A 72089-nucleotide genomic window follows, 5' to 3' on the forward strand; every position below is an offset into this window, starting at 1 on the left:
TGGGCCCCTCAGAACACACACACAGAGCCCGAATCGGAGGCAATTAAGCTCCGGTTCGCCTGCTTCATGTGACTCAGCACTAACGATCCTGCTGAAATAATTGGCCGGCCCTTAGGAACTTACAGAGGTAAAAGCCAACCGAGCCTTCATAGGCAGTGGCCACAGGACTGAAACGGGGATTGGGAGAGACAGTCAGGACCCACCCGTTGCATTGGTCATCCGGCAAAGGGAACAAACGGTCACCATTTGCATGGGATACCACCATGGCAGAGAAATGGCGTCATGGGCGGAGGAGATAACTGCAGTGAAACCAGCGCGACAGGTGTGTAATCCCCTAGCCATCTCTCTCCACACAGCGGGGAAACCTTAAGGGCCACTCCCAGCTCTCCTGTGAACGCAATAACCAGACCGAGGGAACCAGGAGTGGCGCAGGACTCGCAGCGCGGAACTCCCGGCTACTGCTCCCACCAGTGCTGACAACTGAGGTCTCTTGCACCAGCTACCGGGGGCGTGGCTACAGGAGGGCAAGCAAATTCGCTGGGGGATCTCAGCCCCAAGCTCTACAAACTTAGGGTCTGAGGGAGGCAAACAGGAAGAGTGAGCCCAGGTGTTCATGAAAACAGGGCTCCCAGGAGCAGCAGACCTGGCGTGTAGACAGTATTGTGGTGAGCGCCACAGGTGAGCACGGCCTGGCTTGAGGAAACACAAGACAAGGCCCTAGACACTCAGGATTGGAGACCCGCCCAGTCTAGGAGAAAGAGCTGCTGCACAGTGAATGGTTCCCACCTATTGACAGGAGAAGCTTGGCCCAGTGGGCACAGCTCCACCTACTGGAAGAGAAGTTAATAGAACTCTAGGACTGCATTTATTATTATTATTATTATCATTTTCTTTTCTTTTCTTTTTCTTTTTTTTTTCTTTCTTCTTTTTCTTTCATTTTCAATTTTTATTTGTTGTTGTTCTTTAATTTTTTTTCAATGTTTCTATTTTTTTAAATTTTTTTAATTTTATTATTATTATTTTTTTAATTTTAATTTTCATTTTTTATTATCACTATTATTTTTGTTAAAATTTTTTTTCCGTCTTTTCTTTCTTTCTTTATTATCTAATCTTTGTTATTCTTGTTTCTTTTGTCTTTTCATTTCTTTTCAATCTTCTTATTCCCCCTTCCTTGAATTCTACCTGCCTACTCTCATTCTCTTTAGTGACTTCTTCCCTTCCCTTCTAATATCTTTCCTCTCAAGCATCAAATAAATCTATAAGAGTAAACAGTAACTCAGCAGTCAAACAGAACAAGAAGTAACATGAGCAGCATAAAAAAGCAAGGAAGAAAAGGAGTACAAACAATGAAGGACAGCCTAAATATTCAGGAGGACCTAGAGTCAGCAGAAAAATGGTCATATAAAGAACTCAAGGAATACCTTAGACAGATGGAATGGAACCTTAAAGAAGATACGAGACAGCAAATCCAAACAGTGAAAGAACACTTTGAAAATGAATTACATAGACAGATAAAAGAAGAAGTTAAGCATCTTTATCAGGAGATTGAGATTATAAAAAAAAACCAAACAATAATTCTAGAAATGAAGGAAACGATAAACCAAATTAAAAACTCAATTGAGAGTATCACTAACAGAGTGGAGCAAGTAGAAGCCAGAACATCAGATAATGAAGACAAAATATATCATCTTGAAAAGAGCCTAGCCAACTCAGAAAGGCTGGTTAAAAACCACGAGAAAAACATCCAAGAGATATGGGATAACATAAAGAAACCAAACCTACGAGTCATCGGGATAGAAGAAGGTACAGAGATTCAAACCAAGGGAATGAGTAACCTGCTGAAAGAAATAATTACAGAAAACTTTCCAGAAATAAAAAAGGAAACGGATATACAAATTGTAGATGCATACAGGACACCGAGCACACAAAATCACAGTAGACCAACGCCAAGACACATTGTTATGAAGATATCCAATATACAGAACAAAGAGAAAATACTAAAAGCTACAAGAGAAAGGAGGCAGATTACATTCAGGGGTAAACCAATAAGGTTAACAACGGATTTTTCATCACAGACGCTGAAAGCGAGAAGATCCTGGAACAACGTATTTCAAACACTGAAAGACAATGGATGCCAACCAAGAATTCTGTATCCAGCAAAATTAAGCTTCAGGTACGATAACGAAATAAAAATCTTTCATGATAAACAAAAGCTAAAAGAATTTGCAGCCAGAAAACCAGCATTGCAAAGCATCTTGAGCAAAACACTACACGAGGAAGAAATGAAAAACAATAACCAAAACCATCAGTGGGAAGTGCCTCTATAAAGACAGAGGGCGGGGGGAAAGCTAACCATGGAGAAACAAACTAAATTAAAAAAAAAAAAAAGAAGATAAATAATCAAACATGGCTGGAAGTACAAACCATATATCAATAGTAACTCTAAACATTAATGGCTTAAACTCTCCAATAAAGCGACATAGGCTGGTAACATGGATTAAAAAAACAAATCCAACAATATGCTGCCTCCAGGAGACACATCTGATTGGAAAAGACATACACAGGCTGAAGGTGAAAGGTTGGGAAAAAATATACCATGCACACGGTCCTCGTAAGCAAGCAGGGGTGGCCATCCTCATATCGAATAAAATTGACTTCAAGACTAAATTAATCAAAAGGGATAAGGAAGGACATTATATACTGTTAAAAGGAACCATTTACCAACAAGACATAACAATTATCAATATTTATGCACCAAATAATGGTGCTGCGACGTTCATAAAACAAATTCTCCTCAAGTTCAAGAATCAAATAGACCACAACACAATAATTATGGGTGACTTCAACACACCTCTCTCACAATTGGACAGATCCTCCAAACAAAAGCTGAATAAAGAAACTATAGAACTCAATATCACAATCAACAACCTAGACTTAACTGACATATATAGAATATATCAACCATCATCAAGTGGATATACTTTTTTCTCAGCAGCACATGGATCCTCCTCAAAAATAGACCATATATTATGCCATAGGGCAACCCTCAGTAAATATACAGGGGTGGAGATAATACCATGCATTTTATCTGATCATAATGGAATGAAACTGGAAATCAATGATAAAAGACGGAAGGAAAAATCCTACATCACATGGAAAATGAACAATATGTTACTGAATGATCAATGGGTTACAGAAGACATAAAGGAAGAAATCAAAAAATTCTTAGAGATAAATGAAAATACAGACACAACATATCGGAATCTATGGGACACAATGAAAGCAGTTTAAGAGGGAAATTCATCGCTTGGAGGTCATTCCTCAAAAAAAGGAAAAACCAACAAATAAATGAGCTCACACTTCATCTCAAAGCCCTAGAAAAGGAAGAGCAAAACAACAGCAAATGTAGCAGAAGGCAAGAAATAATTAAAATCAGAGCGGAAATCAATGAAATTGAAACAAAAGAAACTATTGAAAAAATTAACAAAACTAAAAGTTGGTTCTTTGAAAAAATAAATAAGATCGACAGACCCTTAGCCATGCTAACGAAGAGAAGAAGAGAGAGAACTCAAATCACTAACATACGGGATGAAAAAGGCAATATCACAACAGACACTACAGAAATACAGAAGACAATTAGAAATTATTTTGAAAACCTATATTCCAATAAAATAGAAGATAGTGAAGACATTGATAAATTCCTTAAGTCATATGATTTGCCCAGACTGAGTCAGGAGGATACTCACAACTTAAACAGACCAATAACAATAGATGAAATAGAAGAAGCAATCAAAAGACTTCCAACCAAGAAAAGCCCAGGACCGGATGGGTATACAGCGGAGTTTTACAAAACCTTTAAGGAAGAATTAATACCAATACTTTTCAAGTTATTTCAGGAAATAGAAAAAGAAGGAGCTCTGCCAAATTCATTCTATGAGGCCAACATCACCCTGATTCCGAAACCAGACAAAGACACCTCAAAGAAAGAAAACTACAGACCAATATCTCTGATGAACATAGATGCAAAAATCCTCAATAAAATTCTGGCGAACCGGATACAAAGGCACATCAAAAAAATTGTGCACCATGATCAAGTTGGATTCATCCCTGGGATGCAAGGATGGTTCAATATACGGAAATCAATAAATGTTATTCACCACATCAATAGACTTAAAAATAAGAACCATATGATCATCTCAATAGACGCAGAAAAAGCATTCGACAAAGTACAGCATCCCTTTATGTTCAAAACATTAGAAAAACTAGGGATAACAGGAACTTACCTCGACATTGTAAAAGCTATCTATGCTAAGCCTCAGGCTAGCATCATTCTCAATGGAGAAAAATTGAAGGCATTCCCCCTAAAATCTGGAACAAGACAGGGATGCCCTCTATCACCACTTCTATTCAATATAGTTCTCGAAACACTGGCCAGAGCAATTAGACAGACGAAAGAAATTAAAGGCATAAAAATAGGAAAGGAAGAACTTAAATTATCACTATTTGCAGATGACATGATTCTATACCTAGAAGACCCAAAAGGGTCTACAAAAAAACTACTAGAACTAATAAATGAATTCAGCAAAGTGGCAGGATATAAAATCAACACGCATAAATCAAAGGCATTTCTGTATATCAGCGACAAAACTTCTGAAACGGAAATGAGGAAAAACACTCCATTCACAATATCCTCAAAAAAAATAAAATACTTGGGAATCAACCTAACAAGAGAGGTGAAAGATTTATATAATGAAAACTACAAAACCCTAAAAAGAGAAGTAGAAGAAGATCTTAGAAGATGGAAAAATATACCCTGTTCATGGATAGGCAGAACTAACATCATCAAAATGGCGATATTACCAAAAGTTCTCTATAGGTTTAATGCAATGCCAATCAAAATCCCAACGGCATTTCTTGTAGAAATGGATAAAGCAATCATGAAATTCATATGGAAAAATAAAAGACCCAGAATAGCAAAAGCAATTCTAAGCAGGAAGTGTGAATCAGGCGGTATAGCGATACCAGACTTAAAACTATATTACAGAGCAATAGTAACAAAAACAGCATGGTACTGGTACCAAAACAGGAGGGTGGACCAATGGTACAGAATAGAGGACACAGAGACTAATCCACAAAGCTACAACTATCTTATATTTGATAAAGGAGCTAAAAGCATGCAATGGAGGGAGGATAGCATCTTCAACAAATGGTGCTGGGAAAACTGGAAATCCATATGCAACAAAATGAAATTGAATCCCCTCCTCTCGCCATGCACAAAAGTTAACTCAAAGTGGATCAAGGAGCTAGATATCAAATCAGAGACTCTGCGTCTGATAGAAGAAAAAGTTGGCTCCGATCTACATATTGTAGGGTCGGGCTCCAAATTCCTTAATAGGACACCCATAGCACAAAAGTTGATAACAAAAATCAACAAATGGGACTTACTTAAACTGAAAAGTTTTCTCTCAGCAAGAGAAACAATAAAAGAGGTAAATAGGGAGCCTACATCATGGGAACAAATTTTTACTCCTCACACTTCAGATAGAGCCCTAATATCCAGAGTATACAAAGAACTCAAAAAATTAAACAATAAGAAAACAAATAACCCAATCAACAAATGGGCCAAAGACCTGAACAGACACTTCTCAGAGGAGGACATACAATCAATCAACAAGTACATGAAAAAATGCTCACCATCTCTAGCAGTCAGAGAAATGCAAATCAAAACCACCCTAAGATACCATCTCACTCCAGTAAGATTGGCAGCCATTATGAAGTCAAACAACAACAAGTGCTGGAGAGGATGTGGGGAAAAGGGTACTCTTGTACATTGCTGGTGGGACTGCAAACTGGTGCGGCCAATCTGGAAAACAGTATGGAGACTCCTGGGAAAGCTGGGAATGGAACCACCATTTGACCCAGCTATTGCCCTTCTTGGACTTTTCCCTGAAGACCTTAAAAGAGCGTACTACAGGGATACTGCTACATCGATGTTCATAGCAGCACAATTCACAATTGCTAGACTGTGGAACCAACCCAGATGCCCTTCAATAGATGAATGGATAAAAAAAATGTGGCATTTATACACCATGGAGTATTACGCAGCACTAAAAAATGACAAAATCATAGAATTTGCAGGGAAATGGATGGCACTAGAGCAGATTATGCTTAGTGAAGCCAGCCAATCCCTAAAAAACAAATACCAAATGTCTTCTTTGATATAAGGAGAGCAACTAAGAACAGAGCAGGGAGGAAGAGCAGGAAGAAAAGATTAACATTAAACAGATACATGAGGTGGGATGGAAAGGGAGAGAAAAGGGAAATTGCATGGTAATGGAGGGAGACCCTCATTGTTATACAAAATTACATATAAGAGGTTGTGAGGGGAATGGGAAAATAAACAAGGAGAGATATGAATTACAGTGGATGGGGTAGAGAGAGAAGATGGGAGGGGAGGGAGGGGGGATGGTAGAGGATAGGAAAGGTAGCAGAATACAACAGTTACTAATAGGGCATTATGTAAAAATGTGGATGTGTAACCGATGTGATTCTGCAATCTGTATTTGGGGTAAAATTGGGAGTTCATAACCAACTTGAATCTAATGTATGAAATATGATATGTGAAGAGCTTTATAATGTTTTGAACAACCAATAAAAAAAATTAAAAAAAAAAAAATAAAAAATAAAAAAAATAAATAAATTACTTTATCAAATAAAGAGGAAGAAATCTTTCTGGTAAAAATATCATTTTGTTTAAAAGTATGCAGTGCTTCAATAGTTAAACTGTGGAGCCAACCTAGATGCCCTTCAAGTGGATGAATGGATAAAAAAAATGTGGCATATATACACCATGGAATTTTACTCAGCAATAAAAGGGAATAAAATCATGGCATTTGCAGGTAAATGGATGGCACTGGAGAAGATAATGCTAAGTGAAGTTAGCCAATCCCCCCAAAAAAAATGCCGAATGTTTTCTCTGATATAAGGAGGCTGAATCATAGTGGGGTAGGGAGGGGGAGCATGGGAGGAATAGATGAACTCTAGATAGGGCAGAGGGGTGGGAGGGAAAGGGAGGGGGCAGGGGATTAGCAAGGATGGTGGAATGTGATAGACATCATTTTCCAAAGTACGTATATGAAGACACGAATTGAGTGTCAAAATACTTTATATACAAAGATATGAAAAATTGTGGTATATGTGTGTAATAAAAATTGTAATGCTTTCCTCTGTCATTTATTTTTTAAACGTCAATAAAAAAGAGTATGAAGTGCTTAACATGATTATTTCAAAGATAATAAGATTAAATATAGGAAATCTATTTAAAAGGGAAAGGATTATTTTAAGTGAGCAAAATATTGTTGCTAGGAAATGCACCAAACACTAGCAAAGGTAAACATTTTGACCTGACAATTTCATGTTTAAGACTTGTTCTAACGAAATCCTCTGTTTTATGCAAAAAGGAATATGTGTAACAGTGCTCATTATAGCATTATTTGCAATACCAAACAATAGGAAACACTCTAAGTGTCCAATTATAGGGAATCAATTACATAAATTATGGCACATCTATGAGAAGTGAAATAGAAGTATATTATTGACACAGCATGAGATTCAAATTATTTAGTATAAAAAAATTAAGTTACAATGTCCCAGTATAACCAGGTACAGTGGTGCATGCCTGTAATCACAGAGATTTTGGGAGACCATGGCAGGAGGATAACAAGTTCAAGGCCAACCTTAGCAACTTAGTGAGACCCTTTCTGAAAATAAAAAACAAAATAAAAAGTGCTGATGATGTAACTCAGTGGTAGAATGAGCCTGGTTTCAAACCTCATTACCTAAAAAAAAGTTCCACATGTATAGTATGGGCTCATTTTGAAAAGATTATATATTTTATGTAGGCATATGAATAGAAAAGCACTTGGAAATATAGATAATAAAATGTCAATGTTAGTAATGATTATCTCTGGATAACAGGCTTAGGGATAATTTTCATTTAATCTGTCTTTAACTTCTGTGTTTCACAAGAACAAAAATATGTTATATGTATGGCAGTTTAGTTAGAATTTCTTTCCTCTTTTGTAGAAGAAGCCAGTAGAGTTTTTAATGGTTAAATATTGTCAATTAGTGTATAAAGATGCCCATGCACCCACATCACACTGTAGGTACACAGAATATCTGTTAGATGAAATTTATAGATTAATTCCCTACTCTGTTCTATTGAAATATTTGTCTATTAATTGCCAATATCACACTATCTTGATTACTGTAGCTTTTAGGTAAGTGTAGAACTTGGATAGTTTCACTTATAATACTTTTTTTCCTTCAATATTATGATTGCTTTTCTGAGTCTTTTGCCCTCTCATATGTACTTTAGAAACAATTTGTTGCTACCTAAAAAATACCATTTTGGAAAAAAAATATCATTTTGGGATTTTGACTGGAAATACAATGAGAAGAATTTATATCTTGCCTATATTCAGTTTTCTTATGCATATATATGTAACATACGTCCATTTATTTAGTTCTTGATTTCTTTCATCAGTTTTAGAGTTTCTGCATATAAATTGTGTACATATTTTGTTATATTTATATGTATTTTTTAACTGCTAATATTAATAGTGTTGTGGTTTTAATTTTAAATTCCAAATGTTTTTTGCTGAATTATAGGAAAGCAATTGACTTTGTACGTTAACTTTTTATCTTACAACCTGTCTCTACATACTTGTTAATTCCAGAACTTTTTTTATGTTTTGGGATTAGATAATCCCAGACCTTGGATTAGACAGACAATGATAGACATGATTAGATAGACAATTATGCCATTATAATTTAAGAGAGTTCTTTGATTTGAATACCAACAGCTTTACTCTGTGAACTGTATTCTTAACTAAAATTGAAACTAGTTTCATCCTTGTTTGTTGTATTATGTCCATCCAGGAAATGTAGCCACAAACAGTACCTCAAAAATTATCGGTTTAAGAGGGTCATGGCAGCCTGTCGCACCTGACAGTGGGAGGCAGTGCCTCCCCTTCCCTTCCGTGGGCAGGAGAGTTAGATAGCCACCAAAGAAAACATCATGAAAGATACAGATATCAAGAGACTACTGTATACCCATCTTTTATGCATATTTTCAATTATCCTAAGCATCTTCATTCCATCAGTATTCTTGGAGAACTTTTCAATATTGGAAACGCACTTGATGTGGTAGTGCATCTATTCTGTTTTTGTAACTGCTGTCAATGTAGTATTATATTTGGTAGTGAAACCAAATGTATTTCTAAAAGAAATTCATTATCACCTAAGGTAATCAGAATTTTGAAATGTTGTATCTATTTTCTTATGTCTTGCTTTTCCTTTATGTGATTTTTGTTCTATATGGAGCACCACTAATAGAGTTTGTGTTGGAAACATTTTTATTTGCAGTTTTTTTGTCTACTTTTACTACCATACCTTGTTTATGTTTGTTAGGATCAAACCTCAAAGCATGACTAAGAGTTTTCAGTGAAATGGAATTACATCTATTTGGGAGAATAGTCTCCAGATCACTACAATTTCTAGTTTTGTAGGAGCATGGCTTAGAGCATTTCCTATTCCACTGGATTGGGAAAGACCATGGCAGGTATGACCCATCTCTTGTATGCTTGGAGAGACCTTTGGCTACGTGGCTGGCCTTGTTATTTCACTACTCTGGATATGCTGGAATAGAAAGCAACTTACGTACAATAACAATTAATTAGAGCAAAGGAGAAGATATTTCCTTGTGCAGATTCCACAAAGTCTGTGCAGAAATGGGTGAGGTCAAAAGCAGTTTCATTTACAGCCCTTTTTTTTAATGTAGTTTCAACATGATATGATTGTAGCTTTTTAAACTATGAAACCCCTGAGATTGTACCTTCTAGTTGAAGTAAAGTATTTATAATTTTAAAAATTATGGGTTTATCTTACTTTCTAGAATAATTGTATTAACTAGGACTTCCAGTGCAATGTTAAATAAGGGTGTAGTGAGGATATATCTCACCTTCTTCCAAATCTTAGGGTATAGTATGTTGTCAGATTTGTTGTTGTTGTTTTCTAATCAAGATGAGGAAGTTCCCCTCTATTTTTAGTTTGCTGAAAGTTTTATTTTTAATATGTATTATATATTAATGTTAGATTTTTTCCAGATACTTTCATTAATAATATTATGTGATTCTGATTTTTCTTCTTTAGACTGTTGATGTGATGGATTTCATTAATTGATGTTTTTATGAGATAGGGTCTCACAATGTGTTCCAGGCTGGTCTTGAACTCTTGGGTTCAAGTGATCCTCCTGCTTCAGGCTCCAAATAGCTACTATAGGTACATGCCTCTGTGCCTGGTTCCTAATTGATTTTTGAATGTTGAACCAGCCTTGTATACACATAATAAATCTCATTTTGTTCTTGTGCATCATTTTTTAATACACTGTAGGATTGATTGATCAATATTTTATTGAAGAATTGCATCGGACATTCATGAGAGATATTAACCTGTATTTTTCCTTTCTTACAATGCCTTTGGTTTAGGCCTTGTGATGGTTTTATGGAGTGAGTCAAGGATATTCTCTCTTCTATTTTCTAAAAGAGACTGTAAAATATTGATATCATTTTTTTTCCTTCAGTGTTTGATAGAATTCCCTAGTGAACCAGTCTGGGCTAGGTTCTTTCTGTTTGGAAGATCATTATTTATTGATTCAATTTCATTAATAGATGTAGTTATATTTAGGTTATCTTTTTTTTTATATTTTATTTTTTATTTTTTTATTTCTCAGCGGACACAACATCTTTGTTTGTATGTGGTGCTGAGGATCGAACCCGGGCCGCACGCATGCCAGGCGAGCCCGCTACCGCTTGAGCCACATCCCCAGCCCCTAGGTTATCTATTCTTGAGTTGTAGTAAGATTGTATCTTTCAAGGTCTTGGTCTATTTCATCTAGATTTTTAAGGTTTGAGGCATGAAATGTTTACAATAGTCCATTATTATCCCTTTAATGTCTGTGCGAACCAATAGAAGTGGCTCCTCTTTCATTTTTGATGTTAGTAATTTGTGGTTTCTCTCTTTTTATCTGGTTAGAGGATTATCAACTTTATTTCTTTTAAGAACCAGCTTTTGGGGATGTTGTTTTTTCCTATTGATTTCCTGTTTTTCAAATTCAGTTACTTCTGCTCCAATTTTTATCTCTTTTCTTTGGCTTACTTTGAATTTAAATTGCCCCTCTATATTTGTGTCCTAAAGTTGAAGTTTAGATTATTGATTTTAGATTGTTGTTCTTTTCTAATATATACTTTCAATGCTGTAAATTTCTCTACAAGCACTGGTCTCATTGCATATTGAAAATTTGGTAATTTGTATTTTCATCTATTTAACAACATTTAAAAGTTTCTGTTGAGATTTCGTCTTTGATCCATGTGTTATTTAGAAGTGTGTTGTTTAATTTCCAAGTGCGTAGGAGTTTTCAAAGTAATCTTTCTATTATTGGTTTCTAGTTTAATTTGTTTGTGGTCTGAGAGCATACTTTGTATGATTTTTATTTTTAAAATTTGGTTAAGTGTGTTTTTGTTGCCTGGAATTTGGTTTTTCTTAGTGAATTTTCATTTAGCTTGAGCAGAATGTGCATTCTGCTATTGTTGAATGAAGTATTCTATAGATGTCAATTAGATCCAGTTGATTGATGGTGCTGTTTGGTTCAAGTATGCCATTGCTGGTTTTGTAATTGCTGGATCTGTCAATTATACAGAGATGTTGGGAGTACTCAACTATAATAGTGGATTCATCTATTTCTCATTGCAGTTCTATTTTTGCCACATGCACTTTGATGCTAAGCTGTGAGGCACATACTCACTAAGGATTTTTATGTCTTTGAGAAGAATTGACCCTTTTATTTTTATGTAGTGACCCCCTTTATCACTCAAAATTTCCCTTGCTCTGAAGCCTCCTTTTTAGAAATTCATATATGTATCTAGGTTTATTTTTATTAGTGTTATCAGAGTATATCTTCCTCCATCCACTTAATTTTAATCTATCTCAGTCTTTACATTTAAAGTGGGTTTCTTGTAGATAACATATAGTTGGTCTTTTTTTTAATCCACTCTCACAGTCTCTGTCTTTTCATTCATATATTTGGACTGTTCACATTTAAGGCAATTATTGATATAATTGGATTAATAGCTAACTATATTTATAATTCTTATCTATTCATTGCACTTGTTCTTTGTTTCCTTTTTGTGGTCTTGTACTCTTTTTGAATTCTTTGTTATTTTAAAAGAGGATTAATAAAATGTTCACAGGAAACTCTAGAGGGGACTCAAACAAAGTATGGGAATTTGAGCTGTGTGACCCTTTTCAATTTCCAGAATGCAAGATTTTTAATTAGTGAAACATCCACATTGTAGGCATAGTCAAGATAATTATAATAGGTCTCTATATTGAAAGTACCATAACCATATTTGTAATAGCTTGATTAACAAGACCTTGAGATTTTATTTAATTCTGTGTTTCAGAGTTGTGGCCTCAAAATTTTAGTCCTAGAAACCTTTTTTTTTTCAACTTATTTTGTTCAGGGCTGGATTGGGGCTGAGAGGAGAGGGTATAGAGGGCAGGTCTCAGAAAAACTGGCTCATGTTGTCCAAAATCACCAGAGAATTTGTACTAGAAATCCAGTTGAATAATTTATAATAAAAAAATGGAACAACCAAGAGGATTACTTCTTTTGGCTGTCAATATTGTTTTGAAAGGAAGCAAACCAAATGGATATCCTAAGGTTGATTGATAAATAAATAATGCTGTTGATCAGGGAAAGAACTCTAAAAATTAACCAGAATTTTTTGTCATCCATCTGGGCATTCCCATATGTGTCCTTAGATAAAAACTGTCCCAATAACATCTCAAGCTGCTTCTTTAAAACTATCTCAAGGTACTCTGAGTCCTGAGGTTTTTTAATGATATGAACACTCATATAAGGATTCCTAATTATTTCAGCCTCGAGAAAGGCTCATTTTTTTCTGTTAATACACTATCTTCTAATTCCCTTGAATCAAGAATTAAGTTTATTTCAATATTCTGACAATATTAGAGTACAGATTTCACCTTCTATAACAGGAAAAAGGATTAATTCAAAGTACCAGTTATGTTCAGTACCAAATATTGCACAACAGAATCAGAATCAAGCCCCACGAGAATGCAGGATTTGCTTTGGAAAAGTCTTATAATTAGATTTAAATGCATTAGGTTTAGTAGTTAGATATAAGTGAAAATTTTGAGATACGTGAAGAATAGTCATGATGCTAATTTAGGAATAAAAATTCCTTCTGTGCATAAAAAAGAGCCAGATCTTATGCTGAGCTATTATAACCTTTATCCAATAAAAATGAAAACTACATAGACGACTTAAAGGGGATAAATTTTATTGGCTTTCTTTGTCAGTTGTTTGAAGTTGTTTTTAAAAAGGGGGATCAAAATTAGACATTAATTTGAATTATTATTTGCAAAAGTTGTAGAAAGATGAATTTGGTTTGTTATGGGGTGTAAAACATTATTTTTCAATCTTTAGTTCTCATATCTATCTGGGTATTCAAGAAACAATTAATCTTTCAAGTTTAAGAAGGTGAAAGTAAAAACAATAACACCAAACCAAGGTAATTGTGGTTATTCAGGAACAAATATGGTAATTTTTGTTTACCTATAGTGCAGTAAAACTGGGCAATAACAAGCCCTTAGCTTACATTTCTCTTTGAATAATCGAGAATACAACATTCTGTGTCCAAAGGACATTTTTCCATCAGGATAACTTATTTTCTAAGCTAGAATTATTGACATGCAAAACATTTCCTAGTTCAAGTGACTAGCTTTCAAGAGAAAGGTCCTTATGGATACAAAATTAAATGTCACTTGAGCAAATATTCCATGTAAATCTGTTTTATAAATTTCAGGTTATGATTTTGTAATTTAAAATAGATACGTATTATTGTGATTTAATAGGGTTATCATGGAAGGGATTTTATGACGTGATTATATATAGTGCAGAGAAAAGTGAAGTAATGAACAGATGAATGAGGAGTTAGAAAATGTCTTTTGATTCATCTAGAGTAAAAGAGATCTGGAATGGACCAAAGAAAATGTTTTGGATTTGGCCTCTCAGAAACACTTTGCTATTTTTGTATCAGGCAAAGCCAGTCTAACCCAGGTTGTACACATAAAGTAGAATAGAATAAGTGAGCTTCTGTTCTTACTTCCAGTGCTATGGTACCTACTAAAAAGGGCCCACAAATTTACATTGCTCTGAGATCTAATCTCACTTTTCAATCCTCTGAATTTTTCACCATTGGAGTTAGTCACTAAAGGTAAATCCTGAGAGAAAGATTTAATTATCTTAAAAGGCTAATTAAAAGCACAAATGCAGGGCTGAGGCTGTGGCTGTGGTAGAGAGCTTGCCTAGCACGTGTGAGACACTGGGTTCGATCCTCAGCACCACATATAAATAAATGAATAAAATAAAGGTCCATACATATAAAAATATTTTTTAAAAAAGCATAAATGCAAAATCATGTTACTAGAATGAAAAACTGGGAGATTCTATAAGCCAGAAAACCAAAGTTTGTTATCAGTTGAACACATAAAATCACTTGTGTTTATTCTGGAGGCTAAAATATAGAATGTTCTTTAAGATCAGAAATGATTTTTTTAAGATACAGAAGACATAATGGTTGAACAAAGTAAAAATTTAAGTGTATCATGAAAGAGAGTTTAGATAGCTGATGAGGTTTGAAAGGACTGTTGGCAACCAAAGGAATGTGTGTGAAGACTGTGGCATGTTAATGCCACAGGGTATTATATTGCCATTAGGAATTACAAACACGAAGGTCCTTCTAATGTTGATATGCTAAAATACTATATAATATTCTTTAGATGTTCTTCCAACTAAACCCATAGGCTTTAGGCCATAATTCATGTGTTCACCTAACTTAAGAATTTAAGTATGCAGTTTAATTAAACCTGGTTTTTAAAATAAACAAATAAATCATTAAAAATAAACCCTTGCTGCTGCTTCCCCCCCCTTCTCCCCATCTCCTCTCCTCTCCTTTCTCTCTCCATATGTTTATATGTGTGTTAAGAAAACTTAACCCAAGATCTGCTGTCTTAAAACAGTTTTTAAGTCATTATCAGATCTCTAAAACCTATTCATGCTGTATTTTCAAACTTTTGTTTTTTGGTACTGGGGATTTAACAGTGGTACTTAACCACTGAGTCACATCCTTAGCCCTTTTTATTTTATTTTATTTTTTTTAGAGACAGCTTAGTCTCACTAAATTTTATTTACAGACAACTTAGTCTAAGTTGCTTAGGGCCTCACTAAATTACTGAGGCTGGTCTTGAACTTGTGATCCTCCTGCCTCAGCCTCCTGAGTTGTTGGAATTATAGTCATGTGCTACCACACCTGACCTGCATTCTGAAACTTTATACTTGAAAACAATCCAGCAGAATAGTATAGCAAATTAAGAACATGTATTGTGGCATCAGACTGCCTGGGTTTGAACCTTGGTTCTGATGCTTCCTAACTATCTGATATTGGGCAAGTTACTAAACCTCTCTGTGGTCATGTAGGGAGAGAATGTTACAGGAACCTCAACAGACAACTAATCAGTTTCTAATTCATCAAAATAGGGTTAATAATGGTACTTCATAATGCAGTTAGAAGCATTAAATGAATTGGTACAGGTAAAGCATGTAAAACAGTGTATAGCACAAAGTTAGAGCTCATTAAATATTAGATACTGTCATTTAAAGATATAATTTCCAACCTCAAGGAGTTGATGATTCCAGAAGGATCACTCTAATTTTGGAGAAAATACTGAGATATGAAAAAAATTGGGAAAATAAGTACTAACCAACAAATGCATGAGAAACAAAAGAAGAACAAATTCATTTTGGGTTTGCAGATGACTGAAGTTTCTTTCTTTTTTTCTCTTCTTCTTCTCCTTCTCCTTCTCCTTCTCCTTCTTCTTCTTCCTGGGAATTGAACCCGGGGATGGGGGGGAGGAGCTTAACAACTGGGTCACATCTCCAGGCCTTCTTACTTTTATTTTGAGACAGGATCTCACTATGTTGCTTAGGGCCTCACTAAATTGCTGAGGCTGGCTTTGAACTGTGATTCTCCTACCTCACCTCTCGAGCCACTGGGATTTCAGGCTTGTGCCACCATGCCCAGCTGATTGAAGGTTTTATGGTATGTTTCTATATGGGAAGAGTAGAACTGTGAGTGAAAATGAGAACACAGACAAAAGCTTGGAAGTAGGAATAATTAAATTACATGAAATAGAATTTAACTGTGGCTAGATGGACATCATTATCCTAAGTACATGTATGAAGATACGAATGGTGTGACTCTACTGTGTATACAATCAGAGATGTGAAAAATTATGTCTATGTGTGTAATATGAATTGTAAAGCATTTTGCTGTCATATATAACAAATTAAAATAAAATAAAGAATTTAACTGTGGCCTTAATTTGTTCTAATTCTTTTAAAATTGAGAATCCATGTAGTAAATAAAAATCAATATATTTAAGTAAGAAAACCATCTCTGGATACTTTAAAATGACACCTCACTATATATTTTTAAAGTAAAACTTTAATATAACATCTCATTTGAGGTTTACAATTGCCCTATATGGAAAGCCAAACAAATATTTCCCGTTTTACAAATGAGAAAGTTCATGTCATATCCTAAAGTTACACAAGTATCATATAGTAGAAACCAGGTTAGCATCTAGGTTTTCTGGCTTCCAATGTAGTGTTATTCTCACACACTGTGCTGCTTGCCAAATAACAGAAGGCTTAGTAAATGAGAAATAAGAACTGAATTTTATGACAATTATGCTTGATCTTTGTTTCAAGTAAGGGAAAAAGCAGTATAAAGCAAAAGTATAAGTACTTCCAAGTCTCACGTATATTAAACAAAAATCCATGGGTACCAATTATTACTATGCCTTGGAGGCCCCTTCTATTTATGTTTTGTGATTTTTTTCAAGGGACTGCCACATTAGAAGATATATATATATATATATATATATATATATATATATATATATATATATGATGTACATGTGACAGATTTAGATAGAATGTCTTCTTTCACAGTTTTCCTTTTTTCTTCACTATAATAATTTATTTCTTCTGAGGTAATGTACCTTTTGAACCCACAAAGTCAAGGAACATACTGCACTTCAGCAAAAGCTTGCCCATGAATATTGTAGCTATAACCAAGTTGTTGTCATGGTTGTAAGAACAAAGCTTCCAGTTTAATATAAAAATCACTGTAAATAAATGTTTGATATTCCTGTCAACATGCTAATAAAAAGTAAAAAGTATGAAATAATAATAAAGTTTATAATTAACTTTCACCTATAAATACATATCATAGAACAAATTCACCTACATATATTTATATGTTTATACATAATATATGCACGTCTTGAAAGAATTTGTAACATGGACATTCAAAATTTTCTTCAGAGATTCCTTGTAGTTAATTTTGATCCTAGTAATAATCATGTAGAAAAGTAGATCCCCTTTCTGTTTCTTCAGATAAATTTTTAATTACTTTCTGTTCATATACAGGAGTGCTAGTTGTCTGGCTTCTTAAGGAAGGATTATATGTCATGTATGGAGAGAATGTTAAAGGAACCTCAACAGGCAACTAAAAGACATCATTCTCTTTTTGGACCTGGGGCAGGGGGAGAAGAATATTGGAGACATGCTGATCTTTGATCAGATATATTTTCCTCAGTTTCCAAAATGTACATTGCACAGAGCTTTTAGGGTCATTTGGCTGAACACTAGCACGTTCTAGAACATGTACATTCTCTTCTGGAAAAAGTAGCTCTACTTTGCTTCTCTACTCAGTACTACAAAGGAGGAGGCTAACAGTACGTTTTGTGCAACTCTTGGGTCATCTCCAGTTCTCATCTGATGGCATGCAAGCAAAGGGATATGTTAGGATGATTGAGAATTATTTGGTGATTTTATATCTTAAAAGTGTAGCCCTTATCCTTTGTAAAGCTTTTATTTGTGGAGGAAAACCTTGATCTCAGATCCATGTTTTACACTCCAAAAAACACAAATATTCTCTACCTTTTGGTGAATGGTCAAACAACTGTTTATAATTTAGCCTTTAGCTGTGGGTTGAATTCTTAACACTTAAAATATCTGATAATGTGATGCATAAATGAGGTAGATTAGGAGGCACACATAGTTAAATATTTGCAAATTGTTAATGGAAATTTTTATTGTAAATTATTTTAGAAAATGTTTGGGAAACTCTTCATTGGTTTACACTGGATATGGGTTTAAATTCTTCTTTACATATTTCTTCTCCTTTTTCTGGGAAGGAGGCCTTCTTCTTGGGTACATAAGTCATGCTGGACAAAGAATGTTTTCTAAATGTAGACAGCCTTCTCCTAAAGTTCCCCCCTGAAAAGAAATATAGAAGAGGGTCAAAGCAACAATTTGATGCAGCTAGAGACAAGGTTACGACCACTGACTTCTGCATTCGAAGGACAGAATCACAGGGTTTAGTTTCATTGTGTAAAAAATGAAGGTGGATTGTGCGTTGAATATGATATGGCATGAAGCTGATTAAAAAGGCAGCTGTCACAACTATGATCATTCCTATAGCCTTTTTACGACTTGACATATTTTTCTTCATAGAATTTTTTAGTAAGGTCAAAATGATCATCGTGTAGCAGACAATTATAATAACAAAAGGGATGATGAAGCCAATGAATAATGACACATAATGCAAGATCAAAACATGATTTTTGGCCTGATTGTCCTGAGGAGGCTCAAAACACTTTGTATTGTTTTTTTCATCTTTGTAAGATTTGGCCATTAAAAATGGAGAACTAGTCAAAATAACAAAAATCCAAATGCCAACACACAGAAACCTGGCTTTTTTCTGTGTAACCAAATTAATGTTTTGGACTGGGAAAACAATTGCAACACATCGGAAAAAGCTCATGGCTGTCATAAAGAAGATGCTACAGTAGAGGTTAACATATAGGGCATAGGTGCTGAGGCGGCACAAAAAGTCTCCGAAGAGCCAAATGCCTTTGTGAACATAATAGACCACACGGAGAGGCAATGTGCACACACACAGGAGATCTGCTACAGCTAAGTTAATCATATATACTTGGAAGGCTGATTTCTCATGATATGTTTTTATGAGGACGTAGAGCACAAAGCCATTGCCAAAGAAACCCACAACAGAGATCATAGAGTATAAGGTGGAATACACTTGATTGCGGAAGTCATCAATAGTGTCATGGCACGTGTTATTACTGGAAGAAGATACTGTCAGATTTCCAGCTCCATCCATGTTTCTCTAGGAATGTTTGCTTGGTGCCTACAACATATTAAAAAAAAAAAACTTGTCAATTTTTACTAAACTTTAAATTATAGGAAGTATTACTGTTTTATTTCATAGTAGCAACATGTATACATTTTGACTGCAATAGGAAGCAAGTGTCATGAGGCAATGGAGAGAAATTTGGCTGTTTCCTGGCCCCAGGAGGAAGGTTTAGGTCTTACAAGCATTTAGAAGAAAGTTTTTCTTCTTCTTTTGGTACCAGTGATTGAACCCAGGGGTGCTTAACCACTGAGCCACATCTCCAGCCTTTTTTTTTTTTTTTTTTGAGGCAGGGCCTCACTAAATTGCTTATGGCCTTGCTAAATTGCCAGGCTGGCTTTGAGCTTGTAATCCTCCTGCCTCAGCCTCCTGAGCCACTGCTATTACAGGCATAAACCACCATGCCTGACTGAAGAAACTTTTTCTTAATTTCCTATCCATGTTTGCCTGATTGACTTCCTCTTAACCCTGAGATCTAGGTAAAATATTTCTTCCCTATTTTAAGTCAACCACTCTAGTACTATTCCGTAAAGTTTCCTTTCAAGTAATTTATTAAATTTTGTAATTAAAGAAAAATTTGAGATATTAATTTCACATATATGAATATCTATCAATTATCTATTTATTACAAGGACTCTTTGAATTATGTTAAAGAATAAAATACCACAATGAATCTTACCATTGTGTACATCCATAAGAAGTTAATTTAAAAAATAACTATGGGTAAATGACAGAAAGATCAGGAGAGGAAAGGGAGCAGGGAGGGGTGGGGAAGGGGAGGTTCTTGGGATTGAATTAAAGCAAATTATATTCCATGTTTTTATAATTATATCAAAATGAATTATATTGTCATGTATAACTTAAAAGAACCAATAAAAAAGAAAAGAATTGCTCAAACAAAAAAGAATAAGCTTGAATGAAAATACTTGATTCCCTCAAGAAGAGAGCTTCCTAGGTAACATCTGGTGAGTGCTGCTAATAACTTGGGAAATAATCTAATTTGTTAGTAGTGAAATTCACTTCTGTGGGAGAGATTCTTAATCTAGGACATGGATGACTTTATTTAGAACCATAAAATACCATGGCTGGAGAAAACATAGAGACCACCTCGTTATTTTGATAATGTGAAAAAAGTTCCAGAGAGGTGAAATACATTTATAAACTTTGTACCATAATTTAAGATTCTGAGTAAATATGTGATACAACTAGTGGGAATATATTGTTGGGTGAGGAAGTTGCTGTAGCTCTCCATCCTTTTTTTCTTACTAGACTTAAAGTCTTAATGTTTCGCTATATACAGTCAATTCTCTTACAGCAAGAAATTGTTACTTGGTCTAAGTTCATCAGGATAGTTAAAAAGCTCTAACAATCTTGCAAAGATGTAGTAATTTCTTTAGTGTTGCTGCAAATTCTCTTATTTTTTTATGAAAGTGAAATTGACACATCACTATGTAATATGGCAGATAATATTTGATCGAGGTCTGATTTATTGACCTTTCACACAGATCTTGCTCCCTGGTAAAACAGGGTTTGGTGATTGTAAGGTAGGAGGACTGCTTGAGCACACAAAAGCTGCCAGCGATCAACAGAGCCAATCATTTTTCCACATCAAGGATACAGAAATAGATAGCTATGTAAGTGGTTGCAGGTGGAATAAACTTCCCAGGCTTAATATGGCTAACAACATATTTGCTTTTGAGGATGTGTTACCAATGCATCTAGCCATTCTATCTAGTTGTTCTATTATTATTTGTCTCCAAGAACTATTGGTAGAAGATTAACAAATTGAAGAGGATTAGTTCTGACGCATAGAGAAAAATGAGACTACCATTCCCAATATCTGCATTATTTCTCAGTTTGATATCCAGTTACCTACCTCTTCTAACATTGGTTCTCCAAACTCAGGAACAGTTGTGAAAGGAAGGGAATCTGCCCAGAGTTAATCCAGTCTTTGATTAATCCTATTAAATATTTCCTCAAACTGGGCAATATTATGCTATGTGGCACTAGATGGTGCTGTTGAGATTTTTGATATAGCCTTCCCCCCTTCGTTTTATTGAGTAAAATTGAGAAATAAGTACTGCATATATTTGATATACAGGTGCAATGTGATGTACAACATGATGACCTGATATCATATACATTGTGAAATGATTACCACAAAGTTAATTAACACATCCATCACTTCATATACTTAACATGTATGTGTGTGTGTGTGTATGTCTCTGTGTGTGTGTGTGTGTGTGTGTGTGTGTGTGTGTATGTGTGGTGAGAAAATATAAGATCTACTCTCTTTAAAAATTTCTTGTATTTAGGGCTGGGGTTGTGGCTCAGTGGCAGAGTGCTTGCCTTGCTCGTGTGAGACTCTGGGTTCGATCCTCAGCACCACATAAAAATAAGTAAATAAAATAAAGATATTGTGTCCATCTACAACTAAAAATATTTTTTAATAATTTCATGTATTTAATACAGTCTTAGTAACCATACTCAGCATGCTATACATTAGATCTCCAGAACTTGATTTATCTTATAACTGAGAGTTTGTATCCCTTGATTAAGATCTCTGAAGCCCTTAGAAATCAGCCTTCTATCCTCTGCAATAGACTTTGAAAGAGGCACACTTGAAAGACATTAGATAATTGTCAACATCCCTTCCTACCACCATCAATTTTCAAACTGTCTTGCTACAAAATCTTTCCTAAGTAATTTTCTATACATTGGAGCTTCCAATTATGCCATTTTCTTCCTTTGAAATCTTTAATGCTAGTTACCTTGATTTAATCAGTATGTTCTGTATATATTTGTTGACGTATCATATTGGACCCCATTATTATATGAATCATTACATGTTAATTTTTAAAAGTCAGTGATTCCCAAGTGCCTTTGGAATAAAATCCAGACTTCTTAGTCTGATATTTAAGGCTCCTTATTGCTTGGCTGCAAATTCATATTTTTCAGTTTCTCTCTTCTCCAAATTATAACTCTTATACTTCAAATGAATAATTATTTTACTATATTAGGGGTGTGTGCTACAAGTTTTCCCATTTGGCTGTCTTTTTTCATGGTATTTTTTCTTTTGGAAATGTCCTTTTCTCCATCTATGCATGCGCAAAATCTATCCATCATTCACTTCAAATTAAACTTTCTTGATTATGCACTCCCTCAGCCTCCATCCATAGAAATTTCTATTCTTGTTGAACTTATAGGGATCTTTAAATATACTTGTATATCAAAGATTTGTGTAGATATGTTATCTTCCTTCCCAGACTATCTGGCTGATAAGTAGACATCTTATACAGGGCTTAGTGCATATGTGTCTTGTCCATAAGTATCATTAAGTGCTGAATGAATATGTCAAGGATAGAATAAGTTTATCATTTTAATGTATTATTTATCATTTGAAGTCTCTTAGAATTATCTTCTCATTCCAATGTAATTAAACACCTTTCCAGACTCAGAGCCTAAAGTTGTGTGTAAGTAAAATTGCTTCATAAAGCATTAAGGAAGATAATTAATTATAAGACTAGCTGTGAGGGTTAAAAACACCCATATCCTTGACATTGACTAATTATGTGCTTATTTGTTGCATATTACAAACAAATTTGAAAATCTCAGACATTTTAATGAAAGATGCCCCAAAATGCTGATAAATAACAATTAAAATACACAATTGGGATTATCTCTAGTTACACCAATAAGCTCATCATCCTTTATACACCAAAATAAGCTTTTCTATAAATTTCAGTATTATATTCAATTGTTAATTTATAAACATATCAACTCAATAATTTATATTAAGCCATAAAAAGATGATAAAACTTTCAAACAAGTGGTGAATTCTGGAGGAGTTGACATCATGTAGTCTAAGTCAATCATTTCACAGATGATGGCTTTGCTTCTCCAAAGTAGCATTTAATCAACTTTTATAAAATTTATATGATCTCCCAATGATTTGACCCTACTAGATGGATACAGTGAATTCATTTGGAAATCTAAAATGTGTAAGAATCCATCCTTGCCTTAAAACACTTCATAGTTGGGAAAGGGAGGAGTAATAGCTTAGAAGTGTAGAGAGGTCACCCTATGGTAGAATAAGAGTCATCTTAGCACAAAGCAAATAAGTCATTTGTTGATAAATGAAGGCAAGCAAGAGACATAAATGGAATTGATATATTGTATAGATAATGAAGGAAGTTATTTTTATAAGATAATTGCAAGTTTAAAAAGCAAGGTTCGTTTTGAAAATGGAAACCATACCTCTTTCTGGAACTGCAGTAGTCTTCACAAATATTCCTTCTTATGATGGTCAGTTCTTCTTTGGAATGTCAAAGTATGCCCAAGCTGAAATAATAAGATTGAAAAGAAAGTTAATGACCATAGAAGTAGTCTAGAAGGTCATGGGAACTTAGCAGCGTTAAGTACAGATCCATAATGTGTGGTGGAACATCAAAGCTTTACTGACAGATTTAGGGCTTGTCATTGGATTCCATGACCTTCTTTTCCCTCCATTCATTTTTACACTCCCAGTGGAGGAACTTAGAATACAGTCTGTGGTCACAGATGTTTGCTGCCATGAGCATATGACTTCTCTACATAAAGTTGAACACAGTATTAGATAATATTCCATTTTTTTCCCTATGAAACCATGATGTTTCCCTTATTTTTCTCTTACAGACATTTCATTATAAGGTTCAAATGGGAAATGATTTGCAAATTCTTTTCAAAGGATCTAGTTTTTTAGGCATAGAAATTAGAAAATTGGAAATATCAAGTTTGTCTGTCTGGGACGGCTTTGAAGGAAGGATGGCTTAAAGGTCCTTGGATTCTTCTCCCTATAATATCATGATAGCATTTATTGTTTTATCTATAATTTGGCATATATACATTCAGAGATAAGCTGTTTTGCAACCATGTATAGTTAACTTCTTTTTTTTTTTCTTTGGAACTTGGAATTTAACTCAGTGCTTTGTACTTGCTAGGAAAGTGCTCTACCACTGACTTACACAACAACCTTTTTTTGTTTTATTTTGATACAGGATCTCACTAAGTTGCTGAGGCTGCCCTGAAATTTGTGATCCCCCTGAGAATCTGAGATTGCGGTTATGGATCACCACATATGGCATATACACAATTTTTAATGAGTATATATCTGTTCAATTAAATTCTATCTGACAATATAACAAAGTGTAACAGATTTCCAAGTCATGAACAAAGGATGGTTTTATTGAAAATGAAGCAGCCTGAACGGCTTTCTTTCAAAAATTTTTCTTTTTGTTCTATGAAAACTTTCATTCCTGCCTGCAAGGTCTTTAGAGGCTAGCCATTTTCCCTTTATGTGTGGTCCCAATGCCACCAAAATAAACATCTTCCTCCAGTTTATTTTTAGCAAGTAGAAACAGGTTTGGACTTTCCAAAGGAAGTCAACTGGGGAAAAATGAAAACCAAAAGGAAAATGAAGGAAATTCAAAAAATATAAAACATAGTCTAGTTTTAAAAAACAGAAACCTGGATCCACAGCTACAGTATTGCATTTGAATCCACCTTCTACTCAATCATTTTTTCAGAACTTCTCCAATATCTTTTCCCTTTTCAAATTGTCTGCTCTTTAGGTAAGAAGTTCACATAGGCAACCTATGATAGTCTGGGGAAAGAGTGGGTTGCAGGTGGAGAATTATTCAGAGTTGGCTTTTATATTTGGTTAATCAGGCAGTGAACTTTATAGTTTATTTAGTTTTTCCAAGTCTCTATATATTAATGAAGATATACTTACCAAATATTGAATATATAAAAATCCTTTCTGATCGTAAAATTATATGATTCCACTCATCTAATCAGTGAAGAATATTATCTTCACCTCTGTTGTAGTTTTTTGTTGGTTTGTTTGTTTAGACAAGCTTGTACTTCTCCTACAAATTTTCCACCAATCCTATTGTCTTTATCCATGCAAGAATAGGAAAGAAAGTTTATGAATTTCTATGGGAACTAAACTACCAGCCAAATGCTCTAACTATCCTTTTTCATGGTAATTGTGTAATTATAGTTTAGCCCAATCTCTATATGCACAAATGAATAAATACCACATTTTCTGGGCAACAGTGTAGTGTTTCTTCAAGTTTGGAATTATGAGGGATCTTTTGTGGTTCCTTTAGGAATTTTTAGCTATGCACATAGTAAGTACTCAATATTTTCACCCCTACTGAGGACTGTTGTTTCTGACAGGAGCTACTGCCACTATTGGATACTATCATTCATATCTGGGTGGTTGGGTGGGTGGAAGTGATGAAGGAAAAGTATGGATATATAGTTTTGATTTCAATGGTTTAATCCAGGAGTTACTAAAATCATTTATTTGACTCATGTTAAGTCCAATTTATTTCAGGTCAATAAATATTTATGGAATCCATATTTTTGTACAGAAGAGGATACTCTCTCTCCCTCAGCCCTTCTAAACCATTGTTTAAATAAGAGAGGCTGGAGATATAAGGATATAAGGTCCGATCTCATCATATCCATCATAACTCTTGCTGCTGCAACAGAATTACATATGAACAAGAATTTGTTACAAATTACTGTGCTAAATATGGTTCAGAAAGAAGGGGTGATTCACAAGTGTGCCCAAATAGTCCTCAGGTTGATATCTTCTACTAAATGAAATGGTAATAGTGCCTCTTCTTTGTTTGTAGTCAAACAAAAAGCCATTCTTGATCTTCTCAATCCAATTTTATGTTTCTTTCCTTTGAAGTCTTATAGTATTTTGTTTGTGCCTTTCTTTCTTTCTTTTTTTTTTGAGGGGGGGTACCAGGGATTGAACTCAGGGGCACTCAACCACTAACCCACATCCCCAGCCCTATTTTTTTGTATTTTATTTATAGACAGGGTCTCATTGAGTTGCTAAGTGCCTCATTTTTGCTGAGGCTGGCTTTGAACTCATGATCCTCCTGCCTCAGCCTCCAGAGCTGCTGGGATTGCAGGTATGTGCCATTGTGCCTGACTTGTTTGTGTCTTTCTTGATACTTTTCATTTATTTGCTTTGTTGTAGTCATCTCTGTGGTCATTCAGTTGAGGTTATGCATTATTCTCATCCTGGTCTCACTAGAACAAAGGACAATAAACAGTTCTTATCCCTTTTGTGTTTACTGCTGTACATAGTATAGTGCCTTTAAATATTGGGTTGATTCAAATTAATCTACTTTCTGTATCATTTCCTTGATGTCTTATCAAAATTAAAGAGAATTCTTGCATGGATAAAGACAATAGGATTGGTGGAAAATTTGTAAGACTGATAGGCAGAAAACATGAATCATGCCTTAGTTTCTGGTGGATGATTAATAAAGTGATCTTGGGCAAATCACTTCCTCTCTGTTATCTCTTCACTTATCTGTAATACAATAGGGTTAGATTATATGATCTGTTGTGTCCATTTTAGTTTACCACTTGCAAATCTATAAAGATTAAGGTATTCATTTTTCTTGAGGGAAATAGGATAAGTGTTCTATAGCTTCAAAAAGAGGAACACAAGATTGTTTAGGACTGCTCGTTGTTCCCTGAGTTTCTCTCAGAAAAACATCTGTGGGAAAGACTCAATTCCTCTTTAACTATATCAACTATATTCAAGATACCATTTTTTTTAATCTTCATTTTATTCTTATGTAGTGCTGAGGATCAAACCCAGGGCCTCACACGTGCTAGGCAAGCGCTCTACTGCTGAGCTACAGTCCTAGCCCCTCAAGACACCATTTTGGTCAGGCCCTCTAAAGGCAGGACAATAGTTCTAGATTTGTCATTGGTTTGTAAACTAAGTGCTAGTTTTATGATTTAAAGTTGCTCCACCTGCCAGGGCTCACAAGTCCTTCTCCCTGGCCTTATCCCTTTTGCAAATTATATTTCTGGTTCTGATAGTAGGACCACATACTTCAGTTTTCTAAAATAGAAAATCCTGAAGCCATCTTTGTCAGTTCATTTTTATCATCTCTTCTATGAGGTGCCCATCCTGTCTGATCATATGGCTTCAGGATTCTAGGATTAATAATCTATTCATTCAGGTTTTCACAAAAATGCCCCAAATCTATTCTTCAGGGTTTCTAACAGGACTTGATTTCTGAGAAAATATATCTTATCCTTAACATGGACAGTTTTTGTTTTTGGACCCTGAATAACCTAGACAAACTAGTCCTTTTTTAACACAAGTAAAAAAGATTTGAAATTTGTTTTACACCTTGAAACTGGTAATATTAAAGTACCCAAATTTAGTTTAAGACAGCTGTTCCTCTTGTGTATTATTGGAAAATTTATCACAGTTTTCTGGGAACCAAACTCCAGAATTAAGATCATCTATTGAGATCATTTTAGAATTCAAATACTTGAAAGGAAACAAACTACAACCCTGTCTCTGCTGATGAGAGTCTTTAGTGATATATCTTCAAGTTAGGTTGTTATGCCTTGTCAGGCATATTTGAATACCTTCCAATATATTACTTAAAACAAAAATGTCTTTTAGATCAGATAAATAACATCAAAATAAATATTTACTTGCTTAAATGTGAATCCTAGAATTTATTTATCTTGCTTTTTTTTTAAATATATTTTTTTGAATTTTTTAATATTTATTTATTTATTTTAGTTTTCGGCGAACACAATATCTTTGTATGTGGTGCTGAGAATCGAACCCGGGCCGCACGCATGCCAGGCAAGCGCGCTACCAATTGAGCCACATCCCCAGCCCTTATCTTGCTTAATTGAAACTTTATGACTGTTGATTTATAGCTCTTCTTTCCCACCCTCCCAGCATTTGGCAACTACATTCTACTCTTTGATTTTATGAATTTGACTAGTTTAGATACTTCACGTAAATGGAATAATGCATTGTTTGTCTTTCTGTGACTAGCTTATTTTGCTTAGCATGATGTCCTTAGTACTCATTCATGTTTTTGCACCTTACAGAATTTCCTTTTTTTCCTCCACATTTTTATAGGTATATTACAGTTTTACATACCAATAGAATTTGCTATTACATATATGTACATGCACATGATTTAACAATATAATTTGGTCAGAATCTGAATTTCCTTCTTTTTAAAGGCTGAATTATATTTCATTTTGTGGACAAACCACCTTTTCTTGATCCATTCATCTGTCAGTGGGCAAATAGGTTTTTAGCTTTATTCTATACCATCTCTTATGTATAACAAGTTCCCTGGTTGGTAAACAAAGACTTCTTATTTTAGTTATACAAACTACTTCTCCTTTAAGAAAGGAGAAAAACTCAGTTTAATTTTCTGTTGAGGCAAGGATAATATGGATATAATGGCAAAAACAAAACAGCTTTTGAGCCAGGATGGGTCTGAGTTTGAGTTATAGTAGAATCTATACTTAGGTGGTTGACCTTAGGCAAGTTACTTAACATGTCTGATACTCAGTTTTCTCATCTATAAGATGAAGTTAATGAAGCAGGCCAAATTACCGAAGAAACTGAGAATGCAGGCAAGTTTTTGCAGTGTTGAAAGGAACTCTTGAAGAATGGTACATGGTGCCATTAAAGAAGGACCCAAGGGGTAAACAGAATATCATCCATTTGCTCCATATTGAGTACCCTTGAATATGAAGGAGAAAACTGTACCTTATTTCCTTTAATATTGTAGAAAACAGTAATGCAGATACATTCCTCTCAGGTATAGGCAGCCCGGTATCTGTTCTCAGTGAATAGATTGAATTGGAAGAAGATTTGACTATGTAAAGTAAATGGCACATGAAAAGTTGTGAATTAAATTAAATTGGATTGAATTGAATGATTTTGATTACATGATTAAAGGCTTGTGGTCAAATCATAAACAGAATAAAAGTAAATATCTGTTGGGCCTTATCTAAAATACCCTCAAATAATTAGTTTAATTAATTCAGCTAAACTGAGCCTCTAAATTTAACTTTATGTCTAGAAGAATATTTATAAAAATAGTTGAAAAATCAGTTCATATTAAATACTAAGAAGTAATAAGAAGAAATTAAACTGAATTTCTAAAGAGAAGAGATCATCAGGTTGATTTAAGCCTTTAAATTCTATCCTTTGTAACAAAATAGGAAAATATATTATAACTATACAATTTATTACTGTTTGCCTAGTATTACGTATTTATTACTGTTTGCCTAGTATTACATGCATTAATTAAAAATGTTTCCTAAGTTTCTATTATGTCTATTTATTTATTTGGCTTAGCTCTTCTTAACTGAAGCTATTTAGGACAGAGAGCATGACTCATCCATCTTCATGTTGTCAGCAAGCTTAAGTCAGGGCTTGGGACATGGTAAGCCCTCAATAGGTATTTCTAACTGGCATTGAATTAGTGACAGGACTCATGCTTGAGGATGACACCTGATTCATGTTTGTCTGGCAGTGACATTGTCACAGGGTTGGACTTGTCCTACCACTGTGTTATTAATACACTTGAGAAAATCCAGAGATAGAAAATTATATGGATGTTACCAACTAATGGGTGGGGGTTAGAATTCTGAATATCTTTTAAGAATTAAATGAAATAGGGAATGTAACTTACGTGAACACCAAGTTATTTATATAGTTTGTTAAATACCAGTCAAGAAATGTGATGTTTTGTTGCAAGGTGAGAGAGAGAGACAGACAGAGGAGAGAGGGAGAATGAATATGAATAATGGGTGTAAGTTTGAAAAGCAAGCTTCAACTTATTCATGAGTCAGGAACAGAGAGGTAGTCATGATTAACACCATATAGATCATGCTTTATCCCTTCTTAGAAGCTTCTGGCTCCCTACATAAAAAGGTATAAATCTTATCCCATTAGACTTTTCTGAATTATTTCTCATGACCCTTCTTGTTGCTTTGAATCTATTAGCATAATATCAAATTTGCTTCCCTAAGGTGTATTCTGGTAGAAAAATTATACCAGTGCTACCTGGACACTCCTATTTAGAACAAGAAATAGCAGGACAAAGAATAAAGTATCAGTGTCTGGTGTTCAGAATTTCATGAGGATTTCAGATCCAGCATGATTACAGAGTGAGTCATATGAAAAGGGATGAAAGCTATGTTCCCACGCAACTGTAAGTTCAACCAAATCACTGTGCACAAGTTAATGAAAGGAAGGAGGTGTTAGGATACTGAAAATAATTCTTAAACAGAGATACTTAGTAAGAAGAAGTTACCAGTAATGGCTATAATAATCAGTGTTTGGAATTGGACGACTTAATTTTTTAAACAATATTTGAGCTGGAAGAGTATTTAGAGAACATCTAATCCAACCCTACTCCCTTCATGACCCAGAAGGATAAAATGATTGCTGAAAGTAACACACCAAATTAGTGACAGAGCCTGGATGCCTGACTCAGTCCAGTGCTATTTTCACTATACCACATGGTCGGTTAGGTTTCAGATTCCATAAAGCATTTCATGAAACACTGACACATAACACAAATTCATACACTGGTGCAAATTGTGGTGGTTGAGCAGTTGTGCAGAAGACTGCACACCAAGGATTGATCCATTTTTCTTCTCTTTTTTTGTTATAATATGGAAATACTGTTTATAGTATATTAGAAATTGCAACTTTCTTTTCAGTTTTTTTTGTCCTTATGACTTATACTGAATTATTCTTCTTAAAATGCAATTCAATTCATATCACTTTCCTCTCAAAAGTCTCCAGTGACCAATTGATTAAACTCAAAGAGCTACTCAAGACTATATTAATATTCCATTCTAACTATATAGAGTCACTTTCCTGTTGTTTACTATGTGTCCATTACATAAATATGACCTTATGACCAGCTCTGTTTCTCATTTTTTTTTTTTCCTTTGCTCAGGTCATATTGCCAACTGTGAAATACCCTCTTTCCTCATCACAATCAGATGTAATTCTAATCATCTTTCAGACAATCTCTTACCTCATCTCCTCCATAAAAAGGTTCCTGTTCTTTTAGTTACTGTAATATAATAATTGTATTAAAAGGATTGTTATTAGCCACTCAATATGTGCCAGTTTTGTGTTAGACATTTGGAAAATAAGTCACAGGCCCTACCCTTAAAGTGTTTACATTATACTAGAGGGAGACACAGTTATGTTAACAAATTAATGCACTGTATCATTATAGAAGCTGCGCTATAAGTACATAAAGACACAGAGAATAGAAATAGTAAATAGTTTATGGATGTTATAAAAAGCTTCATAAAGGATAGGAGAGGGCAGATGGATAGGAACATTCTTTATTTTTTTCTGGAGAATTCTAGTTTCTTTTTAATACCAAATTTCAATTTTTACAAATGATCTTAGGACAATCCAGGTAACTAAGAGGGAGCAGTTCTTGTATATGAAGAACAATTACATGCTCCACTTTTTGTAAATAACTCTATTGGCTATATTAACAAACATTGTTACAAACAGAAGCCATAGATCACGGCATCTGTATTTACAAAAAAGGCATAAACAAATGTACATTTATCCTTTATCAGCACAACTTAAATAGATGTTTGAACATTAAGGCAGTAATTATTCTAAAACAATGAAAATCTAAATTAAGGCTTTATGTTCATTTGGAATATTCTTTTTTCTTTTTGGTACTGAGTATTGAACCCAGGAATGCTAAACCACTGAGCCACATCTCCAGGCTTTTTATTTCTAATTTTGAGACAGGGTCTCCCAAAGTTGCTTAGGGCCTTGCTAAGTTGCTGAGGCTGGCTTTGAACTTGTGATTCTCCTGCATCTGCCTCCCAAGTCTCTGGGATTACAGGCAAGCATTACTGCACCTGACTGTAGAGGAGCATTCTAGTGGGGCTGGGGGTGGGGGAGAAAATAGAATGTGCAAGTTGTGAAGGTGTGAAATAGCCTGGCATATTTAGGGAGCATCTAATAATTTAATATGGGTGAAATGTAAGATGAAGGTTGTATGCATGTGTGTGTGTGTGTGTGTGTGTGTGTGTGTGTGATTGAATTATGAGGTTTAAAGTGACAAATTAGGTTGGGAAGAAATGCAGAAACTAGGCCATTAAAGGTGTTACATGCCATTCTAAAGATTTTGAGTTTATGCTGAACATGTGGTGCATACCTATAACCCCAAGTCCTGAGCAGTCTAAGGTAGGAGTATTGCACATTCAAGGCTAGCCTCAGCAACTTGCAAGGCCTTGACTCACAATAAAGACTAGAAAGAGCTAGTGATGTGGCTCATTGGTAAAGTGCATCTAGGTTCAATCTCTAGTACCAAATAAATAAAAAAAAATAAAAAGAATCTGAGTTCATCTGTTAGGGAGTGGGGAATTCCTGGAGGATGCAGAGTGAGAAAAGAATACAGACACAAGGAAAAAAAGAACTGCAGCTCCCAAAATAGAGATTGTCCATTCCTGAGAAACAATTTTCTTGATGAAGTAGGAGATGATGTTGTCTGTTGTGAAAGGAGGACTGAAAGAGTCAAATTCTAAAACATTCAGTAAATTAGGAAAATAAGATAACTGGGAGATCAACAGACAATGACATCAGTAAGGATGATTAGAGGGTGACAGATGAATAGCTTTTAGCATTATGGTAGATGAGTCCTGGTTTAGATGTGGCACAAGGGTGTCAGGAGATAGCAAATACACTCTCTTGCTTTCATAGTACATGGAGTGGGGATAGAAAAATGAGCAACTTATTTTTAATGGCAAGGATCAAGTTTTACTTAAGGCAAGGAGTAGTGGGACAATTCTTTGTGGTGTTTTAGGATTTGGAGAACTTATTTAAAATGGACAAGGAATTCCAGAGGGCATAATGAGGAAAGATTTGGTAGAAAGATCAAATGTGGAAGGAACAGATAGGAAAGAGGAAAAATGGTATTTGGGGGATGTTCAGACCTTCGAGAATGGTTGCTCAGAAAGGTTGCATGGTTCAGTCACAGATTTCAGCTTTCTGTTTCTACTTACTTTTGTCTCTTTTTTCTTCTTTTTACTTTTTTCTTTTAGTAATTTGTATATCTGCCTAACCTTTACTACTAAATTATAGATGCAGATCTAACAATATGTATAGTTTCTGCATAACCTAGCAAGGATTATTACATTGGTGCCCAAAAAATGTGTTGAATCAGACTAACTCATTTAAAGTTTGCTTTATTGAAGTACATTAGGTTTAAAATTCATTAGTTATGTTACTTTATTATTTTTCTTTAGTGTAACTCTTGAAAAAGTAACAAGGATTTTTTAACCAGAACATTCTACCAAAGCAAAAAATTAATAAACACAACTTTGTAGGAGTGCTAAATTTAAGCTGTTTGTTCCTAATCCAACAAACATTTTACATGAGAGCTACAGATGAAATAGAATTTACTGTGGCTCATTTTAAAGTGAGATCAGTAGGTTCAACTAGATTGCAAGTTCCTTGAAAGCAGGATTATATCTTCACATGTTCTCCTTCAACTATTTTACTTCCCCATTTTCCCTCTAGAGTGGTTAGCAAAGTACTTTGCATATACAGCAGGAATACAATGTATGGCTGGTGAGATTCTACTTCATTTTTTAAAAAGAAAATTATATTATTGGCTCATGTCAGTAGAATGTATTCTTTGAGATCCTGTTCCAGTGAATTTTTACATGTGAAAAAACTGAAACCTGGGGATGAAAGTAGGGTGGTGAAGACTTGTTCAAGAATACATAACTAGAGGAAGTTCTGGGAACTGAGGTGGAGAAAAATCACATTTCATTCATGGATGATTATGTCAAAATGAGCACCAATGTTATGTATAACTATAATGCACTAATAGAAACAAAAAGGAGTACATAACTAGTGAGAAAGTATGATGATCAGACTAGTTCTGCTACCTCACTGCTACCCCTATCTTCACTCTTCCTTTTAATCTCCCTTCATCAATGATGTAATTTTAGATAGTCAATTGAGGTCATTAGTACATCATGATCTGTGAAATGCCAATATTTGTCCTCAGTTCTTTGTTTCTGTCTTTCTTGGAGTATTTAGCAACTTGCATGTGGGTAACTCTATTCTTTTTTTTTTTTTTGAGAGAGAGAATTTTTTAATTTTCAGTGGACACAATATCTTTATTTTATTTTTATGTGGTGCTGAGGATTGAACCCAGCTCCCTGCACATGCCAGGCGAGCGTGCTACAGCTTGAGCCACATCCCCAGCCCTCTATTCTTTATCTTAGCCACAAATATTCACCTGAACACGAGTCTCTCATTTTTGCCTGCCAATTTGCTCTACTTGAATTGCTTGACTTTTTTCTTAATTTCAACATCCTTCTGTACCAAATTTACTTCTCAAACTGATTTTTCTGTTTTTTTTTTTTTTTTTTGGTGTGTGTGTGTAATTAATAGTTTCAAAACACTCAATCATAGGCCTATCTTTGACTCCACCACACCCTTATCTTATCCTTCATTAAATTCTGTTCATTCTCATTTTGTAATACCTTCTGAACCTCTTCCTTTTACCAACAATGTTCAGGATCCTATCTTATGATGCTACTTGAAGATGCTTGAACTGTGTGTATCCCTTTCACCCTTGCATAGCCAAATAAGTGAACCTGAAAAATTTCAAGATTCAGGTTGAAGTTGTCATTTCCTATGAATGTTAACATGCTAACTTATTATAGTGCTATAATTGCTCTTTTAGGCTTTACATGTCTGTCATTTAGGCAGATAGTGAACCCATTAATGGCAGTGAATGTGCATTATCCTTTTTTGTCCTCTTTTCCTAATTGGGCAACTTCACAAAAGCATCTGTATGGTTTTAAGTGATTTTGTGTAATAGAGTACTTATTTCTCCAGGGTTGATGTCTAGGGTGTAGATGGAGGAGCATGCTTTGGTGTACAAACATGAGTGCTATCTCATACAGGAATCTAAATAATTGTGTAAAGTGGAAGTGAAATGTGGACACTTCTAGAAGGGTAGAGTCTATTAAAAAGAAACCTGAAATTTCAAAAAGAGTGCAGAGGACCAGGACCCATGGATGGACACTTTTCAAATTATAGAAGAAGAAAGGAAAGGTGATAGGACAGACTTAATGCACACATTTAGGCAGGAAGGGAAGGCAAAAAGCTTAAAACAAAGAAGGAATAAGTAATCCAGTGGGACTGGAGGAGAGTTCAAAACTGGCCTAGGTCAGAGACTGACGAGAATCCAGACACAGGATGTGTTTGACCATGGAGCCTAGGTGGGACTAATGTTGTGGGGTTTCTTTGAAATGAACTAACAGAAGAGGTTGAAAGATTAAATCAGTATCTGACTATGATTTTCTGATTCTACTAATTTGAAAAATTCCCCAAGACTTCCTTTACCTTTCTAAAAAATACTAGCATGTACTGGATGGTCTATGTGTGTTGGAGGACTGCCAACAGGGGTGGGGTGACAAGGGTAGCATTAAAGCAGAAGAGGAAGTGGAAGAGGCTGGGACTCAGGGTTCAGCCCCCTAAGGCAGATACTTCCTCCACTTCTGCTAAGCAGTGGCACGACTTAGGAAACTTAGATTTCATGAGGGTGCAGCTCAGTGGAGCTCCAGTCTTATTTACTCAAGTCCCTGATTCCCTTTCTTCTTCTCCATATAGCCGATTACTGTCAAATGAAAAAAAAAAAAGTTGCATTGTTCATCCTACAAGTCTGAGATCAGGGAAGTTAGGAGTATGTTGTATTAATCTTTTGATACACTAGTTGCTTGCTAATGTTTGTTGGGTGGTTGTATAAAGGAACAGAAGAGTCAACAAATCTGAGTGTTTTGTATACTGTAAAGCTCTATACAAATGTAAACTTTTACTATTTTTTTCCAAAATCATACTAAGCTCAATTCAGATCTTACTACCTGACACCACTTTATCTATCTCATCCCACATGCCCCTCTCCCTTTGAACTTGTGTTATGTTTATTATCTATATCAATAATATCATAGTCAGTATTCTACTACCTCATATTATTTTTAACATGTAGGGATCTTGTTTCTGTGGGTAGATTGTGAACTCTCCTTGGGCATAAAAAAAATTCAGTCATTTTTTTCTTAAGCATTGTAACCTCAAAGTCTAACCTATCACAGTGTTTTGCACATAGAAAAATACGCAATAAATATTTATTAAGTGATTGGTTACTGGTTAGTGCAAAGCTACCCATCCTCCATGGTGATTTTATCTATACACAATCAGTCTTGTACTAATCCCAGTGCCTTTTCTCTATGGTAATAAAAGATATTGGGACAGGAGGCAGAAAGATTCTGCTGTTATCATTTGTAGTTCTATCATTACAACAAATAGCTTTCTTACTTGTTGTTTCCAGAGAAATGCTTAGCAGCATTCTCACTAGTATTAAAAACTACAGGGGTACTGATGCCACATTACTGACAGCTGTCAGATGTTTTTTTCTGCAGTAGCTTATTTTCCTTAAGGGGAGAATATCATTCTCATCAAATCAAGCAACTCTGTTGTCAGATGGTTGGGATCTAAACACTCAACACTTTCAAATCCCAAAGGACCCTGGTCGTGGCCTTCAGAGCTAATGGTACAGTGTGTCCTCTTAGTATTGTGTCATAAACAGTAATAAGATTAAATTGATGTATAAGACTGGGACTGAAGGGTAAAGCTTGTCATAAAAAGACAGTAGAGATTTTAATGAGTGTAGGTGCAGGGTAGAAAGATAGGTGAGATAGAAATATGTTTCAGAAAACCTGCATACTTTTGAACATTTTGTAAGGACTAACCAGAGGGTCTGCCTTCTTTCAAGGATACCTGTATACTTAAGTCTCTAATTAATTATCAGAAACTTGGAATCTCTGAAGTTCTGAAGCCATTGTTTACAGCTGAATATGAGGCCTGTGCCTAACTTCTTGGCATTTAGATGCTGGGAACTTGGAAGCAAGATAATTGTTTTCTAGGAAATAGCTTTGTATTGAGGGCCCTTTGTCTTAAATAAGAACTCAAGGGCTGGGGATGTGGCTCAAGCGGTAGCGCGCTCGCCTGGCATGCGTGCGGCCCAGGTTCGATCCTCAGCACCACATACAAACAAAGATGTTGTATCTGCCGAAAACTGAAAAATAAATATTAAAAAAATTCTTTCTCTCTCGCTGTCTCCCTCTCTCACTCTCTCTTTAAAAAAAAAAAAGAACTCAAACTCAGATTAAGCATAAAAGTTATCCAATCTGGAATGAAAAGCTTTTAATGTCTGGAGACTTCTTAGGAACTTTGGAATAAATATGTCAGAGATATTTCATGTTGTTATTGTTAGTTCAATTCCTCTTAGCCTGTTGAATTCATGATGACACAAAGACAAACCTATGTAAAAATAAGGTTATTAATCCAGTAGATGAGAATAATAGTTCTATACTTTAGATATCTCATGTGATTTGAAACTGGATTTTTCTTTCCTTTTTAGGAAAAGGGGATTGAGTAAAAAGAAGAGAAAATCAGAATGTGCCAGGGGACTCTTAAGCACAGATCTCAAATCTTTTTCCTTTTCCATAAGTTACATTTGAGAAGGGGCTCAAATGTGTGCGATTTATTGATTTCATAAGCACTAAAATAAAATAAAGTTTCCTTGTTTATTTCCAGGAAAACCAGCTGTGTATTTAAATACCCATCAACCCATGTTTACTCTTCTGTTTTGTCCTTTCCCCCTTATTTCTATGAGGGCTTTCCTTAACCCAGCTATCCCACTCCTCAGTTTATACCCAAAGGACTTAAAAACAGCATACTACAGGGACACAGCCATATCAATGTTTATAGCAACACAATTCACAATAGCTAAATTATGGAACCAACCTAGATCCCTTCAGTAGATAAATGGATAGGGAAACTTTGGTATATATACAATGGTCTATTACTCTGCATTAAAAGATAATAAAATCATGACATTTGAGGTAAATAGATGAAGTCGAGAATATAATGCTAAGTGAAGTAAGCCAATTGCAAAAACCCAAAGGCTGAATGTTTTCTTTGATATGAGGGTGCTGACTCATAATTGCAAGGGGGGGGGCTGAGCATGGGAGGAATAGAGGAACATTAGATAGGGCAAAGGGGAGGGAGGGGAAAGGAGGGGACAAGGGGGTAGGAATAATGGTGGAATGAGTTAGACATCATTACCCTAAATACATTTATGTGTGACATGAATGGTGTGAAAATACTTTGTGTAAATCAGTGACTTGAAAAAATGTGCTCTATATGTGTAATATGAAATGAATTGCATTCTGCTATCATGTATAACAAATTAGAATAAATAAATAATTTGATTTTTAAAATCTTAATGATTTTAAGATTTTTCCTTCTCTTTTCTCCCATATATACTTACATCCCTCCCCAATCCAGAAGAAGAACTGGTGGAGCTCAAGGAAGGGAGAAATCATGATGGGCTGGAGTGAGATGGGATAGAATGAATAAGCAGGATAGAAGAGTTTTGTGGAATGAGATTTACATTTAAACAATGGCCTTTTCTACTAATCTAAGAAGAATCTTTAATGAAGGGCTAAAATATTTGTCATTTAAGGGTGTTTTAGCACCAAGATTGTAACATGCATTAATGGACTTAAGATGTCTGTATTTATCTAATTGGACTAAATGACTTCCTTTATTGCTTTTTTTTTTTTTTTTTTGTAGAAATGAGCATATGCTACTACTTGTTATTAGTCTATCAGACTTCTTGGCAGTTGTATTTCCTCACTGCAAAACAACAAATTGGCATTCTGACTTATGAATCCATTTCTTTTGTGGTGTTGATTAGTACAAATATTTCTCAGGAATTTGCTCATGCCTGAGAAAGCTTTCCTCACTGGCCTTGAAATCATATTACACAGATGTCCATGTCAGACAGAAATGCAAACAATACTGAAGTAAGGTATAAAAGTGGTTTTAAGTCTTTGAATTTTATGGAGAGACACATGCAGTATATATACTTATATATTCTTGGAACATGATTTGTATTACAACCAAATCTCTGGCTGTACAAATGGCTTAAAGACAGAATAGTCAAATATTACATTGCATTCATAACGTGTTGTACAACATGATTTTTATCCTTCGCTTTTAATCTTAAGAATCAATGGGCTTCATGGAAGTAATAGCTAATGAAAAAAAGATAATGTGTTTACAGAAATACTTCTTAAATACTAGAATATTTTCTTCACATTGAAATGTGCAGAATTTTGCAGGGCTAATGGCAACCAGAAGGCTGGATCCTATTAATAGGACCAGGAGTAGGAGGAGACTGCTAAGACAAAGAGTGAAGCCCCTGAGCAAGAAGTGTCATATAAGGTGTAGAAAGTAACTGGTCCTACTCCGTTGACATGCAATTGGTTATGTTGTGTGTTTTTATCGTCCTGGAATGGATGGAATTTAAAAAAAACCCATTGAATGGTGTGAATTTTCAGTTGCTTTCATATTTATCACTTTAATAGATTTGGAAAATACCCATTTGATGCATGAGGAAATTAAAAAATAGAGATATTTGTTCAGCACAATTCACAATAGCTAGACTGTGGAACCAACCCAGATGCCCTTCAATAGATGAATGGATAAAAAAAAATGTGGCATTTATACACAATGGAGTATTATGCAGCACTAAAAAATGACAAAATCATGGCATTTGCAGGGAAATGGATGGCACTAGAGCAGATTATGCTAAGTGAAGCTAGCCAATCCCTAAAAAACAAATGCCAAATGTCTTCTTTGATATAATGAGAGCAACTAAGAACAGAGCAGGGAGGAAGAGCAGGAGGAAAAGATTAACATTAAACAGAGACATGAGATGGGAGGGAAAGGTAGAGAAAAGGGAAATTGCACGGAAATGGAAGGAGACCCTCATTGTTATACAAAATTACATATAAGAGGTTGTGAGGGGAATGGGAAAAAAAAAACAAGGAGAGAAATGAATTACAGTAGATGGGGTAGAGAGAGAAGATGGGAGGGGAGGGGAGGGGGGATAGTAGAGGATAGGAAAGGCAGCAGAATACAACAGTTACTAATATGGCATTATGTAAAAATGTGGATGTGTAACCGATGTGATCCTGCAATCTGTATACGGGGTAAAAATGGGAGTTCATAACCCACTTGAATGTAATGTATGAAATATGATATGTCAAGAGCTTTGTAATGTTTTGAACAACCAATAAAAAAAATAGAGATGTTAAGTAACTTGTTAGAAAGCACACAGCTGATTAAATATCAAAGTGAGGATGAAATCCCAGTTCTCCAGGCCCAGAATCCTTCCCACTGAGACCTGTGCAACAAGATAGTTTAGAATAACCACTGTTAAGCTATGAGATACCTTGAAGCAAAAACTCCCAATATTGCTTATGTTAGAATAACTCAACATTTATTTGGGGACTATGGTGTGTATGAGGCACCATGATAGTTATTGTTGGGTGGGGGAAATTTAAAAAAATAAATAAATAACCTGGTACCTTCCCTCAAGACTCTTGGCATTTTTGGAGGAAAATAAGAATTATATTTCTGTAGTTCTTATTTCTATAGGTCCACTTTCTCTTTTCTGAAGAGGTAGACACTGTCCATTTATGTCCATGGTCATCTCTTTGATATGTTTTCTCTAAACAAATTTTGATTTATTTTATAGTCTTGGCTACCACATTCTCCAGATTTAACTTTGCCTCCATCTTTTATCCATCTCTCATATTTAGGGCCTTTATTTTTCTCATCACCCATCAGACATTTCTCCTTGAATTCTTTTCATTGCCTCAAACTCAATAGATCAAACCCAGAACTCATCATGTCCTGCATTCCTGCTTCTATCCCCAAGTTACCTATTTCTGTGAATAGCAGTGATACCACTGCCCAGATTCCACAGGCTTAAAACTTCAGACATATCTGAATGCAATATCTGATGTATTCCTCTCCTATGATGATTGCATGTACTCACTCATCAACTTTCATTTATTTTTCCTTTTAAATGCCTCTTGAGTCCCTCTCATTCCATTGCCACTGTCACCAATATAACCTAGAGCCTCATTAACTTCTAAGTTTATTTTCTAGTTTTCACCAAATATAGTGAAACTGATGAAATTCTGTTGTATTCATTTACTCACAATGTTTTTCTAATAAGTCTTTACATATTCAAAGTTTACTGATAATTTCCCATTAGAAAGTGCTGGAGATTCAGTATCTAATAATTCACCCATAAATTTCTATTCAAATTTATTTTCTGTTATTCTCTAACCCAAATCTCTTTACTCAGTCCAGATCAGGTTCTTTGGTCTATGCTCTATCCTGGTCCTGGGTATTCAAATAAAAGTTGCTCCATCACTGAGCTACTTCCCTAGCCCTTATTATATTCTTGTAGATCTGTGAGACAGTGTCTTACTAAGTTCTCTGGGCTGGCCTTAAATTTGTGATCCTCCTGTTTCAGCCTTCCATGTTTCTGGGATTACAGGTCCTTCTACCATGTCTTTCTCTGTTAAACTCATCTTGGCACAGTTTATTTCTGACATCATTTCTGTGATCAGCATTGAATTCGAACAACCTATTTTGGCCACATACAATGTACACAGAAGATTTTCACACCATGGTTCCAAATCCTAGATATTCTTTTAGGACTATCTTATTTTTGTTTCCTCTCTGAAGCCTTCTCTATGCAAACTATCTTCTTCTCTGAACTCCTTTGCCATTAAAATGACATTGGTTTACTCTTTTCTATATTTATCTTCTATAGGTCCTACCAACACTTTAAGTTCCCCAAGGGCAGGAACCATGTCTTATAATTTACTTTATGCCACTAATTGTATTGAGCTTGATCAACACTTGTTTAACTGGACTACATCAAACTTGAGAAAAATTATGTTCAATAAGAACTTGAGAAATATCAAAATGGGTCAAAATAGAAGCTCACACAGAGTTATGCTAATTGCTAGATTGGATAGTTACTCTTCTTGGTATCAAACCTACAAGGTCGACTATGTACCTTAAGAATCTGTGCTTTCCCTTTAGAATCCCTCATTGGTTAATAACACTGCAACTGCAAATTTACAATTTTCTGAACCATGGAAGAATCTTGCTTTTATCCCAGATAAAATCACTGGTTCCCAGGCTGACTTACTTTATTTGCAGGAAGTGTTTGGCTGTCCTAGTCTGTATTTAGGGAAGCTGAGGAGCACTTTTTTTTTTGTTAAAGAGATGGAATTAAATATAACATTTGTGGTTATTTACTGTATAGACATAGGTAGTTTTTAGTTTTAATTGGGTTATTAATAATAAAACAATGACAGAAAAATATTTTTGAATGATTAAAACTTGTTGCAATAGGGCTGGGGTTGTGGCTCAGTGGTAGAGCGCTCACCTCACACGTGTGAGACCCTGGGTTTGATCTTCAGCACCACATAAAAATAAATAAACAAAATAAAGATATTGGGTCCATGTATAACTAAAAAAATATTTTTAATAAAACTTGTTGCAATAGATATGGTAAGCTTAAAATTGTCTGGAAACAAATTTAACTAATATGTTTAAAATACAATGCCATTCATTATATTCTACACTACATTCTAAAATATATAATTATATTGAAAATAATATACAAAGAAATCTATGTTTAGTTACATTTTCCTTTTAAATAATCAGTTGCTAAATGTATGTGTGTGGCCTCTCTCTAGATTTCAAAACAATTTCAGAAAACTGGATGTCAGAACCCCACTAAATTCAAAGAAGTAGATCCCACAAGTTCATTTATTTGTTCACCCTTAAAAATAACTTCTTTGCTGCTAAGGAAAAAAATGCTCCTTTCCACAAATTTTATAAAATGCATAAATTTTTGGTTCTGTATTAACCTGGTGTATCTCAGATACTTTTAAGTTACAAAATATGTCATATAATTTTCTTATATTTGTTTTCAGTTGAGAGAACTTTCTTTTTGAAATTTCTAGTCAGCCCTTGCCTGTTTCTAGTTGTGTGGTATGTTTCAAGAAAATTTCTTAACCTCCTTCAGTTTCTTTCCTCATTTTTCAAACTGATAGAGCAAGAGCAGCATGAACCCTATTTTAATTATAGGATGTTGAGAGGTCCAAGTGAGATAACGAGTGTGAAAATACCTTATGAAAATGCCAGGTTACTCTTCACCGTTTGGTTTACCTTCAGCAATCATTATGTATTATCTTTCTACAGTGAAGGAAACTGCCTCAACATTAGAGACACTTCCCTGAGCCCTTTAAATAGGATTTAAAGATAAGTTTTACATACGTGGCTTGATCACAAAGGTGCTAGAGGCTTGGGGAGTGCCTGCTTCATATTTCATCACATTGAACCCCTAGCAGAAGCTGTGAGCCATACTCATTGACAGACTAATTACATTATCAAATATCTGACCAAGAAATTAAGTAGAAATAATTCATATTAGCAGTTTAATCTAAAGCAGGCAGGGCAAACTGGTTATCCCAAAACTCTAGGGAATTTGCTAAAATCTGTCATCAGCTGAATTTTACTACATACTCTTTTGGAACTAGTGTTGAAATATCAAATCTTACCTGCTGTCTTCAAGGTTCACAGTTTAGGATCCTTTTGCACTGGCTCTCAGAAACAGACTCCAGGTCTTCAGTAAATGTATCTACGAGTCCCTTGGAGAGCTAACCTTCATTGGTGAGCTGCCGAGCAAATCAGGATACCTTGGAGATTTTTATATGTGCTTGCTCTCTAGGCAAGCTTCTTTGCAAAGATGGATCGCTGCTATTTTCAAGAGGGGAGAGGGCGGGGCAGGGCACATCTGCTAGCCAATATATACAGAGTCTTCTTCCTCTTTCAGATTAATCCTCAAACTGTTTAAAGTATGCCAGAGTTTGGCTTCTCTGATGCAAATTGGGGAGGAGAATGAACAGAGAAGGAGGAAAAATAGAAACTGGAGAATTGCTGTTTGTATATATAAATGAGCTTTTATCCCTAGCTCCAGCAATAAAATGCTCAGGAAATCATGCAGCTGCCTTGAGATGGGAAGCTGCAGGGAGAAGTAAGTGTGTTCTGCTTAGTTCATTTCTCTCTCATTTTTATGCTGGAGGGTGATTAGACTACTTGTAGGCGGGGTGAGATAATCCTATCAGTATATGCTAATATAACTGGCATTACGTGAAACTCGATCTTAAGCAAGATAAATTTTATCTCCTCGGTTGCGTGCACTCTTGCTCTCTCTCCACTCCCTTCTTTATGACACTTGGCACTTGGAGCTCTATCCACATTCAGAAAAAAAACATTCCCTTTCTTTCTTATGTTTTGGAAAAATTGAGTACCTTAGTTTGAGCTGTTTCCTAAAATCTTCACAATAATAAATTGCCTCCATTGGATTAAAAGTAGTTTCTCCCATCCCACTGAGATGGTTGGAATTACTGGGCTTGCTATCAGTGGTTCTGTGTTAGGAATTTAGGGACCAGATAAGTGCTCTTGGTCTTTGGTTGAGCTCTGAGATATTGGAGCTGTGGGATGCTAATTCTGGCTTTTGGAGAGTGGAGATGTATCAACCTAGTATCTTGATTGGAGTTCAGGGTGGAACCTTGATGTTGCAAACTGAATGGGTAAGATTATGATTTAAGTTTGTTACATGAATTATGTTGAGTTACATTAAGAAGGTTCTAAACTTGGAATGGAACCACCATTTGACCCAGCTATCCCACTCCTCAGTTTATACCCAAAGGACTTAACAACAGCATACTACAGGGACACAGCCATATCAATGTTTATAGCAGCACAATTCCAAGATGCCCTTCAATAGATGAATGGATAGGGAAATTTTGGTATATATACACAATGGAACACTACTCCGTATTAAAAGAGAATAAAATCATGACATTTGAGGTAAATGGTTGAAGTCGAAGAATATAATGCTAAGTGAAGCAAGCCAATTGCAAAAACCCAAAGGTTGAATGTTTTCTTTGATATGAGGGTGCTGACTCATAATGGCAATGGGGGGGGCATGGGAGGAATAGAGGAACATTAGATAGGGCAAAGGGGAGGGAGGGGGAGAGGGGGTAGGAATGATGGTGGAATGAGTTAGACATCATTACCCTAAGTACATGTATGTAAGACATGAATGGTGTGAAAATACTTTGTGTACAATTGAAAAATTGTGCTCTATATGTGTAATATGAAATGGATTGCATTCTGCCATCATGTATAACAAATTAGAAAAAAAAATAATTTTTAGAAAGAGTTAAAAAAAAGAAATCCAAACTACAGCCATGTATGACCAAAACAATCACAAAATATTATCAGATTAAAAAAGAAGAAGAAGGTTCTATATGGGGGTGAGCTTAAATATGTTCATTTTAGCATTTAAAGCTATATTTATTTATTCAGTTAGTTTTAAATCAATTTTAATTTTTAACTACATGACAGCAGAATACATTACAATTCTTATTACACATATAGAGCACAATTTTTCATATCTCTATTTGTATATAAAGTATGTTCACACCAATTCATGTCTTGATACATGTACTTTGGATAATGATGTCCATCACATTACACCATCTTTGCTAACCCCCTGCCCCTTCCTTTCCCTTTCCACCCCTCTGCCCTATCTAGAGTTTGTCTATTCCTCCCATGCTCCTCCTCCCTATCCCACTATGAATCAGACACATTATATCAGAGAAAACATTCAGCATTTTTTTTTTGGATTGTCTGACTTCACTTAGCTTTATCTTCTCTAACTCCCATCCATTTACCTGCAAATGCCATGGTTTTATTTGCTTTATTGCTGAGTAATATTCCATTGTGTATATATGCCACATTTTTTAATCCATTCATTTACTGAAGGGCATCTAGGTTGGTTCCACAGTTTAGCTATTGTGAATCGTGCTGCTATAAACATTGATGTGGCTGTGTCCCTGAGTATGCTGTTTTTAAGTCCTTTGGGTATAGACTGAGGAGAGAAATAGCTGGGTCACATGGTGGTTCCATTCCCAGTTTTCCAAGGAATCTCCACCAAAGGCACTATACAGACAATGCAATTCTGATCAAAATCCCAATGGCATTCCTCATAGAAATAGAAAAAGCAATCATGAAATTCATCTGGAAAAATAAGAGACCCAGAATAGCTAAAGCAATCCTTAGCAGGAAGAGTAAAGCAGGTGGCATCACTATACCAGAACTTAAACTATACTACAGAGCAATAGTAACAAAAACGGCATGGTATTGGCACCAAAATAGATTGGTAGACCAATGGTTCAGAATAGAGGACACAGAGACTAACCCACAAAACTACAATTATCTTATATTAGACAAAGGCTCCAAAACATGCATTGGACAAAAAGATAGCCTCTTCAACAAATGGTGCTGGGAAAACTGGAAATTCATATGCAACAAAATGAAATTAAACCCCTATCTCTCACCATGCACAAAACTCAACTCAAAGTGAATCAAGAACCTAGGAATTAAACCAGAGACTCTGCATCTATTAGAAGAAAAAGTAGGCCCTAATCTTCATCATGTGGGATTAGGCCCCAAATTCATTAATAAGATTCCTATAGTGCAATAATTAAAACCAAGAATCAATAAATGGGATGGACTCAAACTAAAAAGTTTCTTCTCGTTTTAGCATTTTATAAACATGGCTTCATGGACTTGTAAAATATAAGTCCGGCCTTCTGGACTACTACCTGCTTTGAGAAAACATCATTTACTCAAGTTTTATCTCTTTAGGTACCAACCTTACTTTATAGCCAGCCTAGAGCCTGGGCTCCAAGTCCCCTGAAATCTATATGTCCTTTCATAGAATCCTTGATTATTTTAGTAGTGATGAAGGTTGGGGAAAAAGACCGTCCACCCACATTAAAGGTGGAGATAACATTTGGATTCAAGACTAAACTTTACCTGTCATGGGAGTTTTATTAACTAAGCTGGCATTCTAACTAATATTTCTTCAACTGGGTTTGGATCCCCAGAGATCTATAGGAAAGTTTATAAAAAAGAGGCAGAGGGTAATTATTACTTCCCCTCCAATTGAAATGTTACAGTTGTTTTGAATTATGGTGGAAGGGCAATTCATAGTTGATGCACTGAAGGAAAGAGAAAGCGGGTAGATCCTTGAGATTCAAGATGGCACCACTATATATATGTGGCAGAGAGGGGGGTGCTCTCTGTCACTTGAATGTGCTCCTCTACTTTTATCCTTCCTTAACTGGTTGGTTCTTTGTCCTTGAATTATTTTAAAGGCTATATTCTACCCATTTAAAATGAGTCTTTGCCTTGTACAGCTGCATCAATTATACCACATTTGCTATAATAGGTCATAGATTTATTATCTCCCTTTATTTTTATCTCTCCCCATTTTCTTCATAAACCTATACTCATATTTTCTATCATTTCAGGAAGTGCACAGACAGATACTTCTCTGCTGCCATCTCATATTGTCTTTTCATTTTCCTAGAATCTTTCAGTTCTTAATTACTTATTGGTGTGGAGAAGACCAAACAGGAAATTTTGAGGAAGAAGGGGGATAATAGTTAGCTGGATGGGGAATCTGCCTTAATAAAGTAGGACTTGGGTAGAAACTTAGGGAATTTTTAGCCATATAGTATTTACATAGTAACTATGAGCCAAAGGATCCATAGTTTACTTTGACTCAAAGCTGAGAGGCGTCTTGAAAGATCATCTTGTTTAGACTTTATAGTAAATTTAATTCTTGAGGGCATGACATGTCTGATTTCTCATTGTGTCCTCAGCTGTTAACTCATTGCTTTGTTCAGTTTGTTGAATAAATATTTCTAGTCCAACTGTCTCATATTACAGATGAGAAATTAGTCCAGAGAGAAAGAGGCCATTTCAAGATGTATTGATTTTACCACAAAATCAAGAGTCAGCTTTTTTCTCCAGCACTGAAATTGTTCCTCAAGTCAATACTAATTGTACTTTAGGATGATGGATAAAGAGTGTTACTATACTCATAGGGTAGTTATACACATACACATACAAATATACTCACTCACAGAGACTGGGACAGCCATAATTCATCTTTTGGTACCAGCTTATAGAAAACTGAGGACAATAAAATAATTAGTCTGGCTGTAGAAATTTGACCCTCACCAATTTTTTTCTTCCTGTCCCAGGGCCTACCCCATGTGTATAAAGCAATTCTGGATCATCATTTCTAGTTAGGCAGGAACACTCTGAGACTTGGAGTGGGTGAGTTTGATGAATCCTGTAGAACACAATAGCACAGACCACCTAGAAGAGATGATACAGATCATCTAAGTCAATGTTCCATACATGTTTTGTGCTATACCATATGGTAGTATCACTAGCCATGTGTGGTTATTGAAACTTACAGGTAAATAATAAAATAAAAATTTCTGCCTTTTATAATAGGTACTCAGTAGCATAGCCACATGTGGATATGACTATTGCATTGAACATAATAGCTTTAGAATGGATGTTAAAACTAATACCTGGGGATGGGGTTGTAAGTCAGTAACAGAGCACTTGCCTAGTACACATGAAACACTGAGTTCAATCCTAAGCACCACATAAAAATAAATAAACAAATAAAATAAAGCTATTGTGTCTATCTTCTTCATTAAAAAACACTAATTTGGGGTAGAGGGTGTCACTAGTATAAGGTCATATAATTAAGTACCAAAGTTTAGAAAATAACTCAGGTTTCTGGATTTCCAATCAAGAGTAAACAGATTTATTTCCACCCCATATGTATTTATTTCTATGTCAGTGTGTATCTGTTAGCATCGTTGAGGCACACTTAGTGTGTGTGACTCTATGTGTGGGCTTTGAAGTTTTTGGGAGCCTGGGGGAGAAGGGCATCTGGTTAGCGTGAATGAGGGACCTCCTTTGAATGGATTTGTATAGCTCTTACCTTTCTTCCCTAACAGGACCAAAAATAAATATACATAAAAGTACATAGAAAAAGTTATAAAAATAACAGAAGGTGCATTGATTATGATAAACTCCAGCCTTACTTCCCCCTATTTAGTGTTTGCCCCTGAGTTCAACTGGAGATGGGTGTGGGTAGGGAAGTGGGCTGGTCATTTTGGCAGCTGAGGTGAGAAGGAGTCTGTTGGGTGTGTGTGGTCAGGAAACCTGCTAATAGCATCCAAACGTAGGAATTTGCTCTCATCTCTGCTTTTGTTCCAAAAGAGAATCAGTAATAAAGCACAAACTGTCAGTGAATGTTTTGAGAAATTTTTGCACAATAAATTTCTAGTGAAGTGTTAGCTTGGAATGCTTTCAAATATAGTTTATGGCCTAAAGACTGACTTCTCATAGGAAAGCTTATCCACTGTAGATGGGGACAATTAAATGTGAAAAGCACACCTTGGATTATACAATAAAGGGTTTGGAGTAATGATGACTTTAACCTCCTGGGCAGGTGGGCATGTGAAGGATACAGAAGGGATGCTGACATTATAAGGGAACTTTACAACTCCCATTCACCAAATAGGTTTAGGAGTCTAGAGCCTGGATCCAGTTTCAGCTTGCCTTGTGACTCCAGATGAGTTCTAGAGTCATTCAGATTCTACCCCATAGAGTGGAGGGAACCATAGAGAGTGTCCATATGTTCTTATTGTACACATGAGCAAATTTATGATATAAATCAGCTGTAGTGTTAATTTTATTTGCTGCATAAATCAATCTAGTCCAACCCCCTCATATTACACTTGAAGAAACAATCTGGAGAAGATTTTCAAGATGACTTCCTGAAGACTTCTGAGTCTTAGTGTTCTTATTAGAAAAATGATAATATAATATCAGTTCTGCCTTCTGCCTGCCTGATTCACAGAATTTAAAAAAAAAACAAATAAAATAAGAGCCAAGAAAAAGCCTTATAAAGTATATCTTGAACTTACAACTATTTCATTGTCTATTTTTTATTCTCCTACCTAGTGCCTTCTTTCACCAAAAATACTATAATAATTCTTTTTTTAATATGATTTTAAAAATACTTTTATTTATTTATTTTTATATGGTGCTGAGGATGAAACCCAGTGCTTCACAAGTGCTAGGCAAGTTCTCTACCACTGAGCTACAACTCCAGCCCAACATGACTTCTTATAAATAAAATTTATTTTGAGAGAGAAATCTGGATAACTAAGATAATTTGGGATCTTATACTCTCATGGCAGGGGATTATTGCCATTGAGGATCTAGTTGCAAAGATGTACTTTTAAAAAGGCTTTTTATTAGTACAGTATTAGTTATACAAAAAGTGATTTCATTGCAGCATATTTGTACATGTATACAACATACTTTGATTATACTTTTCCCATTACCCTCTCTTACCCTTCACTCTCTCCTCTACTTATCCCCTTCTTCTTCTGTTATAATCTCCAACAAAGGCCCACTTTTATATCAGAAAAAGAGTTTGCCACAATGGCAAGTGTGTGTGTGTGTGTGTGTGTGTTGTTTTGTTTTGTTTTTCTGTGTGGGTGTGCCTGTGTGGGAGTGGTTTTAAAATGAGGCTTAGGGGCTGTTGAAGCATTACTTGTATATGTACACTGGAACTCTCTGAGAGTGAAATGAATGCATTCATTTTATTTGAAATTGAAGTCCTAAGACCTATCATAGCTCCTTCATTTTTGGTATGGCTTTGGACAGAGCACATCACTTAAATTTTCTGAGCTTCAGGCTTTCCATTTGTAATTAATAAGACTAAGGGAATAATGGTATCCACCCTGTTGCTTCACTGGGAATCAGCGTGGAGCTAATGCATGTGAAAGTGCTGTGGATTGTAAATAGCTGTAAAAACAACCTCATTGTCATTTCCTAGTAGCAGGGGAAGTCCCCCAAACCCCCGGATGTGCTCAGAAATTATCTTTGGCCTACTTCCTTATCTTAGCAGAGACCAGCTAACTCTCTAGTCAAGAAGGGATATTGATTTAAATATTTGATTTTTGTGGCCTAGGCCTTAACTAGCTTCACCTTTCTTGGTGGAAACATTCTAACTTTCAAAAACTACAAACAAAACAATCATTGCACAAAAATTTTGAAGCACATATAACATGTTTTCAAAGACCCTTTTTCTTTACCCTTTTTAGCATCTGCTCCCCTGGAGGGGGTAGCAAGAGAAACTGTATTCTGAGAGGATGTATCAACTAATGGATTGTTAACAGCTAAAGATGTGGAGGTAGATTTAGGCTAAATCTTTGTTTCACCATTTACTAGTTGAGATCTTGGACAAGATATTCAGCCTCTTGGCTCCTTAGATTCCTGGTCCTTAAAATGGGGCCAATAACTTCCCTGTCTTAGGGGGTCATTATCCGCTTTAAATGTAATGGTTCCTGATACAAATTATATTCACAATAGATGTAGTTTTCTTTTTAGTCACATTATGGCTCTTAAAGTTATAAGCCTGGCATTAGACACCATTCCAAAGAACCACTTCTGGTTTAAAGCATTAAGAACTTTCCCACTTCTTAGCTCTGCTGAATTGGTGATTTATACAAGTGAGCCCTCAGGCAATATTGGGTACAAATTTGAACTCAAAACAGGAATTTGATTTTTTTAGATGATATTTTCATAGCCTTTCCACTCTATACTTTTTGGTGACTTTTCATTTTTTGCTTACAGATGATCAGAAATGCTTTTCTTGGTTGATTATTTCCTAATAAATATGTGCATTCCTGTCTAGAGGCCTCTTACCACTGAGCAGTTGGTAGTACCTGTATTGGCTGATTGAAGCTTTCAACTGGATTAAAACAAAAATAAATGAAGTTTTTTTTCCTCTGGATTTTATAGATCAGAAAGGATTGTAAGTGACTAATGAGTCTAGGTTGGATCCCTGAAAGTAAAATAGGTATGGTTATGGAATAAGGGGCTCAGCTTGTTTAGTTTCATCATTTCTTATTTGGGACATTCCTCTGTGGATCAATCCTAAATTTATTTCATTAGTTTGCAGATTGATTTTGTTTGGTTCCACAAAGTTATACCTAACAATTTATTTCCCACCCACACAGGAAAAAACATGGGCCAAAGTGTGTGTGTGTGTGTGTGTGTGTGTGTGTTTTCAGGGCAAATAAGTGGTTACTTGTTGGTTGAACGTTTTTCTCATAGAAATAAAAGAACTAGGAAAAAGGAAAATAAAGAACATTTAAGAAGACGAGGAGTGAAGGTGTAACCTGGTGTGCGTGTACCTAAACTGATTACTTTTGCTACATCTCTTAAAATAAAGCCTGAACTATTATTTTTCTATTTCTCACTGTTAATCAACAGAGATTTGTGAAAGCACTTTGAAAATGGGAATGCATTTTAAAATTCAGAGATTATTATTTGTTGCCAGTTTGGTGTTGGTTAGGAAATGTTCTTTTTTTTTTCTTTTTTTTATTGGTTGTTCAAAACATTACAAAGCTCTTGACATATCATATTTCATACATTTGATTCAAGTGGGTTTTGAACTCCCAATTTTACCCCAAATACAGATTGCAGAATCACGTCGGTTACACATCCACATTTTTACATAATGCCCTATTAGTAACTGTTGTATTCTGCTACCTTTCCTATCCTCTACTATCTCCCCTCCCCTCCCCTCCCATCTTCTCTCTCTACCCCATATACTGTAATTCATTTCTCTCCTTGTTTATTTTCCCATTCCCCTCACAACCTCTTATATGTAATTTTGTATAACCATGCGGATCTCCCTCCATTACCATGCAATTTCCCTTTTCTCTCCCTTTCCCTCCCACCTCATGTATCTGTTTAATGTTAATCTTTTCTTCCTGCTCTTCCTCCCTGCTTTGTTCTTAGTTGCTCTCATTATATCAAAGAAGACATTTGGTATTTGTTTTTTAGGGATTGGCTAGCTTCACTAAGCATAATCTGCTCTAATGCCATCCATTTCCCTGCAAATTCCATGATTTTGTCATTTTTTAGTGCTGTGTAATACTCCATTGTGTATAAATGCCACATTTTTTTATCCATTCATCTATTGAAGGGCATCTGGGTTGGTTCCACAGTCTAGCAATTGTGAATTGTGCTGCTATGAACATCTATGTATCAGTATCCCTGTAGTACGCTCTTTTAAGGTCTTCAGGGAATAGTCCGAGAAGGGCAATAGCTGGGTCAAATGGTGGTTCCATTCCCAGCTTTCCCAGAAATCTCCATACTGCTTTCCAAATTGGCTGCACCAATCTGCAGTCCCACCAGCAATGTACAAGTGTACCCTTTTCCCCACATCCTCGCCAGCACTTGTTGTTGTTTGACTTCATAATGGCTGCCAATCTTACTGGAGTGAGATGGTATCTTAGGGTGGTTTTATGAGGCCAACATCACCCTGATTCCGAAACCAGACAAAGACACCTCAAAGAAAGAAAACTACAGACCAATATCTCTGATAACCTAGATGCAAAAATCCTCAATAAAATTCTGGCGAACCGGATACAAAGGCACATCAAAAAAATTGTGCACCATGATCAAGTAGGATTCATCCCTGGGATGCAAGGATGGTTCAATATACGGAAATCAATAAATGTTATTCACCACATCAATAGACTTAAAGATAAGAACCATATGATCATCTCAATAGACGCAGAAAAAGCATTCGACAAAGTACAGCATCCCTTTATGTTCAAAACATTAGAAAAACTAGGGATAACAGGAACTTACCTCGACATAGTAAAAGCTATCTATGCTAAGCCTCAGGCTAGCATCATTCTCAATGGAGAAAAATTGAAGGCATTCCCCCTAAAATCTGGAACAAGACAGGGATGCCCTCTATCACCACTTCTATTCAATATAGTTCTCGAAACACTGGCCAGAGCAATTAGACAGACGAAAGAAATTAAAGGCATAAAAATAGGAATAGAAGAACTTAAATTATCACTATTTGCGGATGACATGATTCTATACCTAGAAGACCCCAAAGGGTCTACAAAAAAACTACTAGAACTAATAAATGAATTCAGCAAAGTGGCTGGATATAAAATCAACATGAATAAATCAAAGGCATTTCTGTATATCAGCGACAAAACTTCTGAAACGGAAATGAGGAAAAACACTCCATTCACAATATCCTCAAAAACAATAAAATACTTGGGAAATGTTCTTAAGTAATGGTGAACTTGCTCTTTTGCACCAAGATCTTATGGACATCCTCTCTCCTCTCAAGTGGTACTAATGCCCACTTTTATCTCTAAGTGAAACACATTCTTGCATCTGATAACAACTCAATCTCCAGTCCAAAATAATTTAAACAAACTAACCGGCTGCAGTGATGAATAATAGTCAAAATGGTAGCTGTAAAAGTCTGTCCTTTTGTTTCTGATATAAAAAGGCCTTCTCCTTTTACTCATTTTGGGTTCTTAACTGTCTGTCCTTCTCTTCCTTCCTGTTTTAAGCAGGAAATGCTGATAACATTCTATGTAAATAGTAAATCCACTTTGCATAACTATTGCCTCCTTTAGAACTTTGAAGAGTGCCTTAGTCCTGTTCCATTTAGGTCCTTAGGAGAGACAGTAGGATGGTATTAAATAGAAAAGAAAAGGGACTAGAAATATCTCTTCCTGGAGTAATGGTTGTTGGCCAAATGTATCTAAAGTTGTTAATCCAACAGGGTTAGCCCTAAGGAAAATTAGGGAATAAATGAAATGAGCCTTTCTTGACTTCTCTTATTTAGAGGGCTAACTTTTCCTCCCTTTTATTTCTTCTGCTGTCCAGACATCTAGTGCTTCTATTCTTTTCTTTTTTGTCTCTTTCATCAAGAAATATTTACTAGAACATTGCTTTTAATACTTGCTTTTTACACATAGAGGTGAAAAAGATTTCCCCAATAATTTTAATTGATTTTTACTTTTTATTAGAAAACTTATTTTGGTATACCAATGAATGCAGTCATTAACTTCAATGTATGCAATTTATTTTCCTTAGAAAAATTTATACTGTATTTTATCTCTGTGATATTATTTAAATGTTCCTTGCAGTTAATGTTTCTAGAACATATACTGTGCCCATTCCTTTAAAATGTAATCTTATCTTTTATGTTCTTCTATAACTATTGATTGCTTTGTGACTTTAAATTCCTAAAAGCAAACAAAAAAGAATTAAAGGCAATCATGAAGAGTTTTTTTTTAATTTACAAGAAAATTTCAGTAATATAAAGCTAAAAGTATAGCTGCCTATTCAGTCATATTAACTGTACATGTAACTGAGAGACTATTTCTGTTTTATAGTAGTTATCTTAGATTTTATTTTCTATATAATAAGTTAGAATTTTTGGAATTTGCAGGGAAATCGATGGCATTAGAGCAGATTATGCTAAGTGAAGCTAGCCAATCCCTAAAAAACAAATGCCAAATGTCTTCTTTGATATAAGGAGAGTAACTAAGAACAGAGTAGGGAGGAAGAGCATGAGGAAAAGATTAACATTAAACAGAGACAAGTGGGGGGAGAGAAAGGGAGAGAGAAGGGAAATTGCATGGAAATGGAAGGAGACCCTCATTGTTACACAAAATTACATATAAGAGGTTGTGAGGGGAAAGGGGAAAAAAAAACAAGGGAGAGAATTGAATTACAGCAGATGGGGTAGAGAGAGAGAAGATGGGAGGGGAGGGGGCATAGTAGGGGATAGGAAAGGTAGCAGAATACAACAGTCACTAATATGGCATTATGTAACCGATGTGATTCTGCAATTTGTATTTGGGGTAAAAATGGGAGTTCATAACCCACTTGAATCAAATGTATAAAAGATGATATGTCAAGAGCTTTGACATTTTAAACATTTCACTATAAGCAATAAAGTGATACTAAAAAGTCTCATGTTTTCCTCTTTTTTTTTTTTTGAATTATTGTGCCACTTCTGCCTAGAAGATGCTGCTAAAATAGCAGGGAATTATAATTTTTCAAAATCTAGACCACAGACTTGCTTTATTTTGTTCTGTGCACGATATGCTTCATAATTACCATGTTTAATATTCAAAAGGTAGACATTTGTCTCACAACAAACTCAAGTCTTATTGTCATAACTAGTGATTTTATTCTTATGCTAAGATTTCAACTAGTCAAAGTAGATCTGAGAAGCCATTAATGCTTTAGTATAAATAAATTTAAATTGTTCATTTTTCTAACATGACTTCATTTCAGTTATATGAAATTATAAAATGTCACTCAGAAAAATAAAATTAAATTAATAAAAGCATCAATGATCCTACAATGCTGAATGAACACACTCTTAACATTTATGCATAGTCTTTTATTCTTTTTCTTTACATATATACATGCACATAATGAGCAAAATGGAATTACCTTATACATATTGTTCTCTAACCTGATATTTTATTTAACAATATATTGTGAATTTCTTCCTTTAATATTAAATATATTCTCTCTCTGTCTTGAATTCTTTTCATTAAAATTTAGGATTTCAAATTATAGATTCATACATCACTGTAAGGAATAATGCAGAGTGTACCCTTTACAAAATTTCTCCCAATGATAACATTTTACAAAACTATAGCATGATATGACAGTCAAGTTATTGACATTGATACAGTCATATATGAAAGATTTTATTGCATTTCAGACTTCCTTTTAGGCCCATTGATTATTTATATTGTGTTGTTTAATTTGTAAATATTAAGAGATTTTCCAGTTGTCTTTCTATTATTGATTTCTCATTTGAAACCATTATGATCCAAGAACAGTATTGTCACAATATCTTAGGTTTGGTAAGTCTTGTTTCATGATTTGAGATGTGGGTTTTCTTGGTGAATATTCCATGTACTGTTGAAAAGCCTGTGTTTTCTACCATTGTTAGATGGTGTGTTCTTTAATACCAGTTCGATCCTGTTGGTTGATTATATTTTTCAGATCTTGATATTTTCTAATTTTCTGCCTTGTAGTGCAAATAGTCAGAGGATATGTTAAAGTTTACTATAATAGTAGATTTGCCTATTTTTTGTTTACCTCTATTAGCTTTCGCTTTATGTATCCTGTGGTTCTCTAGTGTGTTTGTGTTTGTGTGTGTGTGTGTGTTTATGTGTGTATAGGCTCATTATTTTTCCTGGAGGACTTATATTTTTATCACTATGAAGTGTTCTTTGACTCTAGTAATTTCCTTTGCTCTTCAGTGTATTTTATCTGATATCAATATAGACATTTTTTTAATTTTTCGTTTTTTTATTTGTTCTAATTAGTTATGCAAACAGTAGAATGCACTTTGACACATCATACATAAATGGAGAATAATTTCTCATTCTTCTGGTTGTACATGATGTAGAATCATACCAGTCATATAGTTATATATGCACATAGGGTAATAATGTCAGATTCATTCTACTATTCTTCCTATCCCCACACCCCTCCCCTCTCTTCACTCCCCTCTACTTAATCCAAAGTAACTGTATTCTTCTCCAGCACCACTCCCATTGTGAATTATCATCCGCATATCAGAGAAGACATTCAACATTTAGTTCTTTAGGATTGGCTTATTTCACTTAGCATGATATTCTCCACCTCCATCCATTTACCAGCAAATGCCATAATTTCATTCTTCTTTAAAGCTGATTAACCTTCATTGTGTATATATACATACCACAGTTTCTTTATCCATTCATCTGCTGAAGGGCACCTAGGTTGGTTCCATAGATTAGCTATTGTGAGTTGAGTTGCTATCAATATTGATGTGGCTATTTTCCTGTAGTATGCTGATTTTTAAGTCCTTTGGGTATGAATTGGGGAGTGGGATAGCTGGGTCAAATGGTGGTTCTATTCCAAGTTTTCTGAGGGATCTCCATACTACTTTCCATAATTGTTGTAACAATGTACAGTCCCACCAGTGATGTATGAGTGTACCTTTTCCCCCACATCCTTGCCAACATTTATTATTGCTTGAATTCTTGATAATTATCATTCTGAGAGGAATGAGATGAAATCTTAGAGTAGTTTTGATTTGCATTTGTCTAATTGCTAGAGATGTTAAACTTTTTTTATATATTTGTTGATTGATTGTATTTCCTCTTCTGTGAAGTGTCTGTTCAGTTCCCTAACCCATTTATTCTTTTTTTTTGTATTATTATCATTATTATTATTATTATTATTATTATTATTATTATTATTTTAGTTCTTATAATCTGGAGATTAATGCTCTCAGGTGCCTGTGATAAAGATTTTCTCCCGGGCTGGGGATGTGGCTCAAGCGGTAACACTCTCAGCTGGCATGCGTGCGGCCCGGGTTAGATCCTCAGCACCACATACAAAGATGTTGTGTTTGCCGAAAACTAAAAAATAAATATTAAAAAATTCTCTCTCTCTCTTTAAAAAAAAAGTAAAAAAATGAAATAAAAATATTAAAGAAAAAAGATTTTCTCCCATTCTGTAGGCTCTCTCTTTACATTATTGTTTCCTTTGCTGAGAAGAAGCTTTATAGTTTGAATCCATCTCATTTATTAATTCATGATTTTATTTCTTGCACTTGTCTTGTTAAGGAAGACTGGTCCTAAGCCAACATGGTGAAGATATGGGGCTACTTTTTGTTCTATTAGGTGTAGGGTCTCTGTTCTAGTGCCTAAGTCTTTGATTCACTTTGAGTTGAGTTTCGTGCATGGTGAGAGATAGGGGTTTAATTTCATTTTGTTACATATTGATTTCCACTGTTTCCAGCACCATTTGTTGAATAGGCTATCTTTTCTCCAGTGGATGTTTTTGGTGCCTTTGTCTAGTATGAGATAACTATATTTATGTAGGTTTGTCTCTCTGTCTTCTATTCTGTACCATTGGTCTACATGTCTGTTTTTGTGCCAATATCATGCCATTTTTGTTACTATGGCTCTGTAGTGTAGTTTCAGATCTGATATTGTGATGCTTCTTGCTTTACTCTTGTTGCTAAGGATGGTTTTTGGTATTCTAGGTCTCTTATTTTTCCAAATAAATTTTATAATTGCTTTTTCTACTTCTATGAAGAATGTCATTGGGATTTTAATAGGAATTGCATTAAATCTGTAAAATAGTTTTGGTACTCTGGCCATTTTGACAATGTTAATTCTACCTATCCAAGAACAAGGAAGATCTTTCTATCTTCTAAGGTCTTCTTCAATTTCTTTCTTTAGTGTTCTGTAGTTTTTATTTTAGAAGTCTTTCACCTCCTTTGTTAGATTGATTCCCAAGTATTTTATTTTATTTTTTTGGGGGGGAGGCTATTGTGAATGGGGTAGTTTTCCTAATTTCTCTTTCAGTAGATTAATCACTGATGTATAGGAAAGCATTTGATTTATGGGTGTTGTTTTATATCCTGCTACTTTGCTGAATTCATTTATTAGTTTTAGAAGTTTTCTGGTGGAATTTTTGGATCTTCTAAATATAGGATCATGTCATTGATAGTTTGAGTTCTTTTCCTATTGTTATCCTTTTAATTTCTTTCTTCTCTCTAATTGCTCTGGCTAGAGTTTCAAGGATGATGTTGAATAGAAGTGGTGAAAGAGGGAAACCTTAATTTGTTCCAGTTTTTAGAGGGAATGCTTTCAATTTTTCTCCATTTAGAATGATGTTGGCCTTGGGTGTAGCATATATAACTTTTACCATGTTGAGATATGTTCCTACTATCCCTAGTTTCCAAAAAACCATAGTGACAGCATGACATATTTCTTTTCATCCTTTTATTTTAAACCTCCCTACATATTTTAAATTAACATTTTAATTTGTGAAAGTTATTTTGTGTAAGATGAGAAGTAATGATCAAGTTGTATTGTATTTTTTAAATAGCCATTGTCTCAGAACTATGGATTGGATACTCCATCTCTTTTGAAACATCAATTTTATAATAATCTAAATATTATTTTGTCTCTCTTTTTTGAAATAATTTCTTATGTGGAAATTCATTCAACACAAAATTAACCATTTGAAAGTGAGCAATTATGTAACATTTAGTATATTCACACTGTTGGATAACTAGCATCCTTATTTGGTTCTCAAACATTTCCATTCTTCCAAAGTAAAACTTCTTACTCATTATACAGTTTCTCCATCTTCCCTCAACCCTCTGTTTTTGGCAAAAACCAGTCTTATTTCTGCCTTTATGGATTTATCTATTCTCCATATTTCATATAATTGGAAACATACAGTATGTGACCTTTTCTGTCTAACTTCTTTCACTTAGCATAATGTTTTCAAAGTTCATCCATAACATAACTTTTGTTTGAACTCCCTTCTCTTTTATGACTAAATTAATTTAAATTGTACGTATATGCCACAGTTTGATTAACTGTTCATCTATTTATGGTCCTTTGGGCTGCTGAGTTATAAAGTCAGAGAAGTTAAATAGTTTTTGATTTATAAATCAGAGGTGTCCTATTGAATTCTAGAACCTGTTTCTTTGGCATTGGAAAGGAGAAATTGGAGAGAAGGGACTATGAAAAGTATGTATAAAAACAGAAATTTTTAGGTCAGAGAGCAGAATCGCAACATGTTGAAATAGGAAGTTAGTGAGTAAACTTTCTATAGGTGAGGCAGCCAAGGCTCTGAAAGAAACCTATTGGTTTTCTAAGTATTAATGAGCTGTTTGATATGGCATTGGATTTGTTTTCCCTTTCCCTCAGGTTGAGAGGAATTTCATGGTAACATTACTACTCCCCAAAGGGGTATTAGATTGTAGAGAAAGAATTATTATCTACCCCTTTCTCAAGGTTGTTGCTGACAGAGAGTTAAGTATGGGCCCCTCTGGAAAAAGAAAGTTAAAAGTGTTTTTACCTTTTGGTTATTATGACTAGAAGTACTATAAAATGTGTGCATTATCCGTTTTCATTACCTGTGTAATATCTCTTTTCAATTATTTTGGTTACATATGTAGGGATAGAATTGCTGGGTCATGTGGTAATTCTATGATTTACTGTTTTCCACAGCAGCAGAACTACTTTGCATTCCCAATAACAGCATACAAGGGTTCCAGATTATCTATATCCCCTCAAATATTTGTTATTTTATTTTTTTAAATATAGCCCTCTCAGTGGGTATAAAGCAGTAACTCATTGTGGTTTTGATTTGCATTTCCCTATTGACTAATATGTTGAGCATCTTTTCATGTATTTGTTGGCTATTTTTTATATTCTTTGAAGAAATGTCTATTCAAGTTCCTTTTCTATTTTAGAAATTGTGCTATTAGTTCTTTTCCTGTTATAAGAGTTCTTTAGAATTTTAGATATTAAACTCCTTGCAAGTGTTTTCTTCCATTGTATCAGTGGTTGTTTCACTTTCTTGAGAATGTCCTTTGATGTGGTGTCCCAAATTTAAATTTCTGTGGTGTCCCAAAATTATTTTTTCTTTTGTTTCTCATGCTTCTGATGTCACATCTAAAAATCCATTCCTGAAGCCAAGTTAATGAAAAATAACCCATATGCTTTCTTCTAAGACCTCTATGATTTTAGCTATTTATGTCTTAAATCTCATCTGAATTAATAATTGTATCTGGTGTGTCACAGGTTCTACCTTTGTTCTTTTGGATATGGATATCCTTTTATTTCAGCGAAATTTGTTAAGGAAACTCGTCTTACATATTGAATGGTCTTGGCATCTTTTTGAAAATCAGTTGGCTGTAGATATTTCTGGGTTCTCAGTTCTATTTCATTGGGCTATATGACAGTACCATACTCTTTTGATTACCATGGTTTTTTAGTAAGTTTTGAAATCTAGAGGTGATAGTCTTCTAACTTTGTTCTTGTTTTTAAAGTTAAAAAAACAATTTTTTTTTTAGCTATTTAGGTCTCCTTTCAATTTTATGTGGATTTTAGGACTGGCCTTTCCAATTCTCCAAAAAGGGTCATTAGAATTTTGATAAGGATTATATAGAATTTGTATATTTCTTTGGGTAGTGTTCATGAGCAGGGAATATCATGTCATTTATTTAGGTCTTTATTTAGATCAAACCAAATCCTTTTTATTGGTGTATTATAATTATAATAGTATTATCCATTGCTATATACTCATACAATCAAACAGTAGAACAATATAATTTGGTTAATTTCATTCCATAGTTTTAATTTCTTTCAGCAATGTTTTGCAGTTTTCTGTGTTTAAATCTTTAAGAGTTTAAGTTAAGGTAATCCTTAGTTGAATTCATTTCTAGTTTTTAAAAACATTTATTAGATGTATTATAAATAGAATTGATTTCTTAATTTCTCCTGCAGATCATTCATTGTTGGTGTGAAGAAACACAATGGATTTCTGTGTATTGATCTTGTACACTGCAACTTTGGCAAACTTGCTTATTAACTCATAACTTTTAATTGATTTTTTGGTATCCCTGACTTGTTCCTTATCCCAGAGGGGAAACCTTTCAGTCTTTGACCACTGTGTATGATGTTTTCTATGGATTTTAAATAAATATTCATTATGATGTGGAGGAAATACCCTTCTATTTCTAGTTTTCTGATTTTTTTCATCATGAAAAGGTGTTGGAATTTTTCAAATATTTTTCTGCATCAATCGAGATGATCATGTGGTTTTGTTGCTTCATTCTATTAATATGGTGTATTACACCAATGGATTTTCATATGTTTAACCATTTTTTAATTTCTATTGATTTTTTATATATGACAGCAGAATGCATTATAATTCATATTACACATATAGAGCACAATTTTTCATATCTCTAGTTGTATACAAAGTTTATTCACACCAATTCATGTCTTCATACATGTACTTTGGATAATGATGTCCATCACATGCCACCATCCTTGATAATCCCCTGCCCCCTCCTTTCCCTCCCACCCCTCTGCCCCATCTAGAATTCATCTATTCCTCCCATGCTCCCTCTCCCTACCCCACTATGAGTCAGCCTCCTTATATCAGAGAAAACATTTGGCATTTGTTTTTTGGGATTGGCTAACTTCACTTAGCACTATCTTCTCCAATGTCATCCATTTACTTGCAAATCCCATGATTTTATTCTCTTTTATTGCTGAGTAATAGTCCATTGTGTATATATGCCACATTTTTATCCATTCATCTACTGAAGGGTATCTAGGTTGGTTCTACTGTTTAGATATTGTGTATTGTGATGTGATTGTGTCCCTGTAGTATGCTGTTTTTAAGTCCTTTGGGTATAGACCGAGGAGAGGAATATTTAACCATTTTTACATTTCTGGGATAAATTCAATTTAGTTATGTTATATAATCCTTTTAATATGCTGCTGGATAGACATGCTAGTATTATAATAATTTAATATAGGTATATATTGTTTAATGATTACTTCAATCAAATTACTTAACATGCTGTATGTTAGATTCCATACTAGTTTATTTTATAACTGAAAGTTTGTACTCTTTGACTAGCGTTTCTTCACATCCATTAACCAATAGTTATCAGTGTCTGATAACTATTGCTCCATTCTCCTCTTCTATGATTTCTGCTTTTCAAAATTTTATATATGTGAGATCATATAGTATTTGTCTTTCTATGTCTGGCTTATTTTACATATCATTATTTTTTCAAGTTCATCAATGTTATCACATATAATAGGATTTCCTTATTTTTATGCTTGAATAATATTCCACTATATGCACACATACACAAACATATACATACACCACTTTTTTTTATTTATTCATCTATCTGCCAGTGGATACTTAGGCTGTTTCCACATTTTGGATGTTGTGACTAATGCTGCAATGAACCAACATTTGATTCCCTTGATCTTTCCTTTCTGTTGGTTTTCTATTCTGTATTTATTTTTTTGGTGGGAACCAAGAATTGAACTCAGGGGCACTCAACCACTGAGCCCCATCCCCAGTCCTTTTTGTATTTTATTTGGAAACAGGGTTTCACTGAATTGCTTAGCACCTCGCTGTTGCTGAGGCTGGCTTTGAACTCATGATCCTCTTGCCTCAGCCTCCAGAGCCACTGGTTATATGCTTGGGCCACTGCGCTCAACTAATTATCTTTTAAAAATCTTTTTTATTTTCTTCTTTCTGCTAGCTTCAGATTAATTTTTTCTTCATATTCTATTTCGTCAAGGTACAAAGTTAGGGCATTGATTTGGTACCTTTCTTCTTGGTTCAAGTTCCCCCTGAATACTATTTTTACTGCATCCCATGGTTTTAGGTATGTTTTGTTTTTACTTTCACCCATTTGTATGTATTTTTTATTTCTCACTTAACCCATTAGTTGTTTCACTTCTACATACTTGCAAATTCTATTGATTGATTGATTGATTGATTGAGGTGCTGGAATTGAACCCAAGGGCTTGAATAGGCTTGGCGATTGCTCTACCACTCAGCTACATCCTCAGCCCCCCATATTTGTGAAACTTCCAATTTTACTTATATTATTATTGTCACAGAAAATATTTTGTATTATTTCAATTTTTTTAATATTGAGATTTGTTTTGCATACTAACACATAGTTTGTCCTGGAAAATATCCTATGAGCACTTGAGAAGAATGTGTATTCTGTTGTTATTGGATTATTCAAAAGATATGTCTTAGGTCTTTGACCTTTATAATGTTTCCAATGCCTCTATTTCCTTATTGATCTTCTGTATAGATGGTCTATCCATTGTAGAAACTGTTGCTTTGATGTCCTCAAATATTGTAATTTTCATTTCTCCCTTCAAATCAGTAAGTTTACTTCATGTATTTTGGAACATATTTTTTTTTTGTTTATAATTGCTATATCTCTTGATGAATTGACCCTTTACCAATATATGACTTGTTTAGTCTCTTTTAGAATTTTATTTTGACTAGTAATAGTAATCCCTCCTTCCTGGTTCACTTTTGGTTGCTATATGAATGAAATATCTTTGTCCAGCCTTCAATTTGAATTTGTTTGTGGTTTTGGATCTAAAGTGAGTATCACTTTTAGAGAGCATAGTTGCATTATTTCTTTTTATCTATTCTTCCAATCTATGCCTTTTGATTGGAGAGTTTAATCTATGTCTACTTTTAGTAATTACTGATAAGGAAGGATTTCTGTTTTTTGTTATTTGCTTTTGTTATCTCTTATGATTTTTGTTCCTCATTTTCTCCATTGCTGCTTTTGTTTGTACTTATTTGATTTTTTGTGATGTGCTTCTTTGATTTTCTTCTCCTTTTATTATGCATATATTTTCTAAGTTGTTACTATGGAGATTGTATTTCATATCTTTAATTTATAACAACCCAGTTAGAATTGATATCAACTTAGCTTCCATTGAATACAAAAACTCTGCTCTTATAATATCTATTATTTCCTTCATGTTGTAATGAATTGCATCTTTGCACATTGTGTGCTCAATAAAATAGATTTGTAATCATTGTTTTATGTATTTGTATTATTAATTTGTAACAAATAAAAGGTCATATTACCAATAAAAATACAGTGGTGCTGGCTTTTCTATTTACATATGTAGTACCTTTATCAGAGATAATTATTGCTCTGACTGATTTCAAGTTAATGTCCAGTGTCCTTCATTTCAACCTAAAGGTTTCTCATTAACAAAGTCTCTCAACTTCTCTTTATCTGGGAATGTCTTCATTTCATCTTTGTTAATTTCTATTGAGAAATAATATTTGGGCATTTAAGGGGATTATTATGATAATTCAAGACATGTGAAGAATGTTTTATAATCAAATGAGGGTAATAAGCATTTCCATTTTAAAACATTATTTTATGAGTAGGGAATTTTGTACTCTTTTTTCTAGTCATTTCGAAATATATAATAGATTGTTTTAACCAATAGTTGTGCTACTGTGGTATAAAAAAAATAGAAGGGTTGGGGATATAGCTCACTTGGTAGAGTACTTGCCTTGCATGCACAAGGCCCTAGGTTTGATCCCCAGCACCATCACCACCACCAACAATAACAAAACAAAATAATACAGAACTAGCTGGGTGTAGAGGTACAGGCTTGTAATCCCAGCCTCCCAGGAGGCTCAGGCAGGCGAATTTCGAGTTCAAAGCCAGCTTCAGCAAAAGCCAGGTGCTAAGCAACTCAGTGAGACCCTGTCTCTAAATAAAATACAAAAATAAAAAAAATAGGACTGAGGATGTGGCTTAGTGATTGAGTGCCCCTGAGTTCAATCCCCAATACCCCACCCCCCAATAAAAAACAGAACAAAGTCCTCCTCTCTCTCTTCATGCCCCTTATTGAACTTCTATCTCCACTCCCTTCCCTTCCCAGTATATAGTGACCACAATTCCTTTACATTCTTCTACAAGATAGACTTAGGAGTTTCCATGAATGAATGAGAATATGTGGTATTTGTCTTTCTGTATCTACCTTATTTCACTTAAAATAAGGACCTCTAATTCCATCTATGTTGTAGCAAATGAGATGATTTAATTCTTTTTTATGGATGAATAACATGTCCTTGTGTATCTATACCAAATTCTTTATCATTCTTCTGCTAATGGGCTTCCAGGTTGATTCCTTTTCCTATTCCTATGCAATAAATATGGGAATGATAGTGTCATTTTGGCATAATTATTTCAACCCCTTTGGATATATAGACAACAGTGGAATTTGCTGAATTATGCAGTAGTTTTATTTATCTTATGATTAATGATGTTGAGCCTTTTTCATGTACCTATTTAGTTATTTGAATGCCTTCTTTTAAAAATGTCAACTTACATATGCTGCCCATTTTATTTTTTATATTTTTGCTGATGAGTTTTTGGAGTTCCTTATATTTTCTGCATATGAACCCCATCAGATATATACATTGCAAGTATTTTCTCCAATTCTTCATTTTCTTCTTCACTCTTTTAATGGTTTCATTTGCTGTGCAGATGCTTTTTAGTTTGATATAATCCAATTTGTCTATTTTTTGTTTATGTTTTGTTTTGTTTTCTTGCTTTTGGAGTTTTGTTTAAGAAATCCTTGCAAATTTTGATACCCTGAAGTATTTCTTCTTTGTTTGTTTGGGTTTTTTTTAGTTGTTGATAGATCTTTATTTTATTTATGTGGTGCTGAGAATCGAACCTAGTGCCTCACACATGCCAGGCAAGTGTGCTACTGCTGAGCCCCAGCCCCACTCCCTCTTCTTTGTTTTCTTTTTTTGGTAGTAATTTCATAGTTTCAGTTCTTCTGCATGTGTATATACAATTTTCTCAACTCCATTTATTGAAAAGACTATCCGTTCTCAAGTGCTTATTCTTAGAACCCTTGTGAAAAATCAGTTGGCTGTGGATGCATGGATTTCTTTTACACCTTTTCAAAATGTTAGGTAGTTCTTTCAATTCTGAATATAGGACTACCTTAAGCATCTTTTGTAAGGATTGTATGTGCCCAAGAGGTTGAGCTGATAAATTCCCTCAGTTTTTGCTTGTCTTGGGATGTCTTTATTTTTACCTCATTCCGAAGGAAATGTAGTTTGGTCACTGATTTCTTTTCCCCGCTTGCTAGCTATGGTATTCATGATTAGCAGTTATTTTTCTTTCAGATTTGAAGTATGTTATTGCATTCCTTCCTAGCCTGTAAATTTCTGCTGAGAAATCTCCTGTTAGTCTAATGGTGTTACTATTAGGTGTAAGTTGGCTCTTTTCTTTTTCTCTTGCAGATTTTAGAACCCCTCTTTTGTCTTGTGCTTTTAACAGTTTGAGCATATGCCATGGTGAAGATCTTTTCTGATTATGACTACTGGGGGTCCTAGAACCCTCCATACATGGATATCCATATTTTTCTCAAGATTAGGGAAGTTTTTAGCTATTATTTCATTGAATAGGACTTTAACTTTTCCTTCTTCTTCCGATATTCAAAAAATGCAGGTTATTCGTTTGTTTAATGGTCTCTAAAAAGTCTTGAAGGCTCTTTTTATGTTTTTTTATTTTTTTCCCTGACTGGGATAATTCAAAAAACCTGTCTTCAAGTTAGGATATTTGTTTTTTCATTTGATCTAGTCTATTGTCAAGGCTTTCAAATGTATTTTTATGTGACGTATTGACCTTTTCATTTCCAAGAATGGTTGGTTTCTTTCTTTCTTTCAGCTAAAAAGAACAGAAGTTTTATGGGTACTCTGACAGCATGCACAGTTGGATGGAAATGCCTATACACAGAAACTCATCCATGATTAACTTTAAAAGCTTTTCTAACTGAGGAAGTTTTCTTCATCATAATGCTTTCTTTTGTTTCTTCTTTTCATTTTCTTCTTTTTTTATTATTTCAGTAACATATTTCTCAGTTTCTTCCATATTTTGAATCTAGAGGAGCTGATCTCACATCAGGACAGCCAGTTCAATGTTTTTGCCACCTGACTGTTTTTGCCACCTCACTTCCAGGAGTGCCTTGATTACCAGCTTGATGGCAAGATAATATTTCTTAATGGCTTGTTGGTATAGTTCTTCTTCAGGAATTCACCCACCAATTTGAAGCCCTAGTCTATGACACTGGCCTTCTAGGCATGGTATGTACCCAAGAGATTGAGCTGATCAAAAAATAAGTGTAGGAGTGTCATCAAAATTGAAACCCCAAAAGAGGGCCAAATGGCCTCTACTCACTGGTTCACATACAACATTGGTTCAGACTGGTGATGTAGCAGGTAATATACTCCATGATGACTGGTCCTCCATGGTCAGCTAGTGGTTCTGGCTCTCCACCCCTGCCCTGTTGATGACTATCCTTGTGTTGGCAGTGAGGCCTGCAAAATCCATGCAAACATTGTCATCCAAAGAACAGATCTTCTACACTCTTCTTTCATTTTGTAGTTTGGTCACTGATTTCTTTTCACCACCAGGAACAACAATGTCCCTTCCTTGAACATCAACTATATTCAAGCCCTTTTTGACAGCCTCCTGCATATATTCCACTTGGAAGACTTGGCCATTGGTCAAGAAGATGGGGCGTTGTTGCAGTCACAGCTTATGTGGGTAGAGCTCTAGCCATTGCTCAAAAGAACATATTCAGGATTGCCTGCCCCAGTCTCCCTGGAGCCTCCAAGATTTATGATTGGCTCTTTTTCAAGATTTGAATTTCTCATTCATATCATGCATCCTTTTTTTCTAGTTTCATTCAGTTATTTATCTGCATTCTCTTGGATCTCATTGAGATGCTTTGGAATCATTTAACAAATTCTTTTTTTAAAAATATTTATTTAGTTGTAGATGAACATACAGTATCTTTATTTATTTTTATGTGGTGCTGAGGATTGAACCCAGTGCCTCACACATTCGAGGCAAGTACTTTACCACTGAGCTACAGTCCCAGCCCCTTAACAAATTGTTTTAAAAACAATTTTTTTTTAGTGTAGTTGGACATAATACCTCTATTTTATTTATTTATTTTTATGTGGTGCTAGGGATTGAGCCCAGTGCCTTGCACATACTAGGCAAGTGCTCTACCACTGAGCCACAGCCCCAGCCTCTAACAAATTCTTTATCAGGCAAGTTTTCTCTATTGTTGTTTTGAGGACATGTTGCTAAAGAGTTATTGTGTTCTTTTCTGGTATAATATTACCTTGCATTTTTATACTTCTTGTGATCCTACATGGAGGTTTGCATATGTGTCGAATCAGTTATCATTATCATTTTATGGTGTAGCCTTCATATTAAGCAGCTCTCTCCTGAAAATGTGTCTTGAGGTGTCTGGAATGTTAGCTTTGTTTGCAACTAGGCACCAAAGTTTAGTCTCCTTATAGATTTTTTTTTTTTTTTTTTTTTTGCTGCAATTAGTGACTTTGGATACAAAGCATATCATGGCAGAGATAAATCTACTTTCTCTGAAGGGCACGCAGGGGTGAAGACACAGTAGCAATTCATGGAGGTGTGGTGCAAACAGCAGTGGATGTGGGGTTCTCAGTCTGTGGTCACTCCTACTATGGGGGTGGTAGCTCCAGCTACATGACAGACATTTCGTCAGGCAATGGCGAGATGAGCTCTGCGGCCAGGAGGGGAGGGTCATCTGCTGTGTCAGTCCCAGCAGTGGTGAGGGTCCTGAAGAACCTGTCCTCAGGCCAGGTGGTATTTCAGGCCAAGGTTCTGCATGGGGTGGGGGTGCAGTTGAGAGTGTTGGGGAGGCAATGGTGAGAACCACAGTACCCTCTCTGTGGGGCTCATAACCTGCCTGAAAGCTGAATGTGACCAGAAAAGATATAGGAGCAGGTCATTGGTAGTGTGTTAGGGATAATGGCTTTCCTCCTGGTCCCTTTCTCAGCTCCACATTCCTGGGGGCAGGTTGTATATGTTTTACTTTGATTCAAAATGTATACTTTATGAGTTTATCTATAACAATCCTATCCATACCTCAAAAATTTAAATTTATTATCACCTAGAGTTGGGTTAACAGTTTCTAAGCAACCTTGACTTTCATATGATATTAGAGTAATTTACTCTGAAATACTATCAGAGTCAAAATGGATCACAAGTGGGTTGGATTTTGCAGCAGAGAGAAAAATCAGGAAAATTATTTTCAAGAACAAAGGGAATCGGATTCTAACTAATAAGTTGAGAGCCAGTATTGAGAAAAGGAATACAAAGTTTGCCAAACCCCCTTATTTAACTTAATTTTGTAGACTGATCCCACTGGAAGCTTCCTTTGTTGTGAATATTCTTCATTGTTGGATTCAACCTAAAGATTGATTACTCACACATTATATTCCATTTTAGTGAGGCACTTTTCTTCTAATAGATTCATAATATTTTTAGGAATCATTAGATACTACTTTGTTTCTCTTTGCTCTAGCATTTTGATTATTCTTATTGTACAGATTGACAAATTTAATTTGTGTGGTCAGTGGTAGCTCTTGGTCTTAAATTTCACTTTGATAAGTAAGAGAAATAGACAAGGTGAACAAGCAGGGTTAAGTTAATACAATGATTTTAGCTTCTAAAAAGGAACTAGAACCAACAGGGTAAAAGTGACAGGAGCCAGATTTAATTCATAATAGAAACTTTTTCTAACACATGAATGTTTAACAATAAATTTGGCTGTACGTAGGCTTTTTGAGCTTCGAATTACATACTTGAGAGCTGCATCTGCCAGGAAAGTAATAGAAAGTTTTCTCTTATTGCTTGAATATCTAAAATTCTATAAATGGTAATATTATATAATATATAATCAAATATTCTAAAGGAGAAGAGGTACAATGGAGCATTTACTAGATATGCAATTAAAAGGATATAGTATTAGAACAACTAAATATTTCAGAAAGTAAATATAATATGTCTGAACAAATAAGAATGTCTTTTCCTAATAAGTACAAAGCATGGCTTTAATAACTGTAATTTTAGACTCAAAAGTGTAATCAGTGTTCCAGTTTTCCCACATATTATTTATCAAATGAGCTAGCTTACAGACCCATAAAAGGAATATAAGTATCCCTTTTATTTTTCCTGGGAAAATGAGATATAAAGTTTTAGCACATCACTTATCAGTGTTGCTGACTAATGAGGTAAGTGTAAAGGAATGTATTTATTTTATGGAGTCGGAAATCAATTTTTATTTTTTTAAATCAGTGTTCCATTAGATTTATTTCTATGAGTTCTATCCCTTTCTCTCTCTCTCTCTCTCTCTCTCTCTCTCTCTCTCTGGCCTCTCCATTGCTGAGGCTGGCTTTGAACTCGTGATCCTTCTGCCTCAGCCTCCTGAGCTGCTGGGATTATAGGCGTGCACCGCTGCATCCACCTTCAGGTTTTTATTTTTAACATATGAATGCAAAATAGTTCAAATATCAACTTTTGAAAGATTATCCTTATCTATTGAATTATCTTTACTTTTTCTCAAAAATCAATTGTGGGCATACATTTCTGGGCTCTCCATTTTCTTCCAGTGATCTGTAGGTTTATCCTTTCTCTAATACCATATTGTTATGAGTAAAGCAGCTTTATTGTCACATCTAGTACTGTGAGTCCTCCAACTGCAGTTTCCTGTTTTAAA

General features: G+C 34.9%; 1 protein-coding gene and 2 pseudogenes across 1 annotated transcript; 1 reads left to right on the plus strand and 2 right to left on the minus strand.

Moving 5' to 3' along the window:
* Nucleotides 1–8718: 8718 nt before the first annotated feature.
* LOC124077278 (phosphatidylinositol-glycan biosynthesis class F protein-like) lies at nt 8719–9794 on the plus strand (annotated as a pseudogene).
* An 8478-nt stretch (nt 9795–18272) lies between these two features.
* Cysltr1 (cysteinyl leukotriene receptor 1) lies at nt 18273–44341 on the minus strand. Its single transcript, XM_046421566.2, has 3 exons — nt 43857–44341; nt 23682–23765; nt 18273–19421 (listed from the first exon to the last, which is right to left on the minus strand). The coding sequence occupies exon 3, from the start codon at nt 19392–19394 to the stop codon at nt 18342–18344; it is 1053 nt and encodes a 350-aa protein (XP_046277522.1). The 5' UTR covers nt 19395–19421; nt 23682–23765; nt 43857–44341; the 3' UTR covers nt 18273–18341.
* Nucleotides 44342–68329: 23988 nt separating this feature from the next.
* On the minus strand, nt 68330–69067 carry LOC124077216 (proteasome subunit alpha type-7-like; annotated as a pseudogene).
* Nucleotides 69068–72089: the final 3022 nt, after the last annotated feature.

Source organism: Marmota monax, unplaced genomic scaffold, assembly GCF_021218885.2.
Source record: "Marmota monax isolate L192 unplaced genomic scaffold, Marmota_monax_Labrador192_F-V1.1 WCK01_AAM20220418_F8-fsc00258, whole genome shotgun sequence".
In the NCBI taxonomy this organism is placed as follows: Eukaryota; Metazoa; Chordata; class Mammalia; order Rodentia; family Sciuridae; genus Marmota; species Marmota monax.

Bases quoted from the DNA above. Each gene is read 5' to 3' on its own strand.
- Cysltr1 (XM_046421566.2), bottom strand. From the start codon at position 19,394: ATGGATGGAGCTGGAAATCTGACAGTATCTTCTTCCAGTAATAACACG.